Source organism: Colias philodice, chromosome 28, assembly GCF_061535455.1.
Source record: "Colias philodice isolate Cphi_HAF_F1 chromosome 28, ilColPhil1 Martin Lab GWU primary, whole genome shotgun sequence".
NCBI classification, from domain to species: Eukaryota; Metazoa; Arthropoda; class Insecta; order Lepidoptera; family Pieridae; genus Colias; species Colias philodice.
In genome coordinates, this window is record NC_143113.1 from 757,676 (window position 1) to 811,548 (window position 53,873).

At 33.1% G+C, this 53,873-nt stretch overlaps 2 long non-coding RNA genes across 2 annotated transcripts; one reads left to right on the plus strand and one right to left on the minus strand.

Annotated features, from left to right (window-relative positions):
• Positions 1-811: 811 nt before the first annotated feature.
• On the minus strand, positions 812-36,159 carry LOC149476152 (uncharacterized). Its single transcript, XR_016317880.1, has 2 exons — positions 36,000-36,159; positions 812-1,218 (listed from the first exon to the last, which is right to left on the minus strand). It is a non-coding gene; the product is annotated as an uncharacterized LOC149476152 (long non-coding RNA).
• On the plus strand, positions 27,433-28,678 carry LOC149476153 (uncharacterized). Its single transcript, XR_016317851.1, has 2 exons — positions 27,433-27,704; positions 28,162-28,678. It is a non-coding gene; the product is annotated as an uncharacterized LOC149476153 (long non-coding RNA).
• Positions 36,160-53,873: the final 17,714 nt, after the last annotated feature.

The following is a 53,873-nucleotide window of genomic DNA, read 5'->3' on the forward strand; positions in this document are numbered from 1 at the left end:
CAGATCGTCAACTTATCGAGAAATGCTGGGCATGAATATATTTCCAATAAAACTCGAAAAGTTTACCTCCGGTTCGAAATCCGTTTTCGTTATAATGAAAAAAACCGGCCAAGTGCGAGTCGGGCTCGCGCACAAAGGGTTCCGTAGCAGCAAATATAATAAATTACAGTTAAATCAACCTATCTCAAAAACTATAAGAGATACTTTGATCAAACCAAAAATCGTTGAAAGAGTTAATTAGCATGCATCACCTCTATTTTTTTTAGAATTTTATACCCCGTAGTTATAAAAATAGAGGGGGGGGGACATACTTTTTACGACTTTGAGAGCTGATATCTCAAAAACCGTTCACTTTAAGAAAAATGTTTTTTAGAAAACTTTATATCATTTTAAAAGACCTTTCCATTGATACCCCACACGGGTATGTACATCGAAAAAAAAAATTTCATCCCTCAGTTACATGTATGGGGGGCCCCACCCCCAATTCTTTTTTTTACTATTTAGTGTCATATTTTTGTAGCGGTTCATACAACACATATTCCCATCAAATTTCATCACTGTAGTACTTATAGTTTCCGAGTAAATCGGCTGTGACAGACGGACAGACGGACAGACGGACAGACGGACATGACGAAACTATAAGGGTTCCGTTTTTGCCATTTTGGCTACGGAACCCTAAAAACCGTTTTATGGAATTCCTGTTAATTTGGAGCTTGAATTTCTTTTGAAATTATTTAAAAGGGAATAATTAGAATTTATGTTTTACTAGCTTACCGCCCGCGGCTTCGCCCGCTTTGTCTAAAACCTAATAAACTATACAGGGTGTCCCACTGTTGGTATACTAAGCTCAAAGGAGGTTATAGTTTTGCATACGCTGAGTACGTAAAAAATAATTTAAAAAATCCAGACGCATTTTTTTTTCAAATAGATGAATTCTTAAAACTCTATGTGTACACCCAAAACAAGCAACCTGCACAACTTTGCCACCAGCACGTGAGCTATCGTTTAAGATTATGTTTTCATAGACAAAATGCTCATATTAGAGAAGCAGTATATGCCGGCTGAGCGAAGCTAGAGAAGAAAATATGGATTTTCAGGAAAAATTTAGCAAAAAATTTTGGACCCAATTTTTTTTTTAAGTATTTTTTACGTGATCAGTGTATGCAAGACTACAAGTTCCTTCGCGCTTAGTATACCAATAGTGGGACACCCTGTATACTAAAACCTACCTCTTGAATCACTCTATCTATTAAAAAAACCGCATCAAAATCCGTTGCGTAGTTTTAAAGATTTAAGCATACAAAGGGACATAGGGACAGAGAAAGCGACTTTGTTTTATACTATGTAGTGATTAAAATAGTGTATTATTATAGGTATGCTAATCCAGACTATAACCTATCTCTGTGCTAAAATATACTATCAAGATCATCAAGTCAGTTTAGTACAATATAATAACCTACCATATTTTCTATATGGTCCAATATCATATAGAAAATCAATTAAAATAATAAAATAATGTCTATATACCTAATAGGCAATGCATACAATTACTTTTATTTTAAACTAGAGGTCCGCCCCGGCTTCGCCCGTGGTACATATTTCGCAATAAAAGGTAGCCTATGTCCTTTCTCGGGTATCAAAATATCTCCATACCAAATTTCATGAAAATTGGTTCAGTAGTTTAGGCGTGATTGAGTAACAGACAGACAGACAGAGTTACTTTCGCATTTATAATATTAGTATGGATTATAGTGACGCATTTCCTTTATTATTTCAAATAAAGTTACACATAAAAGTTCAGACTTCAACACCGTTCACAAAGATTCCATAGCCTCTTATATTATTAAAAAAGAAAAAAAAAACAAAGCAATGCCGGGCGCGGGAAACGAGCTGTCAATAGCGACAAATATTAAAATGTATTGTATTTGAACAAGTCTGGATTTGAATATCTTTAATCTTTTCAAATTGTAAAGACGTCGAACAATATCTGGAGCATGTTTTAGAATAAATTCCAGCTGGGCCTATTGAAATGTAAATAATTTTATCTTTTGCCCGTTGGAGCGCGCTTAATCCGTTCTATTCGATACTAGATGGCGCTAGCAGATTATGAATTTCTAGACGAAGAAAATAAAAGTCGTTCAGTATTGACTGTGTTATTTTTGTATAACAAGGAATTTGAGATGTAAGTTATATTTTTTATCTTTCTACGTCAGTGAGATTTAAAACGTTATAATTTTAAATTGTTACTAACTAAATTATTAAAAATTCTAGTTATGGCATACAATAGATAATTATGTAAGTAAAAAACAGTTTAATTTAAACTGAAGTTTGAACGGATTTTTAACTATTTCGTTTGTTGGATATGTATCTGTTTGAAATATAAATTCACAAAACAATATGAAAGCTTACATAAAAATAGTCTAGCTGGGCATAATCCCCTTTTTTATTTATTTTCTAGCTAATATACCAATGAAATGTGTACTTCATATAGGCACGTTTCTTTAGAAAATTTACTCTACACACTACTTTACTTTACTCTACACAGTAGTAGTAGTAGTTAATTATTTCGCGTTTTATAAGAATGTAGTGCTAATAAATATTCATACATTTAATAATTTCTGCTGATTCTAACACCCTATTTGAAATATATTTATTTTTTTCTACACATATTTCATGTAATATTGTTTTTTTATATAATAAGAATGTAGTTAGTGCAATTAATCAGTCCATACATTTACAATTTTTGCTAATTATTCCACCTTATCCATACTAATATTATAAATGCGAAAGTAACTCTGTCTGTCTGTCTGTTACTCAATCACGCCTAAACTACTGAACCAATTTGCATGAAATTTGGTATGGAGATATTTTGATACTCGAGAAAGGACATAGGCTACCTTTTATTGCGAAATATGTACCACGGGCGAAGCCGGGGCGGACCTCTAGTTCAAAATAAACTGCTTTGTTCCTTTACTAATAGAATAATACGCGAGGGAAATCGTACAACACCTTATATCATCGTAAATGGCGGGAAACGGGAGGGTAAATTTGACATTTAACGTTCGTAAATGTCAGTTTTGACAGCCAAATGTCAGATTTTATGGAATTCGCACAGATAATGTGGGAATTTTTTTTAGCAACGTTATTTCGTTTTAATAAAGATGATTTTGCGATTTTAAATTATTTAATAAATTGTTGTACATATAACTATAACAAAAAATTATTGTGTTAGGCTATGTTTTATCAGATTTAGTAAAAAAAAAGGTTTTTATTGTTTTCGGCAGAGTACAGTATAAGCTAAAATTTAAACGAGTACTTAAACATTTAAATCATAATCGACCAATGAGTACATTAACTGGAAAATGAAATGCAATTAAATAAAAATTGCTTTTAGTAAAAATCGTACTCTATCATAATAGACTACAGGCCCGTGTTGAAAAAATTATGGGTCATTTGACCCACCACCTGACCTATCTAGAACGATATAAGAGCATAAAATAATAAGATTCAGCACTATGACGTCACTTGTAAGCTGTCCACCTGAGTGCAGATGAGAATTCGAAGGTTCAGGTAGAGATTTTCTCCCCTTGTCTCCATGATTTTTGTACGGCGTTGCGGAATAATTGATTAAAAGTAGTATAGAAATAGTATGACACAGATGCCGTACAAAATCAAATGACCAAATTTACCCCGGCAACTGTCGAAAAATAAAAATAAATTCCGACTTTGTGGACCACCATTTTTGTACGGCATCTGTGTCATACTATTTCTATACTGCTTTTAAGCCATTATTCCGCAACGCCGTACAAAAATCATGGAGACAAGGGGAGAAAATCTCTACCTGAACTTTCGAATTCTCATCTGCACTCAGGTGGACAGCTTACGAGTGTCGTCATAGTGCTGAATCTTATTATTTTATGCTCTTATATCATTCTAGATAGGTCAGGTGGTGGGTCAAATGACCCATAATTTTTTCAACATGGGCCTGTAGTCTATAATAGTGCTACTCGTACATATAGAAGATACAGACAAGTGTTGGTGTGTACGCACGGTTGAGCGTTTTTATGTTATACTCACGATAATTTTCACATCAATAAAATACTAGGTACCCGATTCATATTGACTGGCCGGTTGGCTTGGTTGGTAGTGACCCTGCCTTCCAAGCCACTGGTCGTGGGTTCGATTCCCACCCGGGGCAAATATTTGTGTGATGAACATAGATGTTTGATCTGTGTCTGGGTGTTAATTATCTACATATGTATTTATTAAAAATTATATAATAATATGTATGTTTATCAGCCATCTGGTTTCCATAACACAAGCGAAAGCTTAGTATGGGATCAGATCGTGCCGTGTGTGAATATAGTCCCGAAATATTTATTTAAATTATTACATGTTTCCTAATCATGTTCACTTACAATCATTTAAAATCACTAACATTTCTCACAATTCCATTCAAAACGTAACGATTAATAACAGTCGAGGCATTAACTCCATTATAACACAATCGCACTCCACAAGACGTCTCCGCTTTAATCAACATTCGCCAAAACTTAAGTTTCCAACTTGCTCTATCGATATAACTTAACATAAATTGGGAACTTTGAAACTATTCGACATAGTTGGTTCACGTTTGATAATAGCGCCATCTAGCGGCGGACGGCGGTAGTTTATGGCTCGAATATTTCGGATGCCGCGCGAATAAATTCCTGTTCCCGAATAATGCAATTATTTTCAGGTATGTGTTAAAAAGCATTGTCGTAAAATGTTTTAGGTATTCTAGACTAGTTTAGGTATAGCTTTTCATAAGAAATAATGTGTTGTGTGGTTATAGGTCAGAGTTAGATCATTGTTCTTTTGTTGCTTCGTTTATATTATGTACTAGCAGTCCGCCCCGGCTTCGCCCGTGGTACATATTTACGTTTTCTCTACATAAGAACCATCCTCGTACTTCAAGGAATATAATAAAAAAAGAACTATCGAAATCGGTTCAGCCGTTCAAACGTGATGCCGTGACAACGCGAAACGGGTTTCATTTTTATTTTAACTAGTTGTTGCCCGCAGCTTCGCTCATGTGGTTTAATAAATTTTAATGGAAAAAACATTCATTCCCTTGTAGGCAGGCTTACAATATTATTAATTATTGTATTTAGTATTGTACAAAATATTTTTTGAATGTGTTTAGGTATTTCTTAACATTAAGTATTTTAAACTATGCTGGGTTTAATAGGTATCCTTATTAAAATCTAAAATGGAATACAATAATCTTAAAGAAATAAGTGCATTCAAGGATACTATATCTTATATATAAAATTCTCGTGTCACAATGTTAGTCTGCATACACCTCCGAAACGGGTGGACCGATTCTCATGAAATTTTCTGTGCATATCGGGTAAGTCTGAGAATCGGCCAACATCTATTTTTCATATGTACCACGGGCGAAGCCGGGGCGGACCGCTAGTTTTATTATATTTTAATGAATGTAAAACTATGTATAAAACACACCATTATGTAAATGTCAACAATAAGGCATAGGCGGGAAAACGTTTGACATTTCACGGTTGGGCGCCAAAATACTATAGTTTTTTTTTCATAAATTATGTGTCAATGTTATTGGGACTCCTTTGTTTTTGTATTCTTTGGTAAAATCTATCTTAATCTTAATCTTAATCTTAATCTTAATATACTATTATAAAGGCGAAAGTTTGTAAGGATGTATGGATGTATGGATGTATGGATGTATGGATGTATGGATGTTTGTTACTCTTTCACGTAAAAACTACTGAACCGATTACAATGAAATTTAGCACACATATAGAGGGTAACTTGGATTAACACATAGGATAGGTTTTATCCCGGAAATCCCACTGGAACGGGAACTATGCGGGCTTTCCTTTGAAAACGCGGGCGAAGCCGCGGGCGGAAATCTAGTTTTCAATAATTTTATTTTCTTCATTGTTTGCTTCAATTCAATTCCACCAAGCTGCTAATTTATTAGATGCTAGCTGTGTTCCGCGGTTATACGTGTATTTCTCCGCTCCTATTTGCCTTAGCGTAATGATGTATAGCCTATATCCATCCTCGATAAATGAAGTAACAGTGAAATTATTTTTCAAATTGGGATTGCGGTTTTTGAGATTATGACGTTCAAACAAGCAAAAAAATAATCTTAGTATAGATAATAATTTTTTTTTAATTTTGAATTACGAATCAAGTCTATAAATAAGTACTTACTATTTTGAATAACTTTTATAACATCAAGTTATGTTCAATTTAGTAGTAAGAAAGAACTCTATATATAAAGGGGATACTTCCTGGAAAGGAGACAGACTATAACAAAAGCTACAAGAGTGAACGAGACAGCACGATCCCTTTTATAAAAGGTTATTTATTATACAATGATTGATTCCTTTTCAAATTTCAAATGTCTTGTCGCGAATTTTATCAATAGAAATACAGCAATTCTGGATAGTCACGCTTTCAATTGTGTATGTTTATTCAGCGATATTTTCTTTGTTAAATCTGTAACGGTAAAAATTTGATGCAAAAATAATATGAAATGTTTGTGTCTATCTTTATACAAGAAATCATCAACATTGATTGAGCCGTTCAGGTGTAATTAACACAAAACATTTCTTTTTAATTTATACAATACTTGTTAATAATCTACTGTCAATGTTAAACGGCTGGACCAATTACGATAAAATTTCAAAAACAGTATACTAGATTAGCATACGAAGCTGTAGTTCATAAATATATTATTTTCCTTTTATTTGAATTATGTAAGCAGGTGTCTCCCCTTGTAGTTATTGTAATGTAAAATATATATACGTATCGGAATGCTGGCAGTATGAAGGGTCTCTTGCGTAGTGATGCGCTGCGTATGTATCGATATATGCAAAACTATCGATAAAAATATTTGAAGCAATATGTAATGTACATTGTAAGTAGAAGTAGAAGTGGAAACATAATTGCCGCGTATATATCGATACTTTTGCAAAACTATCGATAAAAATATTTGTAGTATGTAAAATTGCAAGTAGTTTGTATTTTTATGGAGCTAATTAAATGTGTGTTAGAATAATTATTGATTTTAAATTAGGGAAACTGTTTCATATGATTTTTTGACGAAGTTTCTTATCATCTTTATTTATGCGACTTTAATGTGCTTTAGGTATTGTATATAAATTAATTCTCTGAATAGTAGTATTATTAGTGCCTAACAGTTCCTAACAAACCCTAGAAATAATTAAAATACTTGTTAAAAGTGTGAGTTTTTATCGATGTCTTCAAACCTAGTGAGTAATATTTAAATCATCGTTGTATGTTATATGGAAAAATGTCCCACAATATTACTATAAGAAAAGAGGAACCGCTTAAGATAGCTGTAGAGTGTTCCCGTCATAAGTTAATAGTAAAGACATTTTATATAAAGACCAGCTGTGCCGCGCGGTTTCACATGCATTGCTCCGCTCCTATTGGTCTTAGCGTGATGCTATTAAGCCTATATCCTTTCTCGATAAATAGGCTATCTAAAACTGAAAGAATTTTTCAAATCGGACCTGTAATTCCTGAGCTTAGCGTGTTCAAACAAACAAACTATTCAGCTTTATAATTTTATATGTATATGTATTTAAAGATGTTATTTTTATTATTATATACGAACTGTTTCAAACTTGTATTCTAGTATGTTACTTTTGAATGCCTAGACCCAACGAATACAGTTATATAAAAGAGAAATAACACCTACAATGCTATGAATAATCGGAAGTAAATAAATCTGAACTCAAAATATCCAAAGGTGCCATTAGACATGATTAATTAAATGAAATCAATGGAAGGTGGGAGGGCGAGCAAACAAATTGCATTATGACCCCTTTTAAATGAAAATTATAAATTTAATGCCCATCATTGGGAGTTCACGTAATTCTATAAATATAAATTGTATAGGAATTGTGAGGAGAAATAAATAAATGATTTGATTTTATTGATTTTTCATTTATAAATGAACTAAAAAAATACTACAACTGTTATGAATTAAAACTGTATTTGAACATCAAATAAAATCCAAATTTTATTGTAGAGTTGTTTTTAATATTTTGTAAGATTTTTACTGTATGTGTACAAAAAGTTTTAATAAATAAAGTTTAAAGTTAAAAAAAAAATATATATATTTACTCATAGGTGGTCTTAGAATTATAAATTTTGCCATACCTATACCTACATACGTTTTTATTATATTCATTATCGAATTATTATATTATCTTTTCATTTATCATCAATCTAAAAGCCCATCTGTTGTGTTTATTTATAATGCATTATAATAACTAGCATATTTTCCTTAAATAGTAGCATTTCCTGTTTTCTATACTTTTTAAGAAATAAAATGTACTATTTCATAATTATATTCGGTTAATATGGTACAATATACAGGCAAATTACATTCAATCTGACGTCTAGATGACATATTATTATTACTTCCTCAAACCTATCTAATTAGAAGAGTTAAGACAATATCGGTTTACAAAACTCCCGAAGTTGATCATCATTTGACACCCGAAAGCCAATTCTAACTTCCAAAATTGTTGATCACGAGACACCTTTAAGTAAATAAAACTACAGAATCCGACGCCATCATTAAACCATCTCAAGTGTCGAATAAAAGTGAAAATACTGTTAAATTAAATTATCAAACGGAGTGTTAAGTAAAGTCCATCATCGTAGTTAATAGCTTGAAAATTGAGGGTAGTCTTGTAATTATAGCATAATTTCGTTAGCGTGATGACTTAGAAATATAATCTGTGGAGATTCATGGATTTTTAACGGATTAGTTTTGAAGCTGTAATTATATATAGTTTTGAGAAATAACGTTGAATTGAGTTATTGCACAAGGACGTATTTTGGCGTTTAAATTATGACACATTTTTTGGTTTAAACTTCTTCGTGAATTGTTTGGAAAGACCGTATCTATCGTAAATGTTATGGTATTTATATATCACATGAAGAAATGGTTATATTAATTTTCCCAATTAAATATATCGATACTTTAACACATCACCTATTTCTAAGATTCCAACCAAACACGCACAAACGATAATATTCATCAATATGATTTATATAAAGCCTATACTAACATCTTATATGTTGTTAAATAAATGTAACATAACGGATTGTTGATAAGACTTTTTCATCTTACGTTGAAGCATATTAGCCATATAAACATTCATCGATATCACATAGCACATCACTAGATACTCAGACGTTATCGATCCAGCATCACACACCTCAACTATAACGGTCGAACCATTGACCCTTATATTTAGCTTCTTAGTTCCATATTTGAATTAACTCTTATTTTAAATTTAGAATTTTAGAATAAAGTGACATTCTCCTTTTAAATTTTAGATCGTAGTGTTTAAATATAGAATCCAAATTTTACATTATTTAGAAACAATGGAGTTCGCTTTTCAAATTTTGTTTTATAGTTTGTTTGAATTTTGAATCTTATTTGACGTTCTTATTTTAAATAACGTTCCATGATTGTTTAAAATATTTCTGACATCGAATTGATTCGACGGTTCGGGAAGTTCTTAATTCAAATATCTTTTAACAGGAATTATTGTCGATCTTGATAGTTATTTATTTACAGTTATTTATTTACGGTCTTACTTATAAAATGTTACCCATTCGCTATGCAATAGATTAGTTATTGCAATAACCTGTCTTGTTTTTATGAATGACGTTTCATGTGAGCAAGAGCAGGACACAGCTATGGTAGGAAATGGTTGACATTTATCCATTGTTTAACTTTTTATAAGTAAGACCCCTATTTATTTATAGAATTTAAAATTGTCGTCATTTTATAATGAAGGAACTACAGTTATAACCTCAATACCAATACCTACATAATTTTAAATCCAGTAATTTCAATCAAAATTAAAAACAGGCTCTAACAAAACGCATTCAGGAAGAATTTATTATTCACATCTTAAAAACAACAATTAATCGATATTCAACTATTGAAAATTCGAAATTACTACATAGTATAAAACAAAGTCGCTTTCTCTGTCCCTATGTCCCTTTGTATGCTTAAATCTTTAAAACTACTTAACGGATTTTGATGCAGTTTTTTTTAGTAGATACTAGATAGAGTGAATCAAGAGGAAGGTTTTAGTATATAATTTATTAGGTTTTAGGCAAAGCGGGCGAAGCCGCGGGCGGTAAGGTACTATTTTACTACAAAATATCTGTATTCGTTAATTGTTTAAAATGTTATCATTGCATTGAAATAAATAAATTTTTCAGTTTGTTACATTGTCCGTTTGCAAATCCAAAAAACCTTTTTAAAAGTACAAAGGGTACAAATAAAAGTTTTTTAACGAATTAAAAAATAAAAATAAAACACGCCCGCACTTGGTCAACGTTAAACGACCCCTATAATTAAGTATTTGTTTTATATTTCCAAGTGCTAGGTATTTAAAGGGATTTAAATTTTATACTCCTATCACTGTATTTAATATCTACTTCATGCCCAAACCACTGTACCGAATTGGATGAAATTTTGTACAAAGGCAGCTTGAGAACTAGGAAAAGACATAGGATAGGTTTTATCGTGGATCATGGATTTATAATGAGAACATGAACTGGAATTTTCCTTTGGCAACTCAGCCAAGCTGCGGTCAAATAGCTTGTATTATTATAAAGAGTTCGCCTCCTTGGTACAGTGGTTGACACGTGAGCGTAGCACCGAGGGGTCCTGGGTTCGATTCCCGGTGGAGACGAAGAAAAAAAAATGTCTCGGTCTGGTAGGACACAGAAGGCTGATCACCTACTTGTCCCTAAAGAAAATCGATCAGTGAAACAGATGTATAATGCATCTGCCTCTTTCCCCTAGTGGGGTAAGGGTCACACTTTTTATTATAAAGAGTTATTTAATGCATAACTATTTTTTGTTTCAGCAAACTTATCCATCTAAGGTGGTTGGCAGTTCGCACCAAAAAAAGACACCGTGTCGGCTTGTATTATATACTAGCGGTCCACTCCGGCTTCGCTTGTAGTACATAATATATAGCCTATAGCACTCAGGGATTACGTACATATCCAATGGTGAAAGAATTATTGAAATCGGTCTAGTAGTTCCGGAGATAAGCGCGTTCAAACAAACCCTACAACTTTATATTAAGTACTAGCTGGACCACGCGCTAATCTCAGGAACTGCTGGTCCGATTTCAAAAATTATTTCGGTGTTAGATAGCCCATTTATCGAGGAAGGCTATAGGATATATATCATCTCGCTAAAACCAACATGACCGAAGCACTGCGGGTAAAACCGCGGAGCACAGCTAGTATATAATATATCAAATAAACAATCTAAAATTTCAATCCATACACGCTCTATTACCCATTCTGTATGTTTTCCATACATAAATAATATGTATGTATGGATGAATGTAATATGGCTCTTACAAAGGGCCTATAATGTATTATTTAAGAACCGTTCCGCTGAGAAAAGATGTTCTTGGTAGAGTGGTTACTCAAACTCAAACTCAAATATTTATTTAAGTAGATTTATAAAAGCATATTACAAAGAAATTAATTATCAGTTACTAAATATATAGTATAAAACAAAATCTCTGTCCCTATGTATGTTTAAATCTTTAAAATTATGCAACGGATTTTGATATGGTTTTTTTGATAAAGCTCGATTTTTATAGGTTTCCGCCAGGTTGTCTTAAACCTAATAAAATATATACTAAGACTTTCCTCTTGAATCATTCTATCTATTAAAAAAAACCGCATCAAAATCCTTTGCGTAGTTTTAAAGATTTAAACATACATAGGGACAGAGATTTTGTTTTATACTATGTAGTGATATCTTCTATTATTTACCAAATTTATGAAAATATATAATATTTGCATTCGTTTAAATATCAATATGAAATATTTTTTATAGTAGAGTCATTTAAATAGGCAACATTTGACATCTGGCAGTTTTATCTTCATAGAGTGATATAGAGCGGTGACCAGCTTAAAAGCATCGATTAAACTGAATTAATCGATATGGTCTTGAACATTCTTGAAACTTAATATTTTCAATTTTAAAAATCATCAGGCTAATCCCTGTCCCAGTTATATATTTTCTTTCGTAAAATATTGCAAGTATCCACATTATTAAAAAAATTGCAGTTTTCTGTTTCTGTTTTATTATAACCACAACGTGGTTATTAATTTACGGTGATATTTTTTATTTATTTATTTATTTATTTATTTATTTATTTATGATGCACCAACAGTAACTCAATTTGTAACATTATATAAATAATCGTACATAAAGTCTTAATCTAAATTGGCTACTAATTATAGGTACATACAGCATTACTTCAGAATTGGATTGAATTTAATATTTAATCTAAATAATTATACACAGAAAAAAAATGTTAGATGTAGAGCAATGTGAAAACAATATTGCCAAAAATAATTGTCGGAATTCAATAACATTTTTACAGTCATTCAATAACAGATTTTGAGGATTAACGATTTAAATTTCGTTAATGATTGACCAAAGATGTCTATGTCTCCCGAGATACTCGTGAGCTTATTATACTCGTGGGAGAGTCTCACTATGGGTGAATTTTTGCCAAGATTTGTCCTATATGAAGGCGCACTCAGGAGGGAACGGGGTTGACGGGGGAGTCTAGACGGTACATTGATACAGAGCCTACTAAGTAATGCTGGACAGTCGAGACCGTTATTCAACAATTTGTATAAGAACGAAAGATCAGCTATAGTGCGACGCGATTCGAGAGATGTCATGCTAAAGTGTTTAAGCCTGCCTTCATAAGAGCTTATGGATCTTGCGATACCAGCTCGGTAAGCAAGATGGCGTACAAGTCTCCTCTGAATATTTTCAATTCTATTTTTGTGAATCTGATAACAGGGGTTCCAAACTATACTGCAATACTCCAAACGAGTGCGCACGAAGCTATTATAAAGAAGTAGAGCAGTAGAGGTGTTTTTAAATTCCTTTGAACAACGCAGAATAAATCCAAGAGAACGGTACGCCGCTGCGATGACAACATCATAATGTTCTATAAAACGTAGCTTACAATCCAAGTGCACTCCCAGATCGCGAATCGTAGACACTTCCATTAGCATGTTACCCTTAATGTGATATTTGGAGAGTATTCTATTTTGGGAACGAGTAAAAGATATCTGGTAACACTTGCCACAATTCAGATACATTGCGTTTCTTTCGCACCAATTAGTCAGTCTATCCAGGTCAGATTGTATTAAATCGGAATCAGCACGAGAATTTATTTGACGAATTAATTTCAAATCGTCAGCAAATAAAAATGGTGTACTGTGCTGGAAAATATCAGGCAAATCATTAATAAATATGTTAAAAAATAATGGGCCCAGGGTTGACCCTTGAGGCACTCCTGATGTCGCTAAGAAATACTCGGACTGAACTCCATCCAGAACTACCGACGACCTTCTTCCACCTAAATAAGACTTGCACCAATTCAAAATATTTCCTGTAATTCCGGCGTGTTTCAACTTGTCAACCAATATGCGGTGGCTGACTTTATCAAAAGCCTTAGAAAAGTCGGTGTAGATAGCGTCAACTTGGAAACCTCGGTCTACGGCATCTGACACATCGCTTATGAAGGCAACTAGGTTGGTGTTCGTAGATCTCTTGTTGACAAAACCATGTTGACTGATGGATAAAGCGCTCTGGACAGTGGAATATAAATGGCTATATACAAGGGACTCGAAAACTTTTGCCATTGTGGAGAGAATAGAAATTGGACGGTAATTAGAAACCAATTCACGTTTGCCATTTTTGTATATGGGTACAATTCGAGCCAGTTTCCATTTTGACGGAAATATTCCCTTCTCAAGTGAGGCGTTGTATATATACGAAAGTGGCAAGGACAAAGCTCGAGCGCAAGACGTCAAGAAAAAAGGCGGTATATTATCAGGTCCCGCGCCCTTGGACTTATCTAATTTTAAGAGTGCTCTGTAGACAGCATGTTGAGATATGTTAAAAGAATTTGTGATTTTAATAAGGGAAACATCATTGGATGAAGAATAATCGGGTGAAGTATGTGTTGGATCAAATACAGAAGAAAATTGCTTTGCAAATAAATTAGCGATATCAGTAGGATTGTTGGCGACTTCTGAATTCAAAACCATCTGCGAGGGATAAGTGGATCCGCCTTTCCACAAGTTCTTAATATGAGTCCAAAAAATTTTAGGCTGAGTTTTAACCGCCTTTTCAATCTTGTCTAAGTAGTTTTTGTAGCAAACTTTAATTAAGGTGGCACCTTCCTTACGCAGATAACTAAATTCAAGAACGTCTAGCGGATTACCATATTTTTTTACCTTCTTACGTAGTTTTAATTTCTTTTTAAGCACTTTTATAAGATGATTTGAGTACCAAGGAGGATAACCACCTTGGTATCGAAAAGTCATCGGTATATGTTGTTTAATAACATTACTGATAACAGCATAAAAATTATCAACAATAACATCTATTCCCTCTGTTAAATTCAGTTCATGTTTCCAGTTAATGCAGTCGAGAGTGTTAATTATTGTGTTGTAATCTGCTTTAAAAAAGTTGTAACGATATGAGGGCTTCGGTTTACATTTTCTGGTAATTTTAGTATTAGGTGTGATAACTAAAGGGGGATGGTACCTGTCAACTTCTCTTATAGGACGAGGGCATACTGTTATATCAATGCAATCAATGTCTGAGAGTACTAAATCAAGGACTTTACTTTGAGAATTTTTAAATCCATTGCGCTGAGTGAAATCATGCAAAGTGAGGAAATCCACCAGACGATCTCTTAAACGAGAACCACAGCAAGAAGGAAATAAGAAGAAGTTTGTATTGTCGTATACCCAATCAATGCAGGGAAGATTAAAATCACCAAGAAGAATCGTAGAACCAGACGAATATCCATCAATGACAGAACTACAGTTGCTAAGAAAATTATCTAGTATATTATAGGTGACAGGGGGCGGCAAATAGACAGCACATATCTTCATAGAATCATGAAAATCGCCACCGGAACCAATAGCAATCCATACATCCTCATAATTACTCTCCCAATCTGACATACGTCTTGACAAAATTTTATTAGAAACTGCAATGAGGACTCCGCCCCCCAATTTCTTATGATTACTGATTTTGGAGGATTCACGATCGCGACGATATACAGTGAATGTGTTATCGAAAATTTCATTGTCAAAAATCCCACCGTGCAGCCACGTCTCAGTTAAGACATAGACATCATAGTCTGAGTTTTGTATATGCTGACGTACATTAACTAAATTACTACGTAAACCTCTTGTATTCTGGTAATAGATTTTGATAGAATCGAAAATAAAAAGTATAACAATAAATCTTGTCAATAAACATAATATTAATACCCGATTAGGATACCGACTTCAATTTTTCCAGGCTTCCTATGACAATAGTCTCAGACACCTCGTCCTTTTTCATAAATATTCGACCACCACGCACCCATACAAATTTGTAGTTAATTTCCTTTGCTCTCAATCTAGTGGCAGCATGAATTATTTTGTTAGTCGGTGATAAATGTTCGATTATGTAGATAGGTGAGGGTGTATCTGATGCAATACCAAGGTCAGCAGAGTTCAATTTGTTCTTTTTGTTGTTTTTATTATACTGCTGGCTAGCTGCAAGAAAGGTGTCACGAATGCGAGGGCTGCCAAATTTGACGAGTACAGATCGTGGCCTGTTACTTTTTGGGTTCATTTTAGCGATTCTGGAGCAATACATTATGTCGGTATCTTTTATGTCGCACTTAATGACCTTGCTGAGTTGGAGAACTGTATTAATCAAATTTTCTGAGCGATGTTCTGGCACACAATGCAATTCAACATTATTAGACCGTGCATGTTGTTCCATTGAGTTTAAATCTCTTCTCAAATCCTTTAATGAGTTCATGAGAAAAGCGTTGTCCTTTTCCAATTTATTTATTATAATACATTTTTCTTCAAGTTTTGATTTAATATCATCGTATTGTCCGCTGTAGAATGTAAGTGATTGCTGAAAATCGGCTATTAGGTTATTGATTTTATTAAACTGTTCGCTGAATAGGGACTTAACCGATTCTCTAAGAGCCTGACTTATTTCTTGCCTAATAATTTCTCTCAATGAACTGCTTTTTAAATCGGTTAATAAAGTGTTATTATCTGTCTCAGCCGGAGCGTGTTGCATTTCTTGGCCAAGAAACGCGCAATCCCCTGATGGGGAAGGCAGCCTTGCCGCACGGACCGGCGTATTCGTGTTATCCAACTTAGGTTCTTTGATTAAACACAAGTAATCATTGCATTCGATTATAGCTACCAGCCAAAAAAAAAGTTAAGCAAATGTGCAGTTCTTACAAAACGAAATATCATGTTATTCTATGTCGTCGTTACTAGGTTACGTTGTTGAATTTTGTTGAACTGTCAAATGTTTCCTATTAAAATGGCTCTACTATACGTTTGTACCCACCATAGCCTAACCACTGAATCATCGAGTGTTCTCAACTCTTTTATAAAAGATAAAAGATAAAAGATAGAAATATGTTAATGATTACACGCCTGAAATGCAAATAAGATGCATAATAAATGCTTCGAGCATGCTTAAGTTTAAGGGCCGACTAAGCAGTTTTGTAGGTATGTATATACATACATACGGAGACTTCAGTATGGTAATTTTTCAGTCGGCGATTTTAAGGTATAGCTTTTGATATATTTTTTTATTTTGTATTTAAATTTTTATTCAATATTTTTTATATAGAGCAAAATAATTCTTGATAAAATTTGTTGATCGAAAATAATATTTAAAAAAACATAGTCTTTTGTTGAAAAAGATCCTGATATTTATTTTTATTTTATTTATATTCCCGATGTAATTAAAATACTGTTTTCCTTGGTTGGGTTACCTGGAAGAGATGGCTCTGTAGCCATAAGGTCGCCTATTGTGCAATTTGATGTATATTTTTGGGATTTCGGGATTGCGTAATTTTCCCGGGATAAAAAGTAGTCTATGTCCTTTCTCGGGTATCAAAATATCTCAATACCAAACATGAAAATTGGTTTAGTAGTTTAGGCGTGATTGAGTAACAGATAGACAGACAGAGTTACTTTCGCATTTATAATATTAGTATGGATTTGAAGAATGAACTGCTGACTTAGTTGATTAATTTACTTGAAGATATATATTTTTTTGAATGAAAAATGATCCTTCCAATTAGGTAGGTTTATATAGAACTGATTTTAGAGGTATAAAATACAAAAGAAATAACATAACCTTCTTTTATATCTATCTTTGACCGCCTCCTTGGTACAGTGGTTGACGCGCGAGCGTAGAACCGAGGGGTCCTGGGTTCGATTCCCGGTGGAGACGAAGAAAAAAACATGTCTCGGTCTGGCAGGACACAGAAGGCTGATCACCTACTTGTCCCTAAAGAAAATCGATCAGTGAAACAGATGTATGAATAATGCATCTGCCCCTTACCCCACTAGGGGACACGGGACTTCACTTATATCTATCTAAAATAAACTTCATGAACTATAACTATAAGGTTGCAAAGAAATGCATTTATAAGCAATCTGCATATATGCAATCTATACTATCTATTTATATGGTTATAAAGCTAAGAGATTGTTTGTTTGGACGCGCTAAACTCAGGAACTACTGGTCCGATTTGAATTCTTTCGGTGTTAGATATCCCATTTATCGGCTTTATATAATGACGTTAAGACCATCAGGATCGGAGCCACGCGGGTGAAACCGCGAAGCGCAGCTAGTATTTAAATATTTATTATTATAATATTATATTATATTAATAATAGTTATATAATGATACTTGTAATTGATTTGATAAGCTTCAGATTTCGTCAAAGATTCAGCGTACAGACTTCACATTGGATTTAATTTTCAATTTATTTATTACTAGCGGTCCGCCCCGGCTTCGCCCGTGGTACATATTTACGTTTTCTCTACATAAAAACCATCCTCGTACTTCAAGGAATATAATAAAAAAAGAATTATCGAAATCGGTTCAGCCGTTCTCGAGTTATGCGCTTACCAACACATTTTGCGATTCATTTTTATATATAAGACTAGCGGTCCGCCCCGGCTTCGCCCGTGGTACATGTTTACGTTTTCTCTATATAAGAACCATCCTCGTACTTCAAGGAATATAATAAAAAAAGAATTATCGAAATCGGTTCAGCCGTTCTCGAGTTATGCGCTTACCAACACATTTTGCGATTCATTTTTATATATAAGATTTTAATTCAATTTCTAAGTTAATTAATTTCTGACGAAGTCAGTTTTCTTAATACCTATTTTATCTAAGGCGATTGAATTCTTTTATAATTTTAAAAAAATATTTAAAACTAGCTTTCCGCACCCGGCTTCGCCCGCGCAGTGAAAGAAAAACCCGCATAGTTCCCGTGGGATATCCGGGATAAAACCTATCCTATGTTCCGGGGTAAAAAGTAGCCTATGTCCTTTCTCGGGTATCAAAATATCTCCATACCAAATTTCATGCAAATTGGTTCAGTAGTATAGGCGTGATTGAGTAACAGACAGACAGACAGAGTTACTTTCGCATTTATAATATTTGTATGGATTTGTTAGTATTTCTATTAGTTTGGTATCCTTTTCAACATAACCATGTACGATAGGGTTAAATAACATTTTTTCCCCTTTTTCATTATTATATTAAAACTAGCGGCCCGCCCCGGCTTCGCCCGTGGTACATATGAAAAATAGATGTTGGCCGATTCTCAGACTTACCCGATATGCACAGAAAATTTCATGAGAATCGGTCCACCCGTTTCTGAGGAGTATGCAGACTAACATTGTGACACGAGAATTTTATATATAAGATTAATTTGTTTTACATATGTCCTCTCTTCATTTTCATTTAATTTTTTCTCAACAGGAAAAATTTGTTAATTATTATAATATTTTCAATTAAGGCTCAGTTGTTTCTCTTTAAAATATATTATGAACTCTTCGCTTTAAAATATGTTAAGATTTTTGTTTTAGCCTTGTATGCCCCAGTATAACAATAGGGAATACATTACTTTGTCGTTCTTCTCCATAGATACTGCTTTCCGAATCGGTGGTAAATGTTAAAAATATGTAATGACGTTCCAAAAGTGTTTCTAGAAGAAGTCTAATTGAATAAATAAATGTTTGAGTTTGAGTTTAATAAATTATCTTCTTATATATAAAAATGAATCGCAAAATGTGTTGGTAAGCGCATAACTCGAGAGCGGCTGAACCGATTTCGATAATTCTTTTTTTATTATATTCCTTGAAGTACGAGGATGGTTCTTATGTAGAGAAAACGTAAACATGTACCACGGGCGAAGCCGGGGTGGACCGCTAGTTAATTATAAAGGCAAGTAATTCTATCTCTATGTACCCTTTAATTGTTTTTTCGGAAATTGGAGGTAAGTCTTTTTTGATTGAATATTAGCGCGCTAGCTTCTATTGTATATCGGTATTATTTGTGATTTAGGGCCGATTTTTCAATCCTTGATTAAAACTTATCCGTCCAATAAAGTATTACACGATAATATTAAAATGTCACGTAAACTGTCAAATACGGGCAATTAGAATACGTTTTTAAAATGGTAGTTTTATACATTATTCGACGAATAAGTTTTAACCAAGGATTGAAAAATCAGCCATTGGTAACGAATGTTGTTTTTGATTAGGGATTTTAATTCGTTGAATGTAAGAAGAATTAAGAAAAAGAAGAGATTCAGAAAAAGGCGACACCTTTGGATCTTGGCATGGTACATGAAAGCATTGTCATGTTTAAAATATTTCGCTTTGATATTTATTATCTTGAATAATATTAAATTATAACGTATTTGAACGAATTTATTATTAAATTTAACCGCGTTTTACGTAGCACGTTTGAATACTGGAAATATCGAATATGTATATCTCAAATATCTTCAAGAAATAACTTTGTAATAAAAAAAATTGAAAGTGTAATATATTCAAAGTAACAGAATTAAGTTATTAATACACATTGCATAGTATGATGTAAATTAATTACAATTTTAAACTAAAATTAACGAAAATTTCAATACAAATCTGTTTAAAATACGCCGTTTCTAAAATGACTCTATGATATATAAACGTTCGTGAACAAAAAATTCACGTAAAAGATCATAAGCTCGCGACTCGCAATAACTTAGAACGAAACAGATATATCCATCTATCTCGCTCGATCTTACTTTAATTATTTTCACCTCACCGTACCTTAATGGCGGGATACCGTTTCAAATGAAATTAAGCTTTATTACTGTAGCCGTAAGGTAAACTGTAACTTGCAACGTCGTATACTTTGTTCATCAAATCGATAGGTACCCGCAAAACTTTAAATTAAAAACGCAAGTTACTAAACTTACCTTGAGCAGTCGCCTTCCACCACACAGAATGAGAAATAAAAATAAAATAAAATAACCAAAAAAATATAAGGAAATGCGTTTATTTCGGGAACTGAAGTTATAGTATGTTTAGTAAAAAAAATGATAAAAAAATATCGAAAGATCTGGAACGGAAAAACACGAGCGACACATGCGCTCCCTACGATACGTTCTGGCTCTCTGGAGCAGGGACGGCGGGCCTGCGCTTTTATACCCGCGCGCAGGGGGGGAGGGAGCGGCCATTTTGAGCGGTTGCCATGGAAACGAGGAGATGGCCTATTACGAGAGGGTGGCGGAGATTAGTTGTAGCGATAGCAGCGTAAGTAATATGCATTCCTTGAAATATTTTATATTAACATAATAATGTAGAGCTGTGTAGGTATCCCCATTAATAAATTAAAAAAACATTTTTGACGAGCACACGTGTCAGAAGTGAAACTTCTTTGGCGAGATTCAAAGATACCAAATTCTTCGCCTTAATCCATGACGTGATGGTCTTGCCATGACGCAACCTTGAAATTTTACTCTCAGCGCGCGTAAAAAAATGGGATGTAGAAACAGATTTACAAATAAAATGTCCTGTAACGTGAGAAGGAAGACAAGATGACCCTTTAACCATTGAATCGAAGTTATTTAATTGAATCACATACATCTGAATTAAAGAATTGACCTGCAAAGCTTCTGAGCTATTTTTCACTGTAGAAGGTGCTTTCCAAGCTGAGGGTACATATCTATACTAATATTATAAAGCTGAAGAGTTTGTTTGTTTGTTTGTTTGTTTGAACGCGCTAATCTCGGGAACTACTGGTCCGATTTGAAAAATTCTTTCGGTGTTAGATAGCCCATTTATCGAGGAAGGTTATAGGCTATATATCATCACGCTACGACCAACAAGAGTGGAGCCACGGGGGTGAAACCGCGCGGAGCAGCTAGTTATAAATACTAATAATAGGTTTCTAACTGATGTCTTGATAAATAAATAAATGTAAAATATGAAAATGTTTAATTTTTATCACCACCGTAGACCGTAGATAGTTTGTAGCGTCGTAGCATAGTATTTCGTAGCTGTTCAGTTCGTAGCTGGTTCGTAGTATGGAGTGATTATCGTCGTAGCACTACTGTAGCTACGAGACGTAGCAGTTGTAGCAAGGTAATGTAGAGATGTAGAGATAATGTAATAAAATTTAGTTTTAAACATAATTTCCTAGTGTAGGTGATTTGCTTTGTAGAAATTAAGCGAAGCACTTTATATGAAGCATGAATCTTAATAAAATAACGGAAGAATCTAATAACTATTGCTTATGATATCTCTTAAAAATGGTGTTTTTAGGGTGTGCTGATATTTAAGGTTTTGGGAAACAGAACAAAATCTCTGTGTTTTTGACTTATATTAAATTAATAAAATAGAAAATAGTTTTTTTGCCAACCATACTTCCAGCATCCGTTTCTACCCTCCATCTCACACACACAACATCAAACGCACACGTTTCCAACAACGAACACAGGGACCAAACTCCATATAAAACCAACGACACAGTGTTCAAATTTGCAACACAGAAACAACACAGCATCAAACATTTACGCCCACATACAAACTATCGACGTATAGCTATCTCGCTCTAACTACGTACACATTGTAGTCTATCTTCGTTTCTGTAATATTATAGTATAAGTGCAGTTATAACAAAAGTGTATATTTTAATTATATTTCACACTATATTTGTTTTACATTTGTATTCGTTTGTAATTTAGAAGCAACTGCTCTGAAAACGATTCTACTATTTTAAGATCTGAGGTGGTTAATAATTTATATATAGTGCTGTTCAAATTTATACTTTAATACAAATTCATAAAGTTGATTTTCCTCTGTAGTAATATTTTTGACGATATTGTAACTTTCTGATCGGGTTAATATTTGATTACTCGCATGTTCCCGCTACTCGACGCTAGATGGCGCTGTGCTGATTTTAAAGGTCATCGTTTAATGAAAGGTAATGTTCTGTGTAAGTATTTTTATGTTGTATTTAAAGGCAGTTAAAAATATGTTTCAAATAGATACATATCAGTAGATAAAAAAAAATACAAAAATCTTTATTGTTCGAAGATAATACAATGCACTAATATCCACACTAGGATTCTCTGTGTTGTGTATAAATAAATATCCATACTAATATTATAAATGCGAAAGTAACTCTGTCTGTCTGTCTGTTACTCAATCACGCCTAAACTACTGAACCAATTTGCATGAAATTTGGTATGGAGATATTTTGATACCCGAGAGAGGACATAGGATAGGTTTAATCCCGGAAATCCTACGGGAACGGGTTTTTCTTTGAAAACGCGGGCGAAGCCGCGGGCGGAAAGCTAGTAGAATTATAAAAATGAGCTTTTCAGTTTTCATATTTTTAATTGCATAATTAAATCAAATAGGTACTACGAAAAAAAATGTGTGCGTGTACTAGTTAACACGTGAGAAGTAAAACTTCTATATGACCTTATTTTTCAAAAAATAATTTACTATATGCAACTTTACAGAAATACGTCGAATCACGCGTGGTAGGGATAAGAAAAAGATGGCGCGTAACGGAAAAATGTCACGCGTAACGAAAAAATGTTACACTAAATTTGTTTCCAACCCCGATAGAAAAGTTTCACTTCAAAAATTATATGTTTGACCTGCAGTTAGATGTTTAAGTCTTAACACAGTAAAAATACAAACATATATGTACAGAAATCCGCCACATAAATTCAAATTAAATAAATTTTACCAAATCTTATATAAATCTACATATTATATTCGCAACTTTGTTAGCGAGAAGTATTTAAGGGAAAAAGAAACCCTTTTTTAGATTAACTATGTTTTTTATATTAAGTTAACTATGGTCTATGACTTATTTTTTTAAATTAACATCCATACTAATATTATAAATGCGAAAGTAACTCTGTCTGTCTGTCTGTTACTCAATCACGCCTAAACTACTGAACCAATTTGCATGAAATTTGGTATGGAGATATTTTGATACCCGAGAAAGGACATAGGCTACCTTTTATTGCGAAATATGTACGACGGGCGAAGCCGGGGCGGACCACTAGTTGCTAATAAATTGTTTAATGTCATCAAATTGTTCTACCAATCAGAGAAGTAGGTATACTATAATCACCATAAAACATAGGTTTTTGTTTTTCTTATGCAGGCTTGAAATAACTAAACAGAATATTTGCTCCAGTTTTTAATATACTTCCTAATTCGCGTAAAAATTGAGTGAAAAATAATTAAATTAGCAAATATTAAAGAGTATAATTAATTGGGTAATATTTTAACAATTTTGCTGTTAATCCAATTTGCTTGATCCCCTTGTAATGAGATAATGTCAATATTTTGCGGAAAAATTTAATATTTCGTCAGTATTTTGGAAAATATATAATACCTACTAGCTTTCCGCCCGCGACTTCGCCCGCGTTTTCAAAGAAAAACCCGTTCCCGTAGGATTTCCGGGATAAAACCTATCCTATGTCCTTTCTCGGGTATCAAAATATCTCTATACCAAATTTCATGCAAATTGGTTCAGTAGTTAAAGCGTGATTGAGTAACAGACAGACAGACAGAGTTACTTTCGCATTTATAATATTAGTATGGACTAGCTGTGCCCCACGGTTTTACCTGCAGTGCTCCGCTATATAGCGAGACGATATTTTTTCATTCCTCGATATATAACACCGAAATAATTTTTCAAAACAGACCAGTAGTTCTAGTATCATCACGCTAAGACCATCGGGAGCGGAGCAATGCGGGTGAAACCGCGCGGCACAGCTAGTTATTGATATACTACCTAGCTTTCTTTACAAAAACTTACCCTACTGAAAAGATAAAATAAATAATAATAAATAAATATTATAGGACATTATTACACAAATCGACCTAGTCCCACAGTAAGCTCAATTAAGGCTTGTGTTGTGGGTACTAGGCGACGATAAATATAATATTTAATAAATACATATATATAGATAATAACACCCAGACCCAAGAACAAATAATTGAGTTCATCACACAAATATTTGCCCTGACCGGGGATCGAACTCGGAACCGTCGGCTCAGTAGGCAGTTACTTTACCACTGCGCCAACCGCGTCGTCAAAGATATATCCATTTAATAGTAATAAGATATACCTATACAAACAAACAATGCAATTAATGAATGCTACATTTTAACGCTTGAAATTTCTAAATTCTTAAATACCATTTCAGCCATTTTCAAAATACTTACGGGCTATTATTAAAAAACTTACTCCCATATGAGTTAGAGCAATTACAGATGTGTGATTTTTTTAAGTACATACATGCGAAAAATGCTTAATGTAAGCTAATATTATGAAGGTTTTGATATCTGTGTGTTTTATTTGAAACTATCTTTCCGCTCGCGGCTTTGTCCGCTTTGTATAAAACTTAACTTATTATTTAAAGTTTAAACCATCCTCAAGAATTACACTATCTATTAAAAAAAACGGTATCAAAACTCGTTGTATAGTTTTAAAGATCGAAGCATACATACATACATACTTTAGGACAGACGCGGGAAGCGACTTTTTTATACAATGCAGTGAAAGTTATAACAAAAATAAAAAATAGTATACCATTACCAAAGCCTATATCTTCTAGTCCTATTAAAAACGAATTGACATTATAATCTAATTACTTGCCCTGGTTTTGCCCGGGTTTAAATGACTCGATAAATATGCTTTTTACTGGTAAAATAATTATTAAAATCGGTAGAATATTTTTTGGAGCTATATCGTAACAAACAAACAAAGAATCAAATATTTCTTCTTTATTAGTTTAAATGTAATAGAATTGCTATAAGACACATTTATTCGATGACAGTGTGACACGCGAACGAAGACAGGGGTGACAAATAGTGTTTTCTTTTGAGAAAAAGATATTTAGACATTTTCAATACAATAATTTGACGAATTTGAAACGGTTAAATAGCAGAATAAATTTAGTTGAACACAAAATTACAAATAATACAAAAAACTAAATTAAAAGGGAAATATTTTTCACTATAAAAATAAAGAGGCATAAAATTATACTATCTTTTTTAACGACCTTTACAACAAAAATAAAAAAATAGCGTGTGAGCCGAGCACACGTGTCAGACGTGAAACTTCATTGGCAAGATTCAAACATACATGATTGCCATGACGCGGACGTGACCTCGAAATTTTACTCTCAACGCGCCTAAACATGTTTCACTTCAAAAATAATTAAAATATCACAACCAATTTTCTCCGCGACTGTACTCAATGTTTGTTTGCATATTTTTTGCTCAAAGTTAATGAGTGTGTTCCCGACTGTACAGTTGCAGTTATCGTTTTTGTGCGCAACTGTACAGAGTTGCTTGATGAGCATTTTTCGCATACACCGGGTACAGTTGTGATGAAAAGTGGAATGGAATTGAATTATTAATTTTTATTGCTATTTTAAGTTGTTAGAAGAGAACTTGATGGCTCTTCAATTTTTCATAATGATATAATGTTGTATCATTTGTGAAAATAATAAATAATAATAAATAATTGGTACAACACTTATTCAAGGTCCAAATTGATAATGGACATACCTACTTTCTTGCACAATAAATGCTTTGACCTTTTTTACATATTTAATTTAATCAAAATTGGTTCATCGCTTTTGACGTGTCCACTGTCCACGTAACAGGTAAGTAGTTTGATTGCCGTTTTTAATATATTTTTATAGTAATATTTAGCTGGTTTAAGAATTAATTCTTTCAAACTCGTAACATCTAAAAATGACGATTCTAAACTTCAGTGTATAACATATTTGCAACAACATTTATCTCACTATTTATAAGTTTAATGTCATTCTTAAACTAACATTACACACCTATTTTAAATTCGGATAAATAGCCACATTTCTACCTGACTGTACTCATGTAATGAAGAGTTCACTCATTTGTCTGTATGTCCGTTAAAATCTGTTAAACGGTTGAAACAATTTCATTATAGCTGTTAATGGCCCGTTCGCATGATGAATTAAAAATGCGCTGTCACTCAAGGGTAAGCGTTGTTACGAGTGGCCACTGAGTGGGTGGGTCGCTTTAAGCAAGTTATTGATTAGAAATTAAAAATTTCGTTTTGTAAAAAGTATTTTATTTCTAAATGTAAGAGGTGTGTAAAATCGAATTGAAGAAAATACTTACTTATTTATATTTACCCATACTCTTAAATAAAGTTGCAATGCAAGCCATAATAAGTGACAGGTTATTTGTTAAGTTTTCTCGATGAATCTCATTCTCTTAAAAACGCAATTAAAATGAGTACTTACCATCGTTTTTAATTTGGCATGTAAAAGACAAAGACAAATTAATAATGAAACACACTTGTAGGCTTCATTACAAATATAAATTACTAGCGACCCGCCCCGGCTTCGCACGGGTGCAATGGCGGCCGGCCGGATCTGTAATATCTTCGAAAATATTCACGGTTTATCATATTACGGTGTAAAGGGCCATATAGATCTATATTAAATGAATAATGTATTCAAGGTATTTAATTGCTGTATTGTTACAGTTTAACTCAAAAACTGCGCTTTTAAAATCCATACGAAAGCTACCACTTAACCAAGTGCTAAATTTATATTCGAGGAGATCCTTGGTCCAAAATAAAACAAAAACTCATAATAAAGATAATTTATAATTACACACAGCAAATAACAATACAGACCACACTCCAACATAAACTAAATCAATTACAAAAACAATAAAAGATGTTCCCATATCGTTTTTAGAATTACTATGATTAAAACAGCTTCGATCGAAAACTGAACAATAAACAACAAAATAAAGAGATAATAATATCGATGCAAATAAATGAATAATTATTAAAATAACATATACATTTATTAATTTATAATATTTATTGCAAACTGCTATAAAAAGAAGTAGGGTAACGGCACCAGTGGTCAGCCAGGCACCAGTGATCAGCCTATTGCGTTGTTTATTGGCCATAAATATCGCTGTAATCAAAATAACCAAATCACGCGCACCTTAATAGAAGCTCTGTTTCGTTATTGGTTCATGCATCACGCGATAGGAGCAGCAGGGGGTCAGGGGAGAGAAGTAAACACGTTCGTACAGGTGCTGTCCGCCGACAAGAGCAGAAGTGTCATGTCTGCAATATTTTTTGTTTCATGTGGTGCTCTTTTGAAAGGTGAGAAATAACATATTTTAGTATGAAATGTGATTGTGTTTTATAGATAATAACTTTATAGATTACTTAGAGCATTTAATTTTGTGAAATTTGATAAAAAATATTGTTTTTTTACTTAAAAATTTGAGGGGCTGACCATTGGATACTGATTTTTTATGAAAGATCCAATGGACAGCCCCTGGGGCTGATTACTGGGTTTATTCCTAATTGTTAGAAAACCCAGTGGTCAGCCGCATTTCAAAATATTTTTTTCAAGCGGCTGACCACTGGGTCTCAATCTGTGGTCTCAATGATCCAGTATTCAGCCACGATGTTATTGAAATAATATTTGAAGTATAAATTCGAATGTTTATGTTTAAATCTATAAGTAATACTTCATGTTAGTTAAGTTTTACCTGAAATAATTGTATTATGTGTTTTCATATCCAAAAGTTATTATTGTTCCCTTTTTTTCTAGCTAAAAATGCCGCCAAGACAACAGTATCCTCCAGAGAAATCCTCCGAAAGAGATCCTCCTGTGGTTGATTATAATTATATATATTGTGGATTATAGATACATCAATAATATTATAAACTAATATCGCTGATTTCTTTAAAAAGAATTATTGCTGTTTTTATGATAAATAATAAGAAGTACCTAGAAAATAAGAAGACACAAAGAGATTGTAATAGTATGTTTAAAATAATATTTGTATTGTGTGCGATATACATTTTTTTGTGCTAAGTGAATCGTTGCTATAAAAATGTGATTAATATAGTTGATTTTGATATAACATTGTTTATTTTGATCTCATAATTAGTTATACTTACTAAAGGCTGAACACTGGGTTCAACAAGGCTGTTTATTGGTTTTTAGAGGCTGTTCACTGGGACACTGGGCCATTTTTTGTTTAAAATTAATTATATATTTTACTAAGAGAATTATTGTTTTTGATAAACGCTGATTCGAAACTACAATAAACAATAAATCCATACATGTTGAACGTTTTTTTATTCGACGATTGTTGTAGAAATGGCAATGGTCAAAACTTCAAAAAGCTGTTATGAGGCTGACCACTGGTGCCGTTACCCTATATTTGATATTAATAAAAACCACATAAACGCTACCAAAGACCAGAGAAGTAAGGCAAGAGTAAATTCCTTCTGCAGTAGTTTTGAGATTTCTTGATTTTGACCTGAAATAAAAAAAGGTATGAATTTATAAAGAATAGACAAAATTCGATCATGAGGCGGGACTCGGGACTCGGTATTCTTTATAAATTTATATTTATAAAGCACTAGCTGCCCGCGGCTTCGCCCGCGTTTTCAAAGAAAAACCCGCATAGTTCCCGTTCCCGATTTCCGGGATGAAACCTATCCTATGTCTTAATCCAAGTTACCCTCTATATGTGTGCTAAATTTCATTGTAATCGGTTTAGTAGTATTTGCGTGAAAGAGTAACAAAAAACACACACACGCATTTATAATATTAGTAGGATTTGAATGCCGTAAAACCAAAAATATCAAATACTAAAAAAAATTGTTTTAGTAACAACAAATCTTCTTATATATAAAAATGAATCGCAAAATGTGTTGGTAAGCGCATAACTCGAGAACGGCTGAACCGATTTCGATAATTCTTTTTTTATTATATTCCTTGAAGTATGAGGATGGTTCTTATGTAGAGAAAACGTAAACATGTACCACGGGCGAAGCCGGGGCGGACCGCTAGTTAATTATATAAAGGCACTTTAAATACGAAAAAAATGTTTAAAGGGAATTTAAAGTAAAATCGTAGTTAAGTCAAAACTGTACTTTGAATATTTTTTTAAGAATTCTTGGGTCGTGATTTACCATTGATACCTATAGAAGCTAAAAATATAGTTTTTAGAAGTATTGCATGTTTGTCTGTGTGTATGTCCGGGTTAAACTATGAAAACGAAACGAAAAGTAGGTTTAGTTAAAATTTTACATGAAAATTCTAACAGTCTATAGGCTATATTTCATCACCCTAAGGCCATCAGGAGCTGAGCACTGCGGGTAAAACCGCGGGGTACAGCTAGTATTTATTATATTAGGTAATAGATTAAATATAATTTACTTGTAAAGTACATAACAGTCTGGAATGGGCCAAATATGAATCCGATTATAATGAAAAAAATAGATATTGCACATGATGTTATTCTCCACGTCCAAAAGTCGAAAAAATGGCACATTTAATATTATTATTTTTTATGTAACATAATAGCATTCAAAGCTCACAATTCAAAGTATATTCATTATTATTTTGATTTTGATATGACATTGACAGGCTTTCTATTCTTTCATATTTTGATTTTTTTATTTGATATTGTTGTAATTCTTGTATTTTTGATTTGACTTTATGAAAGAAACATTTCATGAAAATCAGACACATTCTGGGAATCATGTTGATGTGTTGACAAACATACATACGAACATTATAAAGTATTGCTCTGAATTTTACACGTTTTACAATTATGTATGACGTAGCAATGATACTTTCATTTTATGTTAAAGGGGTTTGGGTAAAGTTGGCCTCGTGATGAACTTTCGCGGCCAGTGATGAAACTTGGATATTTTAAAAGAGCAATATATTGGACGAGAAACTACAGTGGGGAGCCCATGTCAACACCGCTGCAGGTAAGCTCAGTTCAGCTGCATATGCAGTCCGAAAAATAAGGCATCTCACCGATGAAGATACAGCTAGATTGGTTTATTTCAGCTACTTTCATAGCATTATGTCCTATGGAATTCTACTGTGGGGCAGGGCTGCAGATATAGAAACTATATTTATCTTACAGAAAAGAGCCATTCGCTCTATATATAATTTACGTGCTCGGGACTCACTAAGAGATCATTTTAAGAATACTGGTAACCTTACTGTACCATCACAGTATATATTTAATAATATTTTGCATGTACACAAAAGCTCCGACTTACACACAAGAGTAGGAGATAGACACGATTATGGCACAAGGAACAGGAATAGAATTGAAATGCCATTTTTCCGATTAGCTAAAGTTAAAAATTCATTTATGGGTCAAGGTATACGCTTATATAATAGAATTCCTCACAATATTAAAGAGTTTAGTAGTTCTAAATTTAAAACTTATATAAAAAATGTACTAGTTCAGAGAGCGTACTACAGTATTCAGGAATATATGGACGATAAAGACCCATGGAGGGTTATCGCGTAAAAACCACAGGACAGTTCTTTGGCATATTATGATATATTATGTAGTTAGATACTTATAAGTTACATATTATGTAATATTGACATAATTTAAAAGAGCAACTATGGAGTTTCTTGCCGATTCTTCTCCATAGATACTGCTTTCCGAATCGGTGGTAAATGTTAAAAATACTCATGTAATGACGATTCGAAAGTGCTACTAAATAGTAGTCTAATTGAATAAATGAATGTTTGAGTTTGAGTTTTGAGTTTATTAAGGACACAAAACTCGAAACGTATTAGGAACAGAGATATTTGGTTTTGTATTATTCATTTACCTAGAATCTCGATGATTTATTATAAGCTTTTTCGGAGTTTTTTAGGTTTCTCCTTTATTTATTTAAGAATTCTAATCAAAACGATGTATATCAACGCTTATATACGCAATATATTGCTCTTTTAAATATCCAAGTATCATCACTGGCCGCGAAAGTTCACCACGACGCCACTAGCCCATAGTACCCAAACCCCTTTGGTTAAAAAGTAAACGAAAACTAAAATATTACTATCAAAACAGACAATATCGAATGCAAGCTGTATCAGACAGTCAATTTTCTGCGTTTTACCTGCAACAATAAGATAAACTGTATCTAATCTAATGTACTGTATCATTTTTGGGAATAAATGTATTTCTATTCTAATAGATTGCCTATAAAATTATCAACCCTTAATCTTCTATGTAAAAATGAATCGCAAAATGTGTTGGTAAGCGCATAACTCGAGAACAGCTGAACCGATTTCGATAATTCTTTTTTTGAATTTTGAAGTACGAGGATGGTTCTTATGTAGAGAAAACGTAAACATGTACCACGGGCGAAGTCGGGGCGGACCGCTAGTTTGATATATATTTATCTTTAGATATCTTACATTGTAAAGGAAAAGATTTGTGTATCCGATTTTTTAAACGAAACACAAAAACTACTTGACCGATTTAAAACATATCTATACTAATATTATAAAACTGAACAGTTTGTTGGTTTGTTTGAACGCGCTAATCTCAGAAACTACTGGTCCGATTTGCAAAATTATTTTTGTGTTAGATAGTCCATTTATCAAATAAGGCTGTATACATATAATCACGCTAAGACCAACAGGAGCGGAGCAATGCGGGTGAAACGGCGGGGCGCAGCTAATATTTTAATAAACAGAAAGCTACGTTTTTCCTGAGTGACAAATATGCTCCATTTATTTTTGGTTTTGTCCGAATAAAATGATATTTAAAAAAGCTTAAGTATAATAAATAATAGAATACTAATGTAGATTTCTTTTTGGTAAGCAAGGTAAAATAATTTTTAATTCATTTCACTAATTTTGTTAGTTGATAAGTATAAAATATACTTATTATTAAGATAGATGTCGATTTATTAATAAATCTGTATAATTTTCAAAATCGTTTTAAATACTTTCTTGGTTTACAAAAACACAAAAATTCTTTTCTATTCTTACAGCTGGAAAACATTAGGCTATAAATAAGTACTAAAAACGTCAATATCTGACCCTCTGTCCATTGTTTAACATCAACACAATAAACCGACGTACCTTACGCAAATACGGGGTGAAAAGTATAGCTATGTTTTATCTACGGTCGAAAGATTGTTTTATATTAGTTCGATATATTTAAAATGCAAGGCAACTGGTGAAATCAGAAGTTTCATTATCTGCCTACTGGCTATTCATTAAATTGTTAAATAATTGTATGTACGACATATTATCAGGTTTTATGGATAACTAGCTTTCCGCCCGCGGCTTCGCCCGCGTTTTCAAAGAAAAGCCCGTTCCCGTAGGATTTCCGGGATAAAACCTATCCTATGTCCTTTCTCGGGTATCAAAATATCTCTATACCAAATTTCATGCAAATTGGTTCAGTAGTTTAGGCGTGATTGAGTAACAGACAGACAGACAGAGTTACTTTCGCATTTATAATATTAGTATGGATATATATTATTTAAGCATCGCTTTCTTAAATTAATATTTCATTTTTCCGATCCATCCATTTTTATTTCTTATATTAAAAGTTTATTAAGTCGTTAGTGTTATCGACATGATAAAATTGCATTAAGTTTGTGAATGAAAATATCTGGAACTACTTGACAAGGTTTCGATAATTCTATAAGAAAAATAATAATTTTAAAATAAATCAAATCAGTACTTACTTGCTTATCATATTTTTTCAATTGTACAAGTAATGAAAACGAGCGAAGTCGCAACTTACACTTGTATTCAAAGTATACACACATCAAACATTGGTTTATTCATTAAGTAACAATACAAGTCGAATAAGTTATGCTGTATTGTCTTTAAGTGATAACTTAAACTTAGAACTTGGGCACATATTGTATTAATTTATTTAATTTTCAAGCTAGTTTCAGTAGACGGATTTTATCGAATTATATTAGGATGGTAACTAAGCCTATATGATTTTATATTTCTACTTATCGACTTGTGAAATTTTATCAAAATCAGTACTGTAGTTTTCATGACAAATTTATTATTTAATTTCAGAGTAAGTGTGTTAGGTGAGATGTTTGGTATCCTCCTATTTATATTGGAATTAAAAGTTCAATTGAACGAAATAAATAACATGTTTGTTTGTTTAAAAATTATATATCTGTAAAAGAGGAGAGATTTTTTGTTGATGCAAAAACTAAAAACTGCACAAACGATTAAAAAATAATTTAAATATTAAAACTATATCTGTAATACGCTACAGACTATATTTTATTTACTTCCTATCTCGATTGAAGCCAGCATAACCGTCATCTTAAACAACATTCGATTTTACGTACTCATTTTACTAAAATCAAGCTGATAAACAGACAAAACCACAAACAACAACTAGTATGGATCGAACAAAACACCGTACGTTTCTACCGATGAATTTAATTTCCACCTTATTGTTAAAGTTCGTATTGTTTTCGCCCCAGGCGACACTTGCCAGCTTCCGATGGTTGGGCCAGAGTGGGCCAATGTGGGGATGCTTGGGCCAGCTTGGTCAATGTTGGGAGTAATTTTTTGTAATTGTAATTGATGTGGAATAAGGTATTATTAATAAGTTGCGTAGATATAATGAAAACAAAAATATTGTTAATATGTAGATATATTATTGCAGTTAGAAGGAGGCTAGACAAGAAAATAAGAATCATTAAAATCGGTTTAGCCGTTTTTGAGGTATACCTAATGGTGAAAATTTTGCAATTTTCGTCTTTCTTATAAATTCCAGATGTAACTATGCCTAGACTTTGATTGGGTACGATAATGTACAAACAGTCAAAATAATGTAAATAAAAAAAAACAATAAGATTTTACTTTGTTTTAGTGCCTACCATGTTAAAGCTAAACAATTTTATGTATACACTAGCTTTTCGTCCGCAGCTTCGCCCGCGTAGTCAAAGGAATTTTCGGGAAAAAAACTATCCGTGTTAATCCAAGTTACCCTCTATGTGCGTGCTTTTCATGAAAATCAGTCCAGCAGTTTTTTCATGAAAGAGTAATAAACAAACAAACATACGAACTTTCGCATTTATAATATTGTAGGATATAAATTCATATAGTGAATATACAATCTTAAAATTACATCTACAAGTCATATGACAGTCGGAATATGCCACGATAGAATTAGCGCCATTTTAACCAAAATATATATTTTGATATCACTGATTACTTGATATGGGTACACGTCAAGTTGATAACCAAGTTATTGTTCAAGTTATACTGTTAATAGCGTTAAGTTATTGTTAAGTTAAACAATTGAACAGTATTTGATTGTCATGTGTGTATTCAAGTTAATGTAACTTTGTTTATGATTTTGCACAGAAGGTTGAATATCTCTATAATATAAAAATGAATAAATGTCTATTATCTATGTAAGTATTTATATAAAATTATATAAAAGAGGTCTATACTTATAATAAATAGAAATATTATTGTATCATGTCCAGTTTATCACTACATAGTATAAAACAAAGTCGCTTTCTCTGTCCCTATGTCTACTTAAATCTTTGAAACTACGCAACGGATTTTGATGCGGTTTTTTAAAGAGTTGTTCAAGAGGAAGGTTTTAGTATATAATTTATTAGGTTTTAGACAAAGCGGGCGAAGCCGCGGGCGGAAAGCTAGTATTAAAAATAACGTCTCTATGCATTCAAAATTCCGCTCGATCGATAAAAACAATGCAAAATCGAAAACAGAAACTCGTATTGTAAACAAAATTAATTTCCGCAGAGACGACCGCTCACAACAAAGTCCAGACATCGAATGCGATAACTGTTCGAAATTCAAATTTAACCGTTGACCGGAGATGCGGCGGAGGACACTTCCGGTTGCGTTCCGTTTCACAGTTTTGTTTGATATCTTTTGATAATGGATTTTCAGTTACGTGTAAATTTTGAATTGTATTTTAGTATATTAGAGCTAGAAAGAGAGTGAATTTATATATTTTGTAATACTTAGGTATAATCTATACAAATATTATAAAGCTGAAGAGTTTGTTTGTTTGAACGCGCTAATCTTAGGAACTACTGGCCCGATTTGAAAAATTCTTTCGGTGTTAGATTTGATCGAGGAAGGCTATTTATAGGCTATACATATATCATCAAATAAATAAACCATTATTATTTCTATAGCAGTATCTAAGATATTACATTTAAATGCAAATTCACGTAGGTTGCATAAAAAATAATACTACCTACCCAGTTTTGCCGTAGACTCTACTTAGACATTACGCTCTACGGCGTAGAGCGCTGTAGAGCGTAAAGTACACCGATCATAGATAATAGCAGTTTTTTTAACATCATAGATACAATCTTATTCATTGTTTCCAACCATAGACACGTTCTTAACCAGGTAAAATGTTTAAAAGTCTACAATATCACATTATAAAACATTGTATATGCATGCAGCGGCCATGTTTGTATTTCGTCGTTTGACAGATGACAGCAGTTAGCGCGGGAAATGATTTTCAAAATGGCGGCAGCGTGCTGTATCTGTGCATCGAGGTGGGATTCCATTGTAACACGGCTTTTTTCTTAATTATTTTTTGTCTTTTCATTTTTATTTTTGAATACATCAACTAATCTATACTCATATTATAAAGCTGAAGAGTTTGTTTGTTTGAACGCGCTAATCTCAGGAACTACTGGTCCGATTTGAAAAATTATTTCGGTGTTAGATAGCCCATTTATTGAGGAAGGCTATCATCACGCTAAGACCAACAGGAGCGGAACAATGCGGGTGAAATTGCGGGGCACAGCTAGTTTAAAACAATAATAAGATACATAGGTAGAAAAGCTCTGTTGATTTTTGGAATTCATGAAGAAAAAACGCTTAAGTTTGATATTTATGGCAGTGTATCGCTAATTAGTATATTTTATATTTACATCTTAGATTGCGAGAAAAAAAAATATTATTTAATAGTTTTTAAGTAATGTTTTTAATTTTATATACTTTTGTAGTTGTATACCTACAGTTAGTTTTTTTAGAATATAGGGTATATAGATCGGAAAACTGTCTCGATGTTTGGAAAACGTGAAGAAGAAATCTTTAGATTTGATACTAATAGCAGTGTAGGCTGTGTAGCGTTAATCAGAATATCCTAAAGTTATATTTATTTACTCTTAGCTGCTAAGAAATTCTTACTAAATAAATGTAACGTAAAACTGTTTAGAGGGCGCATGCTGTGTTAACCTTTAATTATTACTTTTTTGCAAGAACATATTTTGTTACATGTAATATTTATATTGTAAGAATCACTGTAAACAAATGTTGGTTGACCAAATAAATTTAAAATAAAAAAAATGTGTGTGTACACTCGTAAGAAGTAAAACTTCTTTATGGCCTTATTTTTCAAAAAATAATTTCCTATATGCAACTTTACAGAATTACGTCGAATCACGCGTGGTAGGGATAAGAAAAAGATGGCGCGTAACGGGAAAATGTCACGCGTAACGAAAAAATGTTACACTAAATTTTTTTCCAACCCCGATAAAGAAGTTTCACTTCAATAAATTACACGAAAGCTGATTATATAAAAATAGTTTACGATACGGCAAGACAATGGAAACGAGTCATTTAATTTGATACAATATTTTGTAAATTCAATTTAATCCTATCGTGTTAATATTGTAGTCTTATTTTTCTGTTTGAAAGTTTTTTCTCTGATACTTCAATGTTATTGAGTAAGATATTAAGAGTTATCTTTATTATTAATCTGATCTGTATGTACCTGTAGCTGTAGATACCTATACCTGTTCCAATATATTCATCTGAATCTTTGTCTTCATGTAGGTATGTCATTCTATCTGTTGGCGCTGTGCTGACGCAGGCTTTTCGGTCGCGTCGCACATTCACATAGCGTCGCCCCCAGTTGTCCCGTCTCGCGCCACCGACCCACGTCTAGTAGTTAGTAAATTAAAGTATTATATTTTTATGTAACTTAGATGAATAAGTATATAATTTCTATTGACTGCATTCTTTATTTTCATCTCCCTACACACAGCTACACTAAATATCTGTTTACTAATAAAGTTTGTAGCAAATTATAGATTCATCTTTTAGTACAAAATTATAAGACTAGCTTACTACTAGATTCATTTCTCGACTGCTCGAGTAGTTAATATACAATCATTTTTCGTGCTCGGCTGTATAATGAATCTAGATTTTTAAAGACGTTTTTGCTTAAATAAAAAAATAATTTTAATACATGGACACAATATTTAACACAAAAACATTAATACAGATTTAAACTACACTATTATCTTCTTTCTTCCTTGCATAAGACATTATTTAAGATCTTAATTACTATTATAAAGGCGAAAGTTTGTATGGATGTATGGATGTATGGATGTTTGTTACTCTTTCACGTAAAAACTACTGAACCGATTACAATGAAATTTAGCACACATATAGAGGGTAACTTGGATTAACACATAGGATAGGTTTTATCCCGGAAATCCCACGGGAACGGGAACTATGCGGGTTTTTCTTTGAAAACGCGGGCGAAGCCGCGGGCGGAAATCTAGTTTAATATATAAAATACTTTGAAGTTGCTTTGAAGTAAGAAGAAAATAATATAACAATAAGCGTGGATTAGTGACAATTTAAATACAAACTTCGAGATACAAATGTTCATTTTTATACAGATTTAGATGGCTATCTTATTATGGATAAGACTTGAAGAATTGAAAATTGAAATATGGCGAAGAAATTTTAATGAAAAATATTAAACTAGTGGTCCGCCCCGGCTTCGCCCGTGGTACTTGTTTACGTTTTCTCTACATAAGAACCATCCTCGTACTTCAAGGAATATATTAAAAAAAGAATTATCGAAATCGGTTCAGCCGTTCTCGAGTTATGCGCTTACCAACACATTTTGCGATTCATTTTTATATATAAGAAGACTAGTCGTACCCGCGTTTTACTTTATAATTCATCTTCTTTCTTCATATAGGTACTTTACAATCAATAACATCAATTTGAGAAGATATATGGATAAATATAAGGTAAAAACTAGCCTGGTCAAATATGAGCTTCAATAGGTCATTAGTTGTTTGCTTTGTGTAAATAATTATATTATTTAAATTAAAAAGTCATATTTTGAATAAACATTGTTCTGGGAGTAATTGAGTTTTCAGCTCTCTTAAGAATTTTATACATCTTTGTAAATCAATTTCTGGACTGTCTATACAGAACTTGGCACACATTTAGATCTCAATTCTTTTTACGGCAATTAAGTCAACGATTGAACTTCGCTCCCATTTTTACATTTATGTTTTTGGTGGGATTTAATATAAATATGAATACAAGTTTTTCTATTAAATCTGCTTAGATCGACTTAGTAACAAATAAAAAGTTTCTTTTTAGCTTTGTACCTTTATCGAATTATGATGATATTATGTATAAAATATAATATACTCTGTTAGATATAATCAAAATAAGAGACAAGTTCAGCCGTAAAAGCGTAATTTTAAAGCATCGCAACACATAAAAACAAGAAAAAAAAAATGGCAAAACTTAGGCACAAAATTATCGTATTTGTACGATAATTATCGTACGGTTCGACCGTCACGCGACATGCGCTACACAGACCAAAAAGTTTGAGACGATGTAATAAAAGTTTCACTTTAAAATCTTTCCCCTTCATTTAATATCTTATCCACATAATACTACCCGCATTGATCAGTTATTCAAATGTATACAGGCGGGCACGGTTACAGACGGTTACGGTTACTTGTTGCTTTCAGATGGGACAGCTTAGGTAATTATTTTATACAGCTTTTTATTGATTATTTTCAAGTTTATGAGAGACTGTCTGTAATGGAATGCACTTTTTAGTGTTTTTTTTATCAAAATTAGATTTATTTTAAAATACTTTTATCAGGATATGAAAAATAGATGTTGGCTGATTCTCAGATCTACTATACACACAAATCTCAAGAGAATCGGTCCAGCCGTTTCGTAGGGGTATGCGGTAACTAATATTGTGAAACGAGAATTATGTAACTATATAGAGATACTAGCTTACCGCCCGCGGCTTCGTCCGCTTTGTCTAAAACCTAATAAATTATATACTAAAACCTTGCTCTTCAATCACTCTATCTATTAAAAAAACCGCATCACAATCCGTTGCGTAGTTTTAAAGATTTAAGCATACAAATAAACTGAGAAAGCGACTTTGTTTTATACTATGTAGTGATTTACTGCTGGCTTAGTTAAAAAAAATAAGCCCCAGTCGTGACTTAATATAAATTGTCACTTATAATACCACAAGAGCTTCAAAATTATCGGGTATTTTCTGATAGGTTCGTTGCAAACAAATGAAGGAGGCAAGTTTTTAGTCAAGGTTAAAAAATCACGAGCGCGAAGCGCGAGTGATTTTTCCTGAAAAACTTGACGACTTTATTTGTTTGCAGGGAACCTTGAGGGAAATGCCAGATAATTTTGAAGCTCGTGTGGTATTCGGGAGATTATTTTTCCGTCCCAAATGTCGGCCAATAATTTCACAATTGAATTGAACCTGTCAGTTTGACGTAAACGACCAGAGAAAATTTTCAAAAAATTATCAGTATAATACCATGTAGGTTGTACCACGTGACGTCGAATGGTGCAATTCTATTGGTCGATATTTGGGTCGGAAAAATAATCAATATAAAATGATCCTTTAAGTAACGTAGCATATGTGTATGTTAATGTGTAACCACAACAACAAATAGTAACATTATTATATTTCAACAAACATAAAGTAAAATAAGATTAAAGATGTCTTCAAAATTTAAGTTTAATTGGTATGCAGATTAATTTTCTGTCGTTTAAATATATTAACAGATAAAATAAAATTAATTAAAAAAGGTGTGCGTGTACTAGTGTACACACGTAAGAAGTGAAACTTCTTTATGACCTTATTTTTCAAATAATAATTTACTATATGCAACTTTACAGAAAGAAATACGTCGAATCACGCGTGGTAGGGATAAGAAAAAGATGGCGCGTAACGGAAAAATGTCACGCGTAACGAAAAAATGTTACACTAAATTTTTTTCCAACCCCGTTAAAGAAGTTTCACTTCAATAACTGCTTATTAGACATAGACATAGACATAGACACACATTTATTTACAATCAATAACACACACAACAACTGACAAAAATAATAACAAAACACAGAACATTACAAATAAAGCAATAAAAAAAAGAGAAATAAAAAATAAAATAGAATAAAAAACAATAAATACATAGTTGTTATTATGTGCTATGGCTGTAAAATGGTTCTGGCTCAGCATATGTCATAAGTCAGTGGACTCATGACGCTGTTGATTCTGCCAGAACCCAGAAGGTAGATGGTAACATAAGAAGAGGAAACAATAAACAACAAAGTAAACGAATAATATTATGTAATATAGGTATAGGTATGATTTTTGTTATATAAAGAGTCAAATGTAAAAAAGAAGAAAGTGAGTGCATACATATATATAGGTATATAATATAATATATGAAATTACATATATAGGAATAGGATAGATATAAAATAAACATAAGTAAGAACAAAAGGTAACATAAATAAATGAAAACTACATGAGAAATAAACAATATGGGAAATAATAATAGATACAAATGCTGCTTATTACAAACAATGTACATTATATTAAAATTGGAAAGAAATATCTAAAGACTAAACATTTAAAAACTAATTTGTATTCAGATTCGTAACACAGTAAAGTTAACAGCTAATAAAACTGTTTATTGTTTGAATTAATATGTCTGCCATTGTTTTGTTGTCGTTTCCATTTTTTGCACCTCGATGTTTTATGTCTGTCTGTCAGTTTCTAAATAAGGGGTGAATGCTTTTGCCCGTGGTTTCGTCTGCGTATGAAAATAGCGGGCCACATGTGGGGCCACAGGTAGCATAATTAGTATAAATCTATACTAATAATTTATTATTATAATACTATAAAGCTGTAGAGTTTGTTTGTTTGAACGCGCTAATCTCAGGAACTACTGGTTCGATTTGAAAAATTCTTGCGGTGTTAGCCCATTTATCGAGGAAGGTAGATAGTAGGTAGATATTATTATGCTAAGACCAACAGGAGCGGATCAATGCGGGTAAACCGCGGGGCACCAAAACCTAACTATGATATGTTATTATTGTTATATTGTACTAAAAATGTAATTTTAGCATAATATTTGTTTAAAAATTGTGACATTGGTACTCCGTGATCTATGATCTATGATTAATAGATAGTGTTTTTTGCGGGATGTAACTATGATGTAATTAAAGGTCAGGAAGCTGTTACAGGTGCTTTTGCTCGAACAGGTGCTTTTACCGGTCGGGGAGCTTTTACCGGTCGGGGAGCTTTTACCGGTCAGGGAGCTTTTACCGGTCGGGGAGCTTTTACCGGTCGGGGAGCTTTTACCGGTCGGGGAGCTTTTACCGGTCGGGGAGCTTTTACCGGTCAGGGAGCTTTTACCAGTCGGGGAGCTTTTACCGGTCGGGGAGGCTTTACCGGTCAGGGAGCTTTTACCGGTCAAGGAGCTTTTACCGGTCGGGGAGCTTTTACCGGTCGGGGAGCTTTTACCGGTCGGGGAGCTTTTACCGGTCAGGGAGCTTTTACCGGTCAGGGAGCTTTTACCGGTTGGGGAGCTTTTACCGGTCAGGGAGCTTTTACCGGTCGGGGGAGCTTTAACGGGTCAGGGAGCTTTTACCGGTCAGGGAGCTTTTACCGAACGACGAGCTTTTACCGGTCTGGGGAGCTTTAACGGGTCAGGGAGCTTTTACCGGTCAGGGAGCTTTTACCGGTCAGGGAGCTTTTACCGGTCAGGGAGCTTTTACCGGTCAGGGAGCTTTTACCGAACGACGAGCTTTTACCGGTCAGGGAGCTTTTACCGGTCAGGGAGCTTTTACTGGTCAGGGAGCTTTTACCGGTCGGGGAGCTTTTACCGAACGACGAGCTTTTACCGGTCAGGGAGCTTTTACCGGTTGGGGAGCTTTTACCGGTCAGGGAGCTTTTACCGGTCGGGGAGCTTTTACCGAACGGCGAGCTTTTACCGGTCAGGGAGCTTTTATCAGTCGGGGAGCTTTTACCGGTCAGGGAGCTTTTATCGGTCAGGGAGCTTTTATCGGTCGGGGAGCTTTTACCGGTCAGGGAGCTATAACTATGATGTAGTGATTACAAGAAGTGTACGACGTGAATGTGTGTTTCAGATGTATTTGTGTGTATGTAATGTTTGTATCTCCGAGTGTGTATACTTTGTTTTTGTATTCAATGGTGGGTATCGTAGTTGCGTATTTCCAAACTATACAAGGCCAGCACGCAGCGTGGCGGAGTGAAACTAATCACGTATAGTTCGGAAATAACTTTTTTACAAAGTTCTTCCAATCTATACAACAGCAGTACGCAAGTACTCGCGTATACTTTGTAGTGAAGTAAGTAAGAATAGCGCTCCAAAACATACAGCACCAGTACGCATGCAGACTAATCGTGTATGTTTCGGAGTAAGCGCGCCGTCTTTCCATTGCTCGCGTTTATATTATTGTATTGCTGTTTTGCACGCCTCATAAGCGAAGCGTTGAGGTGGGTACTACTGTCACTTCGCGCAAAACATCTGATTTTTCATACTTAAAATGTCTTTATGTATCATACATTGCACTTGTAAGATAATACATACACACACATATTAAGAAAAAACACTATTTTTAACATTCATGATATTTTTGATGTCATTTTTGTTATTTAAACTAGTTAAAAAACAGTTTAAAAAAGTTCTGTCTTGGACGTCCGTGTGTCTGTATGTGCGGAGGATTTTCTTGTTAACACGATAGCGACCGAAATACTTTACTAATCGAGTCTTTTTTTTTCTCTTACGCTTGAGTATGCTCAGGAATAGAACCCTTTCATTTTTCAGGGTCTGATTCGATGTGGTTTTATTGTTATTAAATAAACAAAAATAATAATTAATAAATAATTATTAAAAAAAATTATGAGGCGTGCACTTTTGGATTTTCCAAATTATTTAAATCTATCATTGCAAAGCATGTACACGAATGTTGCGTACTGATATATATGCTTTTGTTAGGCTCTACCAGGAATCGAACCGATGATCTTTCAGTTCTATGCTCATACATTATTTATCTCACGTGAAATAGAATGTAGCTTTTATAATTTACAAAAATTATTATGATGTTAGTTGAAAACGATATATTTTCGATAAAATTTAATCAAAATTTGAATTATAAGTAACTTTTAATTTATTTGTAGAGGTTGTTGTTCTTCCTAAAATCACACGAAAACGGCTGGACCGATTAGAATGAGATTTAGATAGCTTCTTACTAAGATTATAATTAAAACAAAATAGTCAATTTAAAATAATTTATTTATTAAATTACTTTACAACTATTACAGACATAGGTTACAACATAAATCCATGCACCTTGAAATAAACTTCCTATGTATTACACAGAAAATACGTAAAAACCGCATGTTTTTCAAATATTCATAATATAAAGGCCGCAGTCTGCAAAATATTGATTTTTCCTCTTTCAGCCAATTGCTTTAGCTCACGCCCATTGGAGAACATGGAGTACGAAGCAAATAATGTAGATGTGAATGGATGTGGTATTCTGAAACAGAAAAAAAGATAATTAGAAAATAATTTTAACAAAATATTATTTTTTTACATTAAGGCAATTATTTTATGCAGGTGGAGCCGGGGTAAGCAACTAGTTTCCGAAAAACCATCCCACAATGTTGAACAAAAAATGTTTGTGTGTGTGTGAAAAAAGTGAATAATTGTATATTTATAAATAAGTACCTAATTGGTAAACCTTTTTCTGTATTCCTGATTAAATTACTTTGGCAAGTGCGAAACTGTGTTTTATTTTCCATAATTTATGTTGATTACATTGTGAAGTATAAAAAGTCTGTGATTTATTTCTTTTACAATTAATTATTTTGAAACATTACATTTTGTTTTATTTATTATCCTCTCTAACGTCGTCCCTAGACGATAAAGTAGCATGACATGCGCTGGTGTCATGCATGAATGAAAGTTTAAATTATTGACAAAAAACTGGTACCTAGCTGATTGATGAAACTTTCTATTTTCTATATTGTTGTTAGACGTACCTTTTGATTTAATATTCTTGTAGATGAATAGTTGTCAATGCAGTTGTCATTATTTCATGTCTGAACATGCTTAGCTGTCGAATACTATAAAAATCCGCTTTCCTTTGTCTCGTGGCGCATTCGTACGAATCGTGCCTAGACCCAACTACCCTCACTTTGCTAATAGTCGTTGACTTGCTGCGATTTGTTATCAACTACCTACATCAATTAGCTAGCTGTGTAGATTCGCAGTACATTCTTATTACATTCGAACTAATATTTAACCCGGCCTCGCGTGTAATTTCTTATAATATTGACATGCAGCGTGATCATCTAGATCGGTGCATGTCATGCAAGGGCTTGGGATATATTTCAATACGCAAACTGCATAAAATGCATTTGATTTTTATGGTCATTCATGTATGACAATTCAGGTAAACGCACATCATGCTTGCATTATCGTCTAGGGACTACTTTAAGGTATTCAAAATGTTTATAGATTGAGACAAGGTTATATTATAGTATTTAAAACTCGTTATAAATTTTGCGAAGAAGGTTCTTTAGAAAGCCCATATGTGTTATTCTGGTACACAATTTACATCAGTGCCAAGTAGCAAAGTTCTTTCAATTGATGACTGCAACATATACATACAGACTAGTTTTCCTCACGCGGTTTCGCCCGCGTAGCCAAAGAAAAACCCGTATAGATCCCGTGCCCGTAAGGTTTCTGGGATAAAACCTATCCGTTGTCCTTACTCAGGTTTCGCGCTATCTCTGTATTAAAATTTATCCAAATCGGTTCAGTGGTTGAGACATGAAGAAGAGACAGATAGAGTTACCTTCGCATTTATAATATTAGACAGACAGGGTTTAACTTTAAGCGCGGGTTCTCTTTAATCTGGTTTTGTCGTATTTCACATAGAAAACTTTTAAAATGACAGATCCCTGGTTTAAAGTTAGACTGTGTTTAAATTGTTTTGTGGTAATACCATAAGAGTCTAGTAAAATAAAAAAATGTTAAAAAACACATCCAATAATTCATACATCGGCAACATCCACTCCGCCCAGGCAAAGCCCCGCCCACCCACATCGCTGGGCGTGGCCAAACTATATATGTATATAAAACTACTGTTATCTAAATGACAAAGCTCGGATTTTCCATTGTTAAGTTACGCTGTATTTACCCACTGTTGACAAGTTTACAAAGCAATGATTTGATATTGTTTAATTTGATGGTAGGTTTTTAAGTCGAACTCAAACTCAAACTCATGTTTGGTTCACTCAAACTCATACTGAAACTGTTTTCTTTCAACTAGAGAAATAGAAGGCTTTTTAAATATATAAAATGTGCTTTTGCTGGTAAACGTACGATATGAAACTCAAACTCAAAGTTTACTTCATTGTAGTAGATTTAAAATTAATAAAAACCCCTTTTAAATTAATAAAATATGTTAATTGCCACTCATGCATGGAAACTGTATTTCACTTACACTATGTACTTAACTTACCTACGATTTAAGAACTTTAATAAATAAATAAATATTATAGGACATTATTACACAAATCGACCTAGTCCCACAGTAAGCTCAATTAAGGCTTGTGTTGTGGGTACTAGGCGACAATAAATATAATATTTAATAAATACATATATAGATAATAACACCCAGACCCAAGAACAAATAATTGAGTTCATCACACAAATATTTGCCCTGACCGGGGATCGAACCCGGGACCGTCGGCTCAGTAGGCAGTTACTTTACCACTGCGCCAACCGCGTCGTCGTTTAAACCACCGTTTACAAGTTCTTACATCGTAAGTTGCTCTATGCATGGAAGAGCCTTATCTTTTAAATTAATAGACCTATCCTAATAATATATAAGTTTTCTTAGTAGAAACATTTCAAAAATAATTCCGAAGTTGTCCTTAAAATCGGAAGAATTCTATAATTCTCTAAGATTTCACTATTATAACGTAACCTAATATTAAAAACGGTCCAGTTGTCTTCGTTCAAAACAAAGATCAATTTCCATATTGTAATTGAACAAACTAAGGTATGATTTGCTTCATCCATACTTTCAGCCCATGATCATCATCAGCTCACATACGTTTCCACTGCTGGGACACGAGCCTCATATGAGGGTACAGGCCATAATCCACCACGCTAGCCAAGTGCGGGCAAATGTCACCTGTCGTCTAACTTTTGAAACTTCAACATACCGTTTTCCTTGGTTTGGAGCAGTGGTGATGTGATAAATATACGAGTATGTATGCGTATTATCCACATTTAAAAAATTAGCTGGTTGTAAGTAGGCAGATTCTACGTAACCTGGTCAAACAAAGATGAAAATTGTGCCCGTGATGTGCCCTACAACCAGCTGCCTTTTTAATTTATTCAAGATAGTGGGCTAACTATTATCTGCCCTAATATTATTTTGTTTTTATTTAAAGTGAATAGTATACATAATGGGATACACGCGGAAACTGTGACCATGCTCAATGAAAAGTGTTCGAAACGTCGAGTTAAATAATATAATGAATAAATTGCCTTTTAAATTCGTTATACAGTGTTTAATTTCTAAATATAACCTACTAGATTTCCGCCCGCGGCTTCGCCCGCGTTTGCAAAGGAAAACCCGCATAGTTCCCGTTCCCGTGGGATTTCCGGGATAAAAACTATCCTATGTGTTAATCCAAGTTACCCTCTATATGTGTGCTAAATTTCATTGTAATCGGTTCAGTAGTTTTTACGTGAAAGAGTAACAAACATCCATACATCCATACAAACTTTCGCCTTTATAATATACTAGACTAGATTTCCGCCCGCGGCTTCGCCCGCGTTTTCAAAGGAAAACCCGCATAGTCCCCGTTCCCGTGGGATTTCCGGGATAAAACCTATCCTATGTGTTAATCCAAGTTACCCTCTATATGTGTGCTAAATTTCATTGTAATTGGTTCAGTAGTTTTTACGTGAAAGAGTAACAAACATCCATACATCCATACATCCATACATCCAAACATCCATACATCCATACAACGCCTTTATTAGTATGTAGTATGTATTAAGATATTAGATCACATTTTCAAGAAGAAATGACTGAATGACGATTTTCTTTTGCGTATTTACAAGGTCACCTACCAACGTATCTGCAGTTCACAGTCATGCTTAAATGATATATTTATTTTAAAGATTGTACATTGTACAAGTTATCAACCTGGTGGAAATTATTGGCATTTGCACCTACCTAGAGAGATCTGGGTGTAGAGTCTTTTTATTGGAAATTACCTTCTCTTTAAGATGTTTTTTTACAATTTCTATAATTTCTCAAAATTATTTAGTTACAATTATTTAGTCACTAGCGGTCCGCCCCGGCTTCGCCCGTGGTACATATTTACGTTTTCTCTACGTAAAAACCATCCTCGTACTTCAAGGAATATAATAAAAAAAGAATTATCGAAATCGGTTCAGCCGTTCTCGAGTTATGCGCTTACCAACACATTTTGCAATTCATTTTTATATATAAGATTACCTTCTCTTTAAGATGTTTTTTTACAATTTCTATAATTTCTCAAAATTATTTAGTCACAATTATTTAGTCATAAACTAAACTATTAAATAAGAATGATCTGCTCCACACAAGACTTATGTCATTACTAGCTGCGCTCCGCGGTTTCACCCACGTGGTTCCGCTTGTGTTGGTCTGCGTGATGATATATAGCCTATAGCCTTCCTCGATGAATGGGCTATCTAACACCGAAAGAATTTTTCAAATCGGACCAGTAGTTCTTGAGATTAGCGCGTTCAAACAAACAAACTCTTCAGCTTTATAATATTAGTATACTTAGATTTATTTGAATACTATTCTATGAGTTCATTAACTATGTAATTGTAAATTTTCAGCTTGGCACTGGTTGCTTGGAAGAAATTGCTATTCAGCAATAAAGTTGCCAACTGCTTAATTCAATTCAAACGTGTTTTAAGTTTATTAGCTTTTTTTCCGTTCCGGAGTTTTAATGTTTCCTCTGTGTTAAATTTTATTTAAGAGAGTTTAAGAGTTAAATTAAATGATAATTCACTATCATATCCAGTTCACTTACAATTTTTATACGTGAAACTTTGTGAATATGTATGTATGAAAATTACTCCTTCACGCAAAAACTAACTGATCGGATTTATATTAAACTAGCGGTCCGCCCCGGCTTCGCCCGTGGTACATTTTTCCCTATAAAAGGTAGCCTATGTTCTTTCTCAGGCTCTAAAGATTGTCTGTGCCAAATTTCATCAAAATTCGTTGAGAGGTTTAAGCGGGAAAGCGTAACAGACAGACAGACAGATTTACTTTCGCATTTATAATATTAGTAGGGATTGGATATTCTATATTAATCAGGTTTTTACCCATATACAAACAATGGTTAGTATATTCTAAACTAGTTTTATCACACTTCTTTTCACGTTAAAAGACATGCAATCGATCCGTGGTCAATAAAAGTCTGTTAAAATATTTAGCTATCCACCCCAAGGTCGTAAACAAAGCGTGGGTTTAGTTTAGTATGGGGATAAAACAATTTCGACACTACACATATCTATACATAGTATAAAACAAGGTTCTGTCTGTCCCTATGTATGCTTGGATATTTAAAATTCAGTGAAAAGGGTGTTATAATTATAATCCTAGATACTAATATTATTTGTAAAAATATTCAGATCCTATCCTAACAATTAAGTTTGTGAGGATGGATGTATGTGTATGTATGTTTGTTACTCTTTCACGCAAATACTACTGAACCGATAACAATGAAATTTGGCACACAAATAGAGGGTATAATATAAGTAAATTTTATATGAAAATAGTTTTCCGCTCCGGCTTCGACCGCTTTGTATTCCTCGAGAACCACTCTATCTATTAAAAAAACCGCATCAAAATTCTTTGCATAGTTTTAAAGGTTTAAAGCATATCTATAGGGACATAGAGATATAGGGACAGAGAAAGCGAATTTGTTTTATTCTAGGTGGTGATTGTACATCAAAATTATTAATATACCGTAGTTAAATCAACGAGTGAAACCGCGCTTCACAGCTAGTCATAATTATGCAAAATAAAATGGCGATTTAAACAAGACCACATGCGTCCAAAAGTTTGATTACAAGAACAATAAAAACTTGAAAACCACTGTATCTTATTTAATGCAATTCATTTGGTAAGTTACTTTTACGACTGTTTCTAACTTTTATTCAAAAAATTCGTATGTACATATTTTAAGTTAAGTACCTATACCAATTATTTCCCTGAGACTCTATCTTTATTATAAAATATATTTTTCTGATTGTTCGGAAAAATATATTTTCCTATTACCCAAAAACGAATTGACTGATTTAACTACTTTTTATATTATTATAGGTATGTTTTTGTTGTGAAAAATACAACAAACAACATTTCTGTTTGTGATTATGAGAATGACAATAAAAGCTGCTAAGATAGTTTTTGATTTTTGATACTTCACCTTATAATTTTGCAATTTTAAGAAGAAATATGAATGTGGTATGAGGCAATAACTATACTAATTTAGATGAAATTTTGAATTCATAGTAACTATTAGATAGTTACTATGAATTCAAAATTTCATCTAACTTCTTGTAACTTTCATCATCAGTTCGGAGTGATTAAAATATAAAGTTGCATCAATACAAATACATAAAATCTCCTAAATAGTTGGCTTGTCTGTGTGTGCTGAGCAGACGTGTCAGAATTGACACTTATTTGGCAAGATTCAAAGATACGAAAATTATCGCCTTACTCCATGACGTGAAGGTATTGCCATGATACGACCTTGAAATTTTACTCTCAACGCGCCTGAAGAAGTTTCACTTCAAAAACACAAGGAAAATCAATAATTAAAACTATATTAATTATATTATTATAGTAGAGCCATTTTAATAGGCAACATTTGACAGTTCAACAAAATTCAACAACGTAACCTAGTAACGACAACATAGAATAACATGATATTTCTTTCTGTTAGATCTGCACATTTGCTTAACTTTTTTCAATAACGATTACATATTTATAATAATAATGACCGATACAAGTAATTTTAAGATTTCATTTTACTGATGAACCATTCTAAACATAATAAACAATTTCTGAATTGAAGAACTGACGTCGCTACAATTTTGTGTCAATAAACCTTTTTTCTTTTTAAATACCAGAGATGTTACTCTAAAAATCGAGATCTGACATCGAATGCATTGATTACTTGCGAACAAAAATCATCATAAATTAATAAATTCGATTTACAAATGTTTCAAATCCGTATCGATTAATTCACTTTAATCGATGTTTTTAAGCAGGTTACCTCCCTTGGAAGATAAAATTGATAGACGTCAAATGTTGCCTATTAAATTGGCTCGACTATAAGACATTTATAACATTCAATAAATAACTTCGAAATAATCCCACAAAATATAATGTTTAAGCCACCCCTTAAATAGTGATGTACAACACTTTATCGATACAGCTGTAATTAGCGATACATTATCGATATTATGACGTCGGGACTGCACTTAGAAAACCATTACACTAGGGATGTGCTACAGTCGATAATTGTTTACAAAGTTGCATAAAACGATTGAGAAATAAGAAAAGTATACAATCGAACATAAACTACTTAAATTTAAACATAATGAATAAAATACCTATTGGGATAACATTGTATTAATTCTTTACATTCAGATGCATTTGGAGCTTTAAAAGGACGATCCTGAATCCATTTAGCAGGAATGCGAATACAGCTTAAAGACATCAAGGTATAATCATCGCTTCATATCTTGATAAATGTGTGAAAAAATAATTAAATACTATTCTTGTATGAGTAATATTAAAATGTTTATTATTTGCAAGTTCTAAATGAATAAGAAAATATCGATAAAACTCCACCCGCACATCACTATCTCATCGCAATGCTATAATTTTCGTAGAAAATACAGCACTTACCGCGCCGGTTACTTTCGATACAGCTCGCCTCTAGACGTTTTCGTGTACAGGGTGTTCTGAATATTAAAGGCACGCTAAAATAGTTATATTTTTTTTAAGACAATTTTCACACAAGGCACAATCTGATCCCCTACTAAGCTTTCGCCTGTGTTATGAAAACCAGATGGCTAATAAACATACATATATAATTTTAAATATTTATATAGATAATTAACACCCAGACACAGAGCAAACATCTATGTTCATCACACAAATATTTGCCTTGGGTGGGAATTGAACCCACGACCTCAGGCTTGGAAGGCAGGGTCACCAACCAAGCCAACCGGTCAGTCAATATTATCTAACTTCTGTTGTCTATCTGTGGTTATACCGAGCTTTGGTACATCTGCCTTAATAATTAAGTTACTATAGCTTGTGTGTGTTTCATATAGGTTGACTAGCTGTGCCCCGAGGTTTCACCCGCATTGCTCCACTCCTCATAGCCTATATCTTCCTCAATTAATGGGCTATCTAGCATCGAAATAATTTTTCAAATCGGCCCAGTAGTTCCTGAGATTAGCACGTTCAAACAAACAAACTCTTCAGCTTAACAATAATAGTAGGTATAGATAGGCCATGAAAATATGCCTTTTTAATGGTACATTAATTCTGAAAATTGTTTTAATGATTTTAAGATTAACAGCAGTTTGTTTCTGTTTCACTCGGATTGTTCAGGAATAAAAATATAGCTTTCTAGTGATAAACTTCTTACAAATCTTCAAAAATAGAAATAAATCTTACTGTAGCAAAATAAAACAACAATAATGATTCGACTTCAATCAAATTTCATTATCTCGTTCAGTTTTATAAGCTAAAATAAATCTGTTTCGGATAGTCATGAATGTATTTAGATGATATTTTTAAAACTTGAAATAACATAGGTAAAAATAGATCACACAATGCAAATAGGTAAAAATATATTTAATTCAGAGATTTGACAAATAGTATGCTATTTATGTAAAGGCCGATTTTTTCAATCCTTGGTTAAATAAAGGTTAAATCTTATTCATGAAATAAAGTATTACACAATAATATACAGATGTCACCTGCAAAATGTTTAACACATTTTTGAAAGAAATTTCAAGCAAAGAACAAGACAAATTTTTGAAATAGTTGTTTAGTACGACTTATTCGACGAATAAAATTTAACCAAGGATTGAAAATACTTGTTTTCTTATTATATTCAGAAATAAATTGAAATAAAAAATCCTACATATTTAGGAAACTTGATAAAAAAATGTGTGCGTGTAGGTACTAGTGTACACACGTAAGAAGTGAAACTTCTTTATGACCTTATTTTTCAAAAAATAATTTACTATAAGCAACTTTACAGAAATACGTCCAATCACGCGTGGTAGGGATAAGAAAGAGATGGCGCGTAACGGAAAAATGTCACGCGTAACGAAAAAATGTTATACTAATTTTTTTTCCAACCCCGATAAAGAAGTTTCACTTCAACAACACCCTGTATACACAATAATGAGTGAGCACGTACAGTTGCTATGTATATTTAAATTTGATATCCAAGAGCAGTGGATGTATAAATATGTTTGTATGTTTGTTTATGTGTATATAGGTACCGATATTGCTCGAAGGTGTGTTTGGAATGTATTTTAATCTATTAGCGTAAGTGGAAATGTAGGGGTTTATATTTAAAATTACTGTAGCGATTTTGATGTTGTTTAGTGTTTCAATTAAAGGATTATTATTCATTTCAGAAATGTATTTTATAATAGGAATATTACAATATAGTCACTACATAATAAAAAACAAAGTCGCTTTCTCTGTCCCCATATCTCTATGTCCCTATGTATGCTTAAATCTTTAAAACTACGCAACGGATTTTGATGCAGTTTTTTTAATAGATAGATAAGATAAAGAGGAAGGTTTAAATGTATAATTTATAGGTTTTAGACAAAGCAGGCGAAGCTGCGGGCGGAATAGTAACTTATAAAATAACAATTAATATAAAATATCTACAGTAACATAACATCAAGCACATTAATTTAACAGTTGTGTGTAAAGAATTGCCAGTCAAAAGAATCAAAAGAAAACTAGTTACATTACTATAAAATTTTTATTATTTCAATTAACTCGGCATTGTGATCACGTCCAGACGTATACAAGTTAATAATCCAGGCTCTGCCTGCATTTTACGAGAGTGCAACGAATAAAATATTAAGGTAATACAGTTTTAGAAGTTTATAGCCTGTACAATTGTTTTCTTTTAATAGTTTCTGAAATCTTTTGGTTAGAACTAATGGTACGGGAGCTATTAACGTTTTAAAAAAAGTCAGTTGGGTTTTTGATATACTGTT